This window comes from Theobroma cacao, chromosome 3 (assembly GCF_053813885.1).
Source record: "Theobroma cacao isolate CCN51 chromosome 3, ASM5381388v1, whole genome shotgun sequence".
NCBI classification, from domain to species: Eukaryota; Viridiplantae; Streptophyta; class Magnoliopsida; order Malvales; family Malvaceae; genus Theobroma; species Theobroma cacao.
The window spans coordinates 46,719,273-46,790,014 of record NC_142641.1 but is presented as its reverse complement, the minus strand read 5'-3'; the positions used below and the strand labels follow the sequence as shown (position 1 = coordinate 46,790,014).

The following is a 70,742-nucleotide window of genomic DNA, read 5'->3' as shown; positions in this document are numbered from 1 at the left end:
AAAGCTAGACATGATGAAGGCTTATGATCGATTAAATTGGGATTTCCTCAGTTTAGTCTTGGAGAGATTTGGCTTCAACGGTATGTGGATTAATATGATCAGGCGATGTGGGCACTCAGTTGGATATTTTAAATCAGAGAGAGGACTCAGACAAGGTGACTCGATTTCGCCCATGTTGTTTATACTAGTAGCAGAATATTTATCTAGGGGCATTAATGAGTTATTTTTTCGATATAATTCCCTGCATTATCATTCTGGTTGCTCTTTGAATATTAGCCACCTTGCATTTGCGAATGATATTATGATATTTACTAATGGGAGCAAGTCAGTTTTGGAGAAAATTCTAAAATTTTTGCAGGAGTATGAGCAGATTTTGGGGCAGAAAGTAAATCATCAGAAGAGTTGTTTTGTTACAGCTAGCAATATGCCAAGTTCCAGGAAGCAGATTATTTCACAAACAATAGGATTTCTGCACAAAACTCTGCCCATAACATATTTGGGAGCTCCTCTCTTTAAAGGTCCTAAAAAGGTAATGTTGTTTGATTCTTTGATTAACAAAATTCGTGAGCGCATTACAGGTTGGGAAAACAAAATTCTATCTCCCGGTAGCCGCATAACATTGCTACGGAGTGTGCTTTCTTCTATGCCAATTTATCTCCTCCAAGTGCTTAAGCCCCCGGTATGTGTTATACAAAAAATCGAGAGACTTTTCAATAGTTTCTTATGGGGCGGTTCCATGGATAGCAAAAGGATTCACTAGACTGCTTGGCATAATATCACTTTTCCAAGTTCGGAAGGTGGCTTAGACATCTGTAGTTTGAAAGACTTCTTTGATGCTTTTAGTACAAAACTTTGGTGGCGGTTTGACACTTGTCAGAGCCTATGGGCGAGGTACATGAGGTTAAAATATTGCACTGGCCAAATTCATCATAATATTGCTCCTAAGCCGCATGATTCAGCTACATGGAAGCGTTTAATAGACGGAAGAGTGACAGCAAGCCAACAAATACATTGGAGGATAGGTAAAGGCGACATATTTTTCTGGCATGATGCTTGGATGGGTGATGAGCCACTGGTAAATTCTTTTCCCTCATTTAGTCAATCTATGATGAAGGTTAATTATTTTTTTAATGATGATGCATGGGATGTGGATAAGCTTAAAACTGTTATTCCTAATGCGATTGTGGATGAGATATTGAAGATTCCCATTAGCAGAGAAAATGAGGACATAGCATATTGGGCCCTTACACCGAATGGAGATTTTTCCACTAAAAGTGCTTGGGAGTTATTGAGACAACGAAAACAGGTGAATCTAGTGGGTCAACTGATTTGGCATAACCCTAACCCCGATCCTATTTCCCCTTCGCTTTTTATCTTGGCTGCAGAATATTTGTCAAGGGGACTTAATCAATTATTCAGCCGCTACAATTCCTTACATTATTTATCTGGATGTTCCATGCCTGTTAGTCACCTTGCTTTTGCTGATGATATTGTGATTTTTACTAATGGTTGCCACTCAGCCTTGCAGAAGATCTTGGCTTTCTTACAGGAATATGAACAGGTATCGGGGTAGCAAGTTAATCATCAGAAAAGTTACTTCATCACGGCCAATGGATGTCCATTATCGAGGAGGCAAATAATAGCTCATGCTACAGGTTTCCAACACAAAACACTTCCTGTCACCTACCTTGGAGCGCCACTACATAAAGGACCCAAAAAGGTATTCCTTTTCGATTCCTTAATCTCTAAAATTTATGATCGTATTTCAGGATGGGAGAACAAAATCTTATCACCTGGGGGTCGAATAACGCTTTTGAAAAGTGTTCTCTCTTCATTGCCAATGTACTTGTTGCAAGTTCTCAAACCACCAGCAATAGTGATCGAGAAAATATAGAGGTTTTTTAATAGCTTTCTATGGGGTGACTCCAACGAGGGAAAAGGATGCACTGGGCAACTTGGAATAAAATCACTTTTCCAAGTTCGGAAGGGGGACTTGATATTCGAAATCTGAAAGATGTGTTTGATGCTTTCACTTTGAAATTATGGTGGAGATTCTATACATGTGATAGCTTATGGACCCATTTTTTGAAAACAAAGTATTGTCTTGGCCGAATCCCCCAATACATGCAACCAAAGTTACACGACTCCTCCATATGGAAACGAATGACAGGAGGTCAGGATGTGGTAATTCAGAATATTCGATGGAAGATAGGTAAAGGGGAGCTTTTTTCCTGGCATGACTGTTGGATGGGAGACCAACCTCTGGTAATCTCGTTCCCTTCCTTTCGTAATGATATGTCCTCTGTTCACAAATTCTACAAGGGTGATAGTTGGGATGTGGATAAATTGAGATTATTTCTCCCCGTGAATTTGATCAATGAGATACTACCGATTCCTTTTGATCGAACACAACAGGATGTAGAGTACTGGACACTAACATCTAATGGGGAATTTTCTACATGGAGTGCTTGGGAGACAATAAGGCAGTGGCAATCTCATAATACCTTGGCTCTCTCATTTGGCATAGAAGTATCCCTTTATCTATTTCCTTTTTCATATGGAGAGCTTTAAACAATTGGATCCCGGTTGAGCATCGCATGAAGGAAAAAGGTATTCACTTGGTTTCTAAATGTGTATGCTGCAACTCTGAGGAGTCATTGATGCATGTTCTATGGGGAAATTTAGTAGCGAAACAGGTTTGGGCTTTCTTTGCAGAATTCTTTCAAATCTATGTTTTGAACCCCCAACATGTTTCGCAAATCTTATGGGCATGGTTTTATTCTGGTGACTATGTTAAAAAGGGCCGCATTCGTACTCTCCTCCCAATTTTTATTTGTTGGTTCTTATGGTTAGAAAGAAATGATGCAAAGCATAGACACTCAGGATTGTACACAGACCGAGTTGTATGGAGAATTATGACACTATTAAGACAACTCCAAGATGACTCCCTATTACAACAATGGCAATGGAAAGGTGACACAGATATAGCAGCCATGTGGAGATATAATTTCCAATTGAAACAACGAGCACCTCCTCAAATTGTTTACTGGAGGAAACCATTCACAGGCGAATACAAGTTGAACGTGGATGGTAGCTCTCGAAATGGTCAGCACGCAGCTAGTGGTGGAGTGCTTCGTGACCATACAAGTAAGCTGATTTTTTGCTTCTCAGAGAATATCGGCACTTATAATTCCTTGCAGGCAGAGCTTCGTGCATTACACAGAGGGCTTCTTTTGTGCAAAGAACGTCACATAGAAAAACTATGGATTGAAATGGATGCTCTGGCAGTGATTCAATTAATTCCACATTCCCAAAAAGGCTCTCATGATATTAGATATCTGTTGGAATCTATAAAGAAGTGCCTGAACAGCATTTCCTATCAAATTTCGCACATCTTTCGAGAAGGCAACCAAGCAGTAGATTTCTTGTCAAACGAAGGACACAATCATCAAAACTTGCGTGTTTTCACTAAAGCTCAAGGTAAGTTACATGGTATGCTGAAGTTAGATAGACTTAATTTGCCATATGTTCGATTTTAATAATTGTGAAGGAGTAGTACTCCTAGTTTCTTTGCTCTTATTTTGTTATTCACATAGAATTTTTGTAACATGGAAGTGTTTCAATTTTATGACTATAATGAAAAATATTGTCCTAAAATGAAACACTCCATTCTAGGTGTTTTCCTTATTTACAATTTCTGTTTTAAATTTTATCCTAGTTTGATATCTCAATGTAATAGTAATGAATATCTGTTTTATAGTAGCATCAAAAGTTATGCACGTAAAATGGGTTTCTTACTCTAGGTTTTTCTTCGAAGATTTCTTATGATCATGTAACTTGGAGGTACGGTTTATGCCCCCCTCCTTTGTACTTTTATTTCGTAATTAATAAAATTTAACAGGGTAGCTAGGCCCTGCGTAAATTTTCAGCATAAAAAAAAAGCCCTAAACCCTAAACCTAAACCTTAACCCTCAACCCTCAACCCTCAACAGCAAGGCCCACCAAATTCTGAGCCATCAACACAGGTGAATATTTTGCTACATGGGGAGGATAGGCAAACGTCAGAGAATGCGATGGGGGTCCAGCATGTGTCAATGGCCAAAATAGAAGGAAGTGGAGAATACAGTCCACCCATTGGACAGGGTACAAGTAAGACTGTGTCCAGCATATTGGGACAACCCAATGAACAGCATAACAAATCGCGTGAAAGGATGGAAGGTCAAGCAGACATTCCCCCCACCCAAGAGTCCGCCTTGGGTAAGTGCATGCACAATAAAGAACTAAGTGATGTTCCTTCGTTCCCTTCTTTGTCCGAAACAAAATTCACAGAGATCGAGGTCCATCCTAGGATACGGCATAGGAGACATTCAGACATCGAAGTTTCAATTGATAAAATATTAAGTTTTGCCTCAGACAAAGCCGTGGACATGAGGGAAAATGATGAGGACTCAGATGAAGATGCCATCTCAATGAACTTTACAGCTAGTTAGGAACGAGAGAGGTATTACTAGTGCGCTAATCCAGAGAAGAATCAAGAAGTTTAGCATTTTCGGCTTTCAAGTTTAACTCTAGGATCGTCCTGGAAACTTTTGTTTTACTCATGTAACTTGGAGGTTCGGATCATGTCCCCTTCCTTTGTACTTTTATTTCATAACTTATAAAATTTAACAGGGAAACTGGGCCCTACATTTCTTTTTCCAGCTAAGAAAAAAAAACCTTCAACCCTCAACCTTAACCCCTAAAACCCTAAACCTTCTAAACCCTAAACCCCCAAACCCCAACCCCCAAACCCCAACCCCTAAACCCTAAACCTCAAACCCCAAACCCCAACCCCCAAACCCCAAACCCTAACCCCTAATCCCAAACCCTAAACCCTATAATATTAAGATTTAAGGTTTAGGGTTTAGGGTTTAGCAAACCTCAACTTGTTAACCCACACAACTACGTCACACAATTGACAGTAACCATTTGACAGCCAATAAATAAACATTTTGCCATTACATCATCATACGACTAGATGATTTATCTTCAGTAATGTCATAGGAAGTTGATTTAAGGTTAATTCAGGTATTAGGTGCTCAGTTCAAGGGTTCTTTTTTTTTTAGATTTGAGAAAGTAATTAGATTTTGAAAAAAAAAATAAACTGATTAAAGAAAGAGGATAAGTAGAGGAATTGGAGAGGAATTGAAAAGTGATTTTTTTGGGTTTACTTGCGTTGCTAGAAGGTGGAGGTAGCGACAGTATTCGGCCAGGATCTGGGTTTAGTTACGAAAGAAAAGGAAAGAAAAAGCGAAAATGTACATAAAGAAAGATAGGAAGGGAAATGAGGATTTAGGGGGGTTTAGGGGTTTATATATCATTTCTGTAATTGAAAAAAAAAAAACAGAAAAGAAGGATACCAATCAGCCCAAGCCCAAATTTAGATTTAACCAAACAAGGTTCAAGTTACCTTCGAGAGATTTAAAATTAAAGCCATTGGTTTATTGTGTATTAATTTTTATTATTTTAGTTTTAATGTATATTTTAATTTAGAAAATTATTAAAAAATATACAAATGATAAAATTAAATTTTTAAATAACTAAATCTAACATTCAAAAAATAAAAATTAATGTTTAAAACTCACACATCCACTTAAATGTCACATTCATTTACACTCTCCTTAACATTTTAAAAATAAAAATTAATGTCTAAGAGTGTTTTGATTTAAATGATTGGTTGATGAAGAAGGTTAACTTGCATTTAGTTGTATTAAACTCATTAATTTTGTGCTTTGCCATGCCATTTCTATTTTTTCTTTTCAGGTATATAGAATAGAATATATGGTAGTATTTATATTGACTATTAGGACTTTATATTGAAGAGGAGTGTTCTGTGTTGAATGAATGATGTCAAGGCAATGCAAGTTTCAAGGAAGGTGGGTGCAAGTGCTGTAGTATTTGTATCCAACCAACCTGTTGCATTAACCTTACCAAAACCATCAGTTCCCGCAACAGTTGAACAAGCGTTTGGTACTTTACAATGTAATGTGATTACAGGTAATGTGATTGCAAGTAATGTGATTACAGGTAATGTAATTGCAAGTAATGTGATTGCAAGCAATGTGATTGCGGGGAAAGTAACATTACAGTATTTAGTATACAAGCAAAATAATGATTAAAATTCAGAGAATATAACATTGCAGCACTTGGTTTATAAGTACTTTGCTGGGAATGTAATGTTAATTTTCAAAATTACCCCTATTTATTAAAATGTAAGTTTAATATACTTATATTTTTTATTATTAATTTTTAGATAATATCATCTTTTAAATATATTTTTAATGTCATATATTTTATTTTTATTTCCTATTATAATCTTATATTTTTTAATTTTTTAATATAATTTTTATATTATATATTTTATTTTAATTTTTTTTACCTATATTATATAAATTTTAATTTCTTATATTTTATTTTATTTTAATTTTTTATTTTTATATTATATATTTTATTTTAATGTTTTTTATTTTAATTATAACGTTAGAAAATGTTTTTAACAAGGTAATAAAGTTGAAGGGTAAAAGTGTCTTTAAGAACATTACAGAGTGCAATGTAATGTGATTGTATTGGTTTTGGACTGTAATCACATTACATTCCTTGACTGTAATGTGATTGTATTGCAATTTTACATTGCAGTGATCTGTTGCAAAACAAACATTACAATGTAATTTAATTGGGTATATTGCAGGGAATGTGCTCTCACTTCCCTCATACCACACGTTATCTAAGTCGTTATACAAACTTCAAAAACATTTAAGGAGGAAAATTCTTCTACAAAAAATAAACAGATAATTCGTACGAAACCTCTTCAATTCTTTTTTTTTTTTTACGACAATTTAAATTGCTTCCAAACAGTTAAGAAAACCTGCCCAAACCAAATATTTGGAAACTGGTTAGTACTCTATCGCATACAAGCATTCAACGCCTAGATTGTCTAAAACAATTAACAAGCCGGATCCTCAGCCTCAACCAATATTTCACACATAATCCCTTCCTTTGCTAATTTATTAGCAGCAACATTAGCTTCCCTCAAAACATGAGTTATATTTCAGCAATTGATTCTTTTTTGCAACCGCCGGTGATTAGTTGTCTATATTGTCATAACGCCTCCTCATGATTATCAAAGTATAGAACAGCATTTACCGAATCACTCTCAACCCAAAGCATGCAAAGGGAAATTCAGCATGTAAGACAACCACAACGAAAGTCTCATGAATGTCCACAATTCACATGACTTTAGAGAATTTGGCTTTTTATAACACCATGGTTGTCTCGAAGCACACCTCCAATTCCAGCTTGATGAGAATCCCATGGCTTTACAGAATTTGGCTTTTTATAACACCATGATAGTCTTGAAGCACACCTCCAATTCCAGCTTGACCAGAACTACTAGAATATGCTCCATCTAAATTGAATTTCCATCATCCCGTCAAAGGAGCTCTCCAAACAACACTTTACATTTCCATATGCTATGGGCCATTGCGCTCCAAACAACACTCACAGTTCAATATGCTATGTGGACCATGGAACATATTTTCAGGACATCGAATTAATTCTTCAATAGAGTATATTAATTGAGGCAATTTAAATTTAGTATTTTAATAAGATTAAATAATGAATTAACGCACCCTTAATTTAATAAGGTTAAATTATTAATTAGCATCCCTAATATTTTATCAGATGATTATATTAATAATTAATATCAATATGTAATTATTATATTATTTAATAGTATATTAATATTATTATCATATGATAATATAAGCCAAATATTTATCATTAAATTTAACGAAACCCTATTGACAATTAATACAATATTATATAATATATTAAGGTAACGATTGATATTGAATTTACAATATATATTAATAATTTAAAAATATAATTATAATTAGCCGATTATGATCATAAGCTTTGAGCAATTAATTTATAATTTTATAATAGTATTCTGAATTAATGTAACTATAATTAATATAATAATTTATAATATAATAATTATAATATTGTTATAATTAATTATGATTATTTTGATAAATTATAAAGTATGTTGATATGATCAATAATAGTTTTCATTATAATTTGAATAATTTGCATTTTAACAATAATTGTTTTCTTTGAATATATTAGTATTTACTTTAATATATCCAATTATTATTCATGCTTTAATACTGTACGTTATTGTAATATATTAATATATTATCAAGTATTAGTTAATTCATATTAATTATATATATTATCTTAGGTTTATTATATACATAGAGTTAAAGATATTCTTGGTTTGGGTGGGAATTCCAACCGTCGACGGATGCACAGAGTCTTCTAAGGCAGCACTCATTGAGTAGAAGACTTTTGATGGAATTGCATGGACAGTTACAACTAATGGGATATATTCATCCAAATCATTTTGTTAAATTACCTTATCATCTCAAGGTGATCAAAATGATGTCAACCAACCGAAAACATCTTTTAAGTTCTTCGAAAAAAATTGATAATTAACCATCACTATTTATATAAATATAAATATATAAAAGGAAATTTATTATTAAAACCAAAACTTCCAATAAAACCATCCAAAATTACATCTTATACTATCAATACACTTACAAACTCCCTTACAAACTCAACTATCAATGCATAACGAGTATGACCAATTATGAGATTTCCATCACCTCATACTCGTGAAATACCCTAAGAGGTGATTGTTTAGAAACAGGACGGTCTTCAGACCACAGCTCCAAGTTTACTGTCCCTGTTCCCCAGTGGATGAGGCACTTATAGACATCACGAACATTAAATCGATTGATAAGCCCCAGACCAAGACATTTATCAACGAGCATCCATTCACCTGAAAGGCAAAAGGAATTTTAAGTTTCCAATGAAGTTTTCTCTTAACAAAAACAAAATAAAATAAAATAAAAAAGATGGAAGATCAATGAGCCCCAGATCATGGCAATTCTCATTAAAAATTGGCTGCAGTCAATGAGATTTGCCCGAAACCAAAGGAACACCAGCTATTCAATGAAATTCATCTTTAAAGTTCTCACAATCTTTTTCCCCTTAACACAAGGGCTTCTTATGATTATTATTAAGAATCTGTGCTTTCAAACATCTTAACCATGGAAATTACTGAATTTAGGATGTATGTAGGGTTACCATTAGGCAGAAGATTCCCTTCATAAAGTTGTTCTCCAGATTCTGGCCAAACTTCCTGCTTAGAGCCATCAATGGAGGTAAATGCTACAAAACTTTCTGTTGGGTGCAAGAGAGAGAAAGTTGGATGAACTCTCAAGCAAACCAGCCTACAACACAAACAATGATGAGGATTACAGGAAAATGCTTCAACTCACTCTTGAATGGGAAACTTCTCACATTGATTTAGACCAGTTAAAGATTGCAAGAATAAGTAAAGATGTAAATGGGTATTATATATAATCTGATAGCTTACCTATTTTTATTTGTTCTTATTAAGTCCTACCATAGTATGAAGTCATAAAAATCCCAAACTTAATCAAACTACGGCAAGCCCACTTTGCATCCGCCTCATTCCCAACATGTAAAGCCCACACTCACAGCTGGGACAAACCAGCCTCCTACACTAATTATAAATCATAGTTGAACTAAAGAATAATGCTCCTCTTCTCTTCCCCGCTCTAATTCTTTTAGCATGTATCAAAACACAAGTCCCATTCCATTCCATTAAACCAATTCCTCCTTATCATATGGTATCAATAATATTACCAGGAAGGCTAAATCAAATTAAGAAATTAAAAACAAAAAACAAAAGGAAAGGAACAAAAAGAATATGAATGTGAAAAATAAGCAAACCTTGAAAATCCACCAGAACCAGAACCAACTTTGCGAGCCAAAATACTAGATTCAACCCGGAAAACCTTTGGATTATCTTTGGGTATGGTTATCTGCCGCTGAAGGATTAAGCCACCACCAATATCACCTTCTAACAGAACTGATTCCTCCTCTACTGCATGCTCAACATCTCTCCTACAAGGAATGGATTTTTTATCAATATATAGAAGCGCAACATAAGACTGTAAAAAACGAAGTCTCATAAGTTAAGCTAATTGCCCTTGTCTTTATCTAATATTGCTCGCTATACAGAACTTGATAAGCCAATAAATCACTAGAGTCAATCATGGTAATTATTGGGGAAAACATACATGCGGGTCTGAAGATAGACCATGATAAAAATGAAAATACCAGTATGGCGTATATGACATATCATAGTTAGAAGGCACAGACAGCAAGTTGAGAACATATATTGTATACAACAGGGCAGCATGATTAATTCAATAATAATAACATATTAATAAATTTCCATTAGTATGTCCATCAGGATCAGTCAATTGTGCATGAACAAGTCCTGAAACTCACTGGATGACATGGTATTCCTCAGAACATCCAGCAGACCGGTACTCAGTACCACCATACTCTTCATATCCATTAATTTCAACCCTGCTATGAAGCCATTGTCTTCCTGCATTCAAAAGAGAGAAGACAATGGGTATAAGTGACAAGACTTGCAAGCCCATGCAGACTTAAATGTATTAGAAAATGTGACAGAATATCATGCATCTTACTTGATAACTTAGAACCTCTCTTACCTGATTGCTTGGAATTTAGGAGTTTTAGGGTCATTCTGAATTAGTTCTTAGGTACACCTAGATTTATGAAACTAACAATACAAATATGTTGTTATCTGCAAATTACAGATGACATATCTATCATTGCTGGACGGTTGATCCTGAGAATCCCATAGCCAGACTGACTATGTTATTAGATTCCGGTACTAATGTGTCAAACCCATTGTATGCTTAAATCTTGTGATACAATGCAATACCTGAGGGAACATGAACCATGGAAATAATTCTACCCCCAATCCAGGGTACTATTTGCAGTGACCAATCACCATTTTCCAGCTCAATCGGAGTCCTTGAAAGTTCTCCTCCCTTGTGTCCAGAAACATCTTCCACATTTGGAATAAGCTTAACGCTTTCTGCATACAAGAACTCACACATAAGAAACACCACAAGGAAAAAGGAAATCGTTTGATATCATTCCCTGCCAAGTTTATTAAAAGTTTTAGGGTTTTTTTATTCTAAAGGTTTTAGAAACAGAAAAAAACCTCAAACTAAAGATTTAAACAACTAACAAACATTAATTTGAATTGACTTAAGTACAGAGGCCATGAAGAGAAATTTACCTAGATGCATTTTATTATGCACTTTTCTAGTAGATATCAGCTTAGACACCTCAGTTTCAGAAGGCATTTCTATTTGTAGAACCTCTCCATCTATGCCCCACGCATCAAGCTGTTTGAAAAAAGACGGATTAAACTATTTTGCAGCATGCTCCCACAGTGTTTTATTTGCAAATGCCAATCCATTCGGAAAAGAAGACATACCATTGCACCTTCACCAATCAAGAGTTGAACATGTAGACGACGGTTTGGCCTCTTCCATACTCCTTTAGTCTCAGATATTCTGACAGTGATCACTGAAGATTTAAGCTCCGCAACATAGTGAGTTAAAAGATATTCACCTTTAGTAAATCCATATCCATCACCATCATCTTCAAAGAGAACACCTTCAGCTTTCCCTGTGAAAGAAAAGATCTAGCTTTAAAAACTGCTTATGAGCTATCCCAAAAGAATTGAAAAAAGCCAGTAAGACTTTCATGCTGTGAAATTATTCAGCATGATACTTCAGGGAAATCGAGCACTCACAAAAAATTTCTTACAACCTACATTACCTGAACTAGGGGGTAAGTGCCACTATGAGTATGTGTCCGACAAAGGTAAATTCAATTTTTTCCTAAGTTTTTCAAGGGTCAGACTTCCATACATCCATGACATATGTGCCGGACACAGATACACTCAATATAATTTTGTATCCAAACCAAGACTCTTACTTTTAAAGTCCAATCTAGCACCAACATCTAAAGTCCAACATAGCATCAACATCAAAATAAAAAACACAAATAAGAGGATGCAAGGAAAAAAGAAAAAAAAAACAAAATTTATAATATAAAAATAGATGGCAATTGCAAAGTACCATAATTGTCTAAAGCTAGGATAAGTGTTAAATCATCTGATGGATTAGATTCACCAATATGCTGAAGAGGAGGACCCACAGGTATAATAGATCCACCTTGCAAATATAAAGCTGGTAAATCCTGAAATATCATAGACAAAGAACAAAAAAAAGCAAAAAACATCAGCAATTTGCAAAACAGATCTCTCATAAAGTAGCACACATAGATGTCTTGTAACGTATACCGGATGCGAATCGTCAAAATCAAAGCTCAACCAAATTCCTTTAGGCAACAAGAGCTGCAATTTATCAGACCCCAGATCTGGCATCGTGCTAATCATAAAAAATAATTTGTCAGACCATATTCAAAACAAGGTGAAAGATAAAACCTAAAATATCCTCAAACATAACCCTTATAAGAGAACATCTTGCAATAACATTCAAAAAAATTTGAGTTCATGTCATGCCATGTTCAAATCATGTTATCATGCTATCCTTGAAGTTGAAGTAAAGAATTGTTTTAGCTGTGATAATTGCAAAATCATAGGCATATATTTGCCTCATGAAAAAATAAGTTCCTACGAGGAAAAGGGTTTCACAATTGGAAAACAAATAGGGCAGTTATGCTCGGACTGCAACTATGGCCAGCACAATGGTCAGACAACAAATTCTGTGAAAAATCAACCAGCATGTAGCACTCAACTATGAAGGGGGAGATTGAACCTTGCATAGACTAAAAGTGGGCCCAAAAGGAAGCAACTCTCAAGCGTCCTCAAATTGGGATCTTTAGGATCTGCAAACAGTCATCAACAGCCCCGGTTAAAAGAGCAATGCATCTAGTAACTTCATCAAATTATTAGTATTTGCCTAGTAAGATAGATCAGACCGAGTTACTCAAGTAGAGATACCCACCAGCAAAAAATGCAGGAGTTGCCACAGGAGTACCTCTAGTATGTGCCATATAAAAAAGAGTGTATATGTGTGGTATGAGGCGATAACGCCTTCTCAATGCAAGGCGACACACATCTTCACACTAGTTAAGAGAACTGAAGTTAGTTCCACAATGGATTGTTAACCAATTGGAATAAGCAGTAACCAACAAAAATAAGTAGTCTTATACCACGTAGAGATCATTTCATTGCCTCCCCTACAATAAAAACGCTGGCTCGAACTTAAGTAAGGTTTGATTTTTTCTTTTCTCCTCAGAACATGAGACCATAATTAAAACATGGAGAAAACTCAAAAATTGAACATGATAATTATGAAGCTTTTGAAGCCTACATGCACTTAAATTAATTGATCTCTTTAACAAATAGGTATGCCTCTCATGATCTTCACCCTCTAGCATTTCATGAGCATTGCAAACTCAAAATTTATATACAGCAGAGACAGACATACGAGCAAAAAGGCAATAAATATATGAGTAATTGATGCAATCGCAAGAAAGTATGGCTCTTTCCAGTTCCATATTCCTAAACTTGTTCAAGAGTCAAGTTGTAATTGATAATGTGAATAATATGGGAAGGTCAAATTGTAATTGATAATGTGAATAATACGAGAGATCCTAGTTAAGGAAGTAATTCATAAAATTCAGGGGAGTAAAGAAAATCCAAAAGTTGCAGACACGTATAAAAAGGTTGAGTTTCAGCAAGGGAATTATGCCCTTGATGAGCTTAATCGTAGATTTCATATATTTCAGATGTATTAATAAATGAAAATACCCTCATATTTTTCTTTTGTCTTCCCCTCCAATTCCTCTCTTTCTCTACATGTACTTTCTATTTCATGTAGCTCTTCTCCTCCTGTTAGGAGTGAGCAAATACAAACCGAACCGAACAATCGAAAGGAACCGAACCGAAATGAGTTTGGTTTTTTCGGTTCAGTTAGTTCGGTTTTTCGGTTAGTTCAGTTAGGATAGTTTGGTTAGTAAAATTATTTCGGTTAGGAAAATTTTTAACCGAACTAGCCGAACTTAAATAAGGGTATTATGGAGATTTTACATGAAAAAAATCCTAAACCTAAATTATTTATTGTTGTTTATATCATATAAATTATATGAGTATTCATTTTATTTATTATAATCTTTTAGGATCATATTTAATATTGTTGTAATACGGATTTATTTTAAAAAATCCAACATAAATAAATATATACAAACCAAAAAAATAAAAAATTTGTTAAGTTCGGTTTTTGAAAACAGAACCGAATTAACCGAATTAATTCGGTTTCGGTTAGTTTAGTTAGTTATATAGTTTGGTTCAGTTTCGGTTATTTTTAAAAAGGAGTTTAGGGTTGGTTATGTTATATCCAAAACCGAACTAACGGTATTAACCATTTGCACACCCCTCTTCTGTTTCCTTCATCTCTCTCCCACTATTTCTTTTTTCCACCTTCTTCTCTCACCATTCAATTTTCTATTGTTTATATGGTGAATTAAAATGAAATTGTTAGCTGTTCAATTCAGCCATCACGCCTGGGCAATGAACTCCCAAACACAGTGAAAATCACCATGGACTCCCTTAGGGCTCAACCTCACTAATTGTAAAATGATAATTTTCAATCCTTCTTGTTTCAACACATATTTCAACTGCAAAACACACATTGGAGGTTCCTGATCAGAAATGAGTTTATTTTATATTGACCAACTTCTCCCTTCCCCAACTAGTTAGACGTTAGTTTTTTCGTGTTCTATTTCCCCCACGACAACTGAAAAAAAGGTTACCTCTTCACCAAATGACCATGGTTCATGGTTAATGGTGTCAGTCTCTGAGTGCCCACGACAGAATGGAAACATAGCACCAAAGCCCATCCAACGTCCAAAAAGTTTGGGTGTTGCATTTCCAGCAAACCCACCAATATCAGGTCCTGATAGGGGCTGACCACTTAGGCCCTGTACACAATGTAAATGTAACATTTAAAACAAAGCCGTGCATTGTTGAGTATATGTGTTTAATAAAATGGTCTGAAGGATTTTCTGATCCAGTAGTAGGTAAGATATTGAATTTCAATGCCTGAAAGAAATTACCTACTATAAAAGAAAACAGCCTCCACATGTAAGAATTACCACAGTTTCTGACCTATAAATAGACAAACTATTTACTTTTTTGCACTATCATCCAGAAAGCACAGGATTGACTTCCCACACACATACAACCACCGTGACAGCCTTAAAACCTTTCACATGAGAGAAAGAAAAAATGGCAAATAACAAAGTTTTGTAAATGACCTGTCAATTTAATACCGTACACAAAAATAAAACACCCTTGCAGCCTTATAGTCCATGTAAGAGAAAGAAAAGTTATAGCAGAGAAAGCAGTGATGCAGTTTCATTAGCCCATCTCTGCACCAAACAAATAGCCCGATCTCCAAAATTGACTTACCAATTGAAGTACCATGGAGATGGACATGTGAAGGTGCTCCCAATTGGAAAGGTTATCTCCTGTCCACATTGCAGCATACCTTTGACTCCCAATAAATCCAGCTCTGGTTAGAACAAAGGGGCGCTTTCTTTTATCAGCTAGTTCCATCCCTTCATAAGTTGATCTTGCCATTAGCATCCCATATGCCTAACATAGTAACCAATATCAAGAAAAAAGGCTTAAAAAAAACATATGCAATCAATAGTTTATTTGAGTATTACTTGTCACTGCAAATGTTCAGGAACAGTACATTGTGATAGTGTGCATGACTTTGATGACCACCAAGTTCATTATCACCCCGGTGAATGTTGCTCTCAGGCATTGTTTTTGTTACAGCCTGTCAAGAGCAAAGTGAAAACAATCACCAATGGACAAAAAAAAAAGCATGCGAGCATAAAGAGGATTTTGCAAATCACCTTAAAAATAGCTGGCTCATTCATATCATTCCATATACCATCGACACCATTAGAAATGAAATCTCTAACTAAATTCGCCCACCAAGAACGAATTTTTGACTGTGTAAAATCAGGAAAAACACAAGGCCCTGGCCACACATCCCCTAAGAAAGGAGGAAAATACCTTATCACAACTAATAATAATTGGAATTAAGCTTACAAATATGAATTTGCGAAGGAGAATACCAACAAAATACATCCCATTTGCTTCCTGTATCCAAGCATCATGTTCAGTCCCACTATCATAAACAAAGTAACCCTTTTCATGTTTAATCCCTGGGTCAAGCATCCATATTGCCTTGAAACCAATATGGTGGAGATCTTTCACCAAAGACTTTGGATCTGGGAAACGCTCCTGAGGGAAATCATCAACATTCATTTTTAATACAACAACTATTTGAAGTTTCACTTCTACATGTCAATAGTGAAAGGAATTGTTGGCACTTGGCATATCTCAGAACATAGATGATAATTTATTGGGTAACAGCTGCCACTATAGAAAGCATGAAATTGTTTAGCCGGCACTACAGAGGGCAGAATTGTAATTTTTTGCAATTCCAACCTACAAGTGATATTTGTTGAACCTGTTCAATAGATTACTATAAGACTTTTAAGTGAGTATGCATTAGAAATCTCAAGAAATACACAAACAGTACTCAAACTTCGAGATGTTGAAAACAACTTTAATGAGGCATGAAACCTGATCAAAGTCAAATCCCTGCATTTACATCAAATAAATCCTAATCAACCAGATATTTGGAATCAATCCCTGTTTTAACCCTATCTTTTGTGATCAAATGACAAGTCAACCTGATCCTTGTTGACATCTAAACACAAATTCTTCTTGGTCACAAACATATAACCCACCACATGTCCACATAGGCAGGCCTCCCTGTATCTGTCATATGTTAGGAGTACCACAACTAAAATCCATAAAGATCATCAGGGGAAGAACATGCCTTGTCAAAAGTGAAACAACGAAAGCCATCCATGTAATCGATATCCATCCATATCACGTCACAAGGTATACCCTTCTCCCGAAACTTTCTTGCAACCTACATATATTGGTTACATATTAGGTATTACCATTTTCAAGAATGAAGAATCCTTATAGATATGAGGTGGCTAAAAAGACTCTGGAGAACAGCATTTCAGCAACTTAGATAACTAAGCACTAACCTCAAGAACTCTCTCCTCAGAGTCATAGCTCCAACGGCATTGGTGATAGCCTAAAGACCATTTTGGAGGCATAAAAACAGTTCCTGAGCATAGATTTATAAGTTAATAAAAATGTACCGCTGTCAAAAAGATCATATTTAAATAATAACTGAATAAAAGAAACTGTTACGTCTATCAACCTCATCAACTAGTTGGTAATTCCTAACTCACAATAGCACCTGAACTATCAACGATAACATTGCTATTGATCCTATTAGAGTAGAACATTTCAAAATCGCATTTGCTTGAACTGAATTTCTATGAATTTATCATTCTCACATGCCTACTCAAATTGAAAACTTTTGTTTCCATGCTATTCTTTTCTCTAGTTAATTCACTTAAATGCCTCCAGTGGTAGATTCTTGAAATCAAACCCAGAGGTCAAAGATAGTGCTTGTCATCCAATTTCCAAAATTATGCCTCACCAAACACAAAACAAAAGTGAGACAATCATACAGTATGCATGAAAGATAGAGTAGAATGTAACGAGAACAATAAATAATTATGGCTGCAAAAATAAATTTCAAAAAGATGTAGATTCAAGGTGCAATAGTTGTGTAGGTTTGGAAATTACCAATTGCATGAGATAAAGATATCAAAACTGCACTGGGTGAAGGAAATGGACCAAATGTAATAACAGGAAATGAGGCTGGAGCATTAAACTGAATTCTGCATTTGATCCTTAGATCAATCTGCTAGAGAACAGGTTTGTTTGACCATTAAAAGGCAAATATATAAATCTAGAATAGTCTTTAGTAGGTATTCATTGCATAACTTAATAACAGAAAGTCACTACACCTCACAGCGCCTTGTCGTGTCAGCTAGAATTCCCAATGCCTCCCCATTTGGAAGAACAGCCAGCACCCAAGGATGTGATTGGTACAAGGATGTAGTTCCAGGACCATAACCCCATGCATCTGTGTTCCATGTAAAAACCTACAAGAAGTTTTACTTATCACCAGCAAAAAAGTGGGAAGAAAATACGTTCTATGGTGGCCATGTTCTACAAAATCACTCACTTTTTTTCCTGTTCGCTCTAGCTGCCCGCTAACTTCTCCAGTTCCATAAAATGAGGTACCAACAGGAAGCTTAACAAGAAGCAAAGTCCATCAGATGAGTTAATGAATAAAGAAGTGCACAGGAGACTTCAAAATCTACCAGAAAAGTGCACCAGCAAAGTAAAAATATAATATGCAGAATAAAAAAGGATCAATGATTTGCAGAGGCCACAAATACAAAAAGGCATTGCAATAACAGACCTCAAGTTTGACAAGCTGCTGTCCCAAAAGGAACTCAAAAGAAGGGATATACAAAGGAACCTTGTTACTCATGATTGGTACATCCCTGTCGTTGCTATTCATAAATGAAAGACTTGGATATGCTGCATCTCTATCGTTTGCAGAGCAATCAAACCGGAAAACTCCATCCTCCAAGATGGGCTCAAATATCATTTTCCCAGCAGTGGAGTCTGATGCTGCTTCCTTCACTTCAGAACTAGCCATTTTAGACATTAGCTTTCTCCCACTAAGTAGCTTATTGTAACTCCTTTCTGCATGGCAGCCTCTGTATTAGAAGTAGAAAGAATATTACATAACATGTCGCAAAGAAGCCAAGAAAGTTTAATGCTAGAAGCATGACATAGTGGCGGACAGGGAAATTCACATCAACATGTACATATAATTGCAGAATATCACCGTATCCAGATCTTGGCACTCATCAAAAAGCCAGAAAACATCCTATGATGCACCAAAATTTCAACAAAACTCAAAAAATACTAAACACTGCAGATATGAGGGTTTTAGCAGAAGTTACTGAAACGCAATTGAGCTAGATCTAGAGGCTAAACCTAATGGCTTATGAGAAGGCTGCACGAAACAGGAAACACTGTTATTAATATACAATTTGAAGAGCAGAATATAGAACCCCGCTATGTTGCTCTTGGGATTAATGGCATTATACTTTTAGGATTCAACAAAAACACCCAAAAAAAAAACTACAAATAGGAAATCTGAAATTTCCTCTTTAGAGTTTTAATACAAAATGAGTTTGATTCAGTGAGAAAGACAGCGAAAGAAGATTTTTATTGAATGAATTAATAACTATTCATCAAAAATCTTCATTATTCATCAAAAGTCATCACCCTTGAGTTTTGAACTAATAGACACTTTCACTATTCATCAAAGGTTATCTATCACCTTCGAGTTTTGAGTTTCGATCTAGTAGGCAACTTTTTTTTAATTTGTCTCCCACCAAATAGTTTTTAAAAGTATTTTTTTTTTTGTACCACCTGCATAAATATCCTCTCACCTTTAATTTTTTTTGGTACCACCTGATTGTGCTTGCACTTAAATTAAACATCTGTGAGGAATCACATTCACAAGCATTAAGTCTTATGCATTAACTTGTGGTGTGAGAATAAGAGTTCCTTTCATCATCATCTTCCTCGTTGATGCTGTATTGTCTTGCATCTCCTTTTTTCCTTTTTGACAAACCAATAATTTTGCAAACGATAAAACCAGAAGCAACGGCAAAATTTATTTAAAAATAAAAAGATATGAGCTCTACCTTCAAACGGAAGGAAATATGATCGAGCGAAACAAACAAGCAAGTAATTAAAATTACAGGAAGAAGAGAAGAATCAATTGAAGACTCTCACTTCGGTATCGACATTTCAATCTCTTTTTAATAAAATTCAAACAGCAAATGTGAATTTGAACAATTTCTACGAGGAAATTGAAGAAGAACATGGAAAAAGAAAAACAGTTGGAGAAGAAAAAAGAAATTAGATATCCAGAAACCTGTAGAGAACTTCTCTTCTTGATGGTGGTGGAGAATAACGAGGACGATTACATAAGTAGTGACAATAACATAATTCCAAGGCCCCTCCGCTCCTGATTCTGCTGCTCAGGTCTACCGATATATCCATTTTACTACCCCAAGTCTCCAATAATATATTATTTTTTTGTTTTCTTTTGAAATTTGAAACGTGCTGTCAAAGGCCCATCGGGCACTCAGTGACAGAGTTGGTAGCGTGGAATCTTCTCGTGATAAAGGGTGTAATTTAATTTGACACGTAGGGTCGTTTTGGCTGGGTGCTCACTGAGGCATCACGCCAAGACAAATTCTACGGATAAGAACCATTAGATCAATAAAAAAAATTACAGCCTGTTAACGTGGTTAAGATAAAAACTTAAATAATCTTTAATCAATATTAATTAAAAGAAAAAGAATTAACAAAATAAGTAATATAATTTTTATAAAAATTAATCATTTATGTTTATATTTTAGAATAAAAATATTAATTATTGAAAAAAATTAAAATAAATATTGTAATAAAAATTTAGTTTAATAAAAATTAAAATGAAAAATAATAATTAAAAAATCTTTATGCAATTATAAAGCTGAAACAAGTATTATAAAATATTGATGTAAATATATGATATTTAATATAATAAGTTAATTAAGTCAAATAAAGATAATTTTTTAAAAAATTAAATATTTATATTTATATTTTTGAGTTTAAAGTATTAATTATTTATAAATTTTAATTTATAAATAAATAATAACAAAAATAAAAATAATTATAGTGAAAATTAAAAACTTTGACGTCAACTTAAAAAAATTAAGTAAAAAATTATAAAAGTGAAATAAGTATTATCAAAATATTGATATAAATGTGTGAGATTGAATATAATAAGATAAGGTTTTTTTTTCTTATAAAGAGGATTTAATGAGCCAACCAATGAAATTAAAGTATTATTATGTATCAATCAATAAACCAAATGCTCGGATATAATAATAATTCAATTAAGTTAAATAAACATAATTTTTTGAAAAAGTAGACATTTAATTTATATTTTTGAATTTAAAGCATTTAATAGTTTACAAATTTTAATTTATAAATTAATAATAATTAGGTTAAAAATATTTATCGTAAAAATTAGCAGTTGAAAAAAGTTGATGTCAAATGAAAAGAATTATCGTAATAAATTATAAAAGTGAAACAAGTATTATTAAAATATTGACGTAAATGTGTGAGATTTAATATAACAAGTCAATTAAATCATATAAACATAATTTTTAAAAAAATTAAGCATTTAAATTTATATTCATGATTTTAAAGTATGACATAATGCTCAAATAAACTTTTAAATTATTTAAAAAAATTCAAATAAATTTTTATTTTTTTATTATGTTCAATCGGTACTTTTATTTTGAATCAAATAAGCTTATATTACTAATGATTGATTAATTATCATTAATCAAAATATTTTTTATCATTTTATATCAAAATGACACTGACATTGATGTGAAAAATGAAAAATATCACATGCTCATATAATCGTGTCAAATTAATATGTTATGTTATTATCAATTATAATATATCAACATGTCACGTCATTATCGATTTTCATATGTTAGCATATCACTTCAGCGTTATGTAGTATAAAATAATAAATAATATTTTAATTAAATCAATCATTAATCATAAAAACTTATTGAATTCAAAAAAAATATAAGGATTTATTTGGCTTAAAATAAAAATATAAAAACTTAACTGAACGTAATGAAAGTATAATGAATCATTTAAATTTTCCTAAAAATATAACGTAATAAAGTTTTGAATATTATGCCTTAACATATTTAATCATTTATAAATTTTAATTTATAAATGAATAAGTTATAATTCTATACAAATTAACGTAAAAAATTATAAAGTTTGAACAAACATTATCAAAATATTGATATAAATATTTAAGATTTAACGTAACAAGTTAATTAAATCAAATAAACATAATTTTTGTAAAAATTAAACACTTAAATTTATATTCTCAAGTTTAAAGTATTTAACTGTTCACAACTTTTAATTTATAAATGAATATTACTTAAGTTAAAAACAATTATAGTAAAAATTAGTAGTTGAAAAATTTTAACTAAATCTATAAGAATTAACATAAAAAATTATAAATTTGAAAGAAATATTGTCCAAATATTGACTAAATGTATGAGATTTAACATAACAAGTCATAATAATAAGTTTAATTAAATTTAATTAGTTAAATATTTTTTATATTTTAAAAAAATAGAATATAGATAAAATTAAATATCATTTAAAATAAAATAAATAAATTTAAAAATTATTTATATTGTTAACATAAAATGAATAAATTTATAAATTAATTACATTATTTACCTTTTCAACATATTATTATTACTAGTCTTAAATTATATTAATTGATCTTATAGTAAAATTAACCTTCCTATAAATTTCACTGTCACAACAAAATTTGATCATCAAGTTGTCCTACTTCACAGGTCATTATTTTTACTTGGAAGATGACCATTCGCATTTCCTTAACTTACTGATGAAACTTAAAACATTTTATTCATTCTGAATCACTTGCATAGCATACTCTTTAGCTTCCTTCTTTTAAAACTGCTAGAAACTCTTTATTTTTTGTATAATTAATTCATTAAATTCTTATTTTTACTTAATACTCATCTAAAGTTAAGAAAATATGTGTAATAAAAAATGAACTTCGGAAATGGGCAGATCCACGTTAGAAGGAGTGGTGTCACATGACACCACTCACTTCCTAATAAGCTTTAATTTTTATATTATTTATTTAGAGTTTAAGGTAATTAATATATTAATAAATTCTTTTTTTTTACAATTTTATAAGCAGTGGGGTTAAATACTCTAAGTAAAAGTGATTTATTAAAAAGTAATTTATGTATTAATGTTTAAATACTATAAAGAAAAATAAAACAAACTTTATAATATGAAATTTTATTAAAAAAATCAAAACTTAAACTACTCTCCCTGTCTACAAATTCAAGTTCTTTCTCTTTTTTGCCATTGGATATGTTTTTCATTCTTTTAAAATAACCCATCTAAACTTCAATTGTAAGTAATTTTTAATCAAAATTAAGTTTTTAAATACTTCATGTTTAACTATTTTTTAATTAATTTGATAATTATAGTTCATAATTATAATCTAACTAATAGAAAATATTATTGCATATCAAATAATATCTTCAAATTATGATTTTTTTAATTTATTTTGTAAATATATTATTTGATTATTTAAATTTTGCATCTAACTTTATGTGATTTATAAATGTTTATATTTAGTTTTGATTAATGAATAAAAAATTATCATATTATTAATTACTGAATCTGATAATTTACTATGTAAGATCATATTTTATTTAATTTTAATATTTTAATTTATACTTATGAGTAGTAATTTTTAATAAGTTTTATAATTTTATATAAATAAATCATGCAAAGATATTTTTTTAAAAAAATCTCACAAAACTTAAATCTCAAATAATAACAAAATTTTATTAATGATAATACTCAACAATATTCTTTTAAATAAAATCATATTGAATTTAATTTAAATACTCTTCCAACCAATAAATCTTGAATCGAAGAAAAAAATTTTTAAGTATCATCCCAATGCCACCAATTAAATAAATTTCTAAATCCACTTCTAATCCGAAGGACCTCCATAGTCAAATTATGACCGCTTCACTATCAGTCTCTTTGTATCTAAATTTCAGTTCGGACGGGATCAGACAGCAAAAAACGTCAATACTTGCAATAATAGAAAAAGTAGATCAGCGTTACCCTGAAATCATATACAACAGAATTTAGATTTCAGAGCAAAAAAATTTGAACTGACTGAGCGCATAAGTTGCACTGATGCAAATATCATTCAAAGCCATATAGCAGAGAACTGCCACGATCAACAATCCCTGAAACCATGGTGACAAAATGGGATTATAGGGCTTGTTGGTAGGGCAAAGGAGATTAAGGCTTCAACTGTTTACCATTGAATACACTTGGGCAGGCCATTGGCATTGCTGCTTAGAAATTGAGTCCTGAAAAAGAATCAGTGCACCAGCAGCACAGATGGTCACACAGTACCTACTTCTGCATGCCATGCCTATGCTATACACTGCTCCATAGAGAACTCTGCTGATGATCTGACCTCGGAATAGGTGATAAACTGTACAAAAACCCTCTCCAAGACTGAAATATCAAAGTCTTCAAATCTGTCTTCCTCATCTGCAAAGCAAACATGCAGCTTTCACTGTTGCTCCATAGTAAGCTTCCTTATGGAGCATGTTTCTGGATTTGAGAACTAAGATTTGGCTCATCGGCTCCATCCTTTTTTGAAGTTAGATTAGCCGCTGCCCGCTCTTTCATGCCTTCCTTCTCCAATTTCTTTTTCTCTGCATCAGCCAGCCTTTCATTCTCCTCTCGTGATTTATTGAACATCTTAACAAAAACAACCAAGATCTGAGTCACTGCAGCAACAAACAATAAAGTCAAGTAATCACAGTTTATTTCATGGAAATGTTTACAAAAGTCACATAGCACGTTTTGAAATTCATAAAAATGTCCAAAGAACATAGAAAACCTTGTTCAAAAGGACACCTTGCCGGATCCTCCCCAAAGTACTGGGATAATGAATCTGCATTTCTTCCCTGTAAGATAATAACTTTGGACTGTAACCCACAATGCACTGCAAATTTATACCCATCTATGAACAGCGAAACCTGGGAGAGTACTCACCACTTCAGAATATAAGGATATAAGTGACCTTACTTCAGCTTCAGCTGTGTCGAGGAAATTCTTCAACACCTACAACCGAGGAAACTTAGATTTAAAACTAATGTCTATGTTCTCAAAGAAAATCCCAAATTCCTCCATTTAGACAACAATAAATTAACATAAATCAAACTCATAAAAATAATTATGTCAATATAGACCACTACAGCAATGTATACAACCCACGCCTGAAGAAGATATAAAGTTTTTAATTGTATGGAAGTCTGATAAATTAATTGCCTAGATAGTTGTAAGTATTATACTATGTCATTGATTTTACCTTCAAGCTAACTCACAAAGCAAAAAATTACACAGAATTCTGTGATGGAGGCGTTAGAAGCCTTAATGATGGGGACAATATGCAGAAGATGTACTTAATTGATTTCACCTTTTACACAATCACTGATGAGAGGAACTTAAATGTCTAATACTTATATGCTTCTTTGTATTATAAAATAGACCACCTTTGTTGCTTGCAAGTTTTTTTTTTTAAAAAAATGCCAGCAAAGTTTTGAAAAATATATTACAACTCTAATTGACCAGTAAATAAAAAGATTCAGACCCTAAGCATAATTGTCTACAACAAAGCTATGGAATCTTCTCTGAGATAGAACACAAGCGAGAAATCATATCACAGCACCAGCATACCCTCAACGAGGTCACACATGTCCAAACCATCTAAGTCTAAGACATCATTCTCAAGTTTTGTTTTTTATTTGCTGCCACCTCCAATTTTTTTACCAAAACTTAATTTCTTGTGCTATCCTTTCTAATATCACCAATAACTCTTACTATCTATGCAGAATTTTGTGCTCTTCCAAATGTACTAATCATCTTAAAACTTTTTTTTTTTTTGTGCAAAAGGTGCTTGTTCTGTTAAAAAAGAGAAAGAGACGTGTTTAATGGATTCTTGAAAGAGAAAATGCTGCATCCTAAACCCCACAAGCTAAATAAATAAACAATATGTTTGATTGCATCTGAGCATTTGACTCATTGATTGGTGCATGATCTCCCTACTTAAAAAACAGAGTTCGAATCTCTTTTCCTCCAATTGAAAAAAAAAAAAACATGTTTGATTCGATCTTAAAAAAAATGTTTTTTTGTTGAAAAAATGAAGTGTCTAAATAAATGAGATTTCAACTAAATGAAAATTCAGGCTTTTCAAAAAAAAAAACCTGAATGAAAATTCGGAAGAGTTTGTTTCCTTCAATTGCAAATCAAAATCATGCCAAATCCTAATATCTTTCATGACAGGAAAAGTTGAACTAGTAAAACTTTGCAAGAAAACATATTCTCAAAAGCTGAAAGCTACTCAGTGCAGCACAATCACCTAGCAAGCAAATGGTAAGCAACAAGACAATTTTCCCAACAGGATGCTGGACATGTATTAACTGGAAAAAGTGAAATAGAAAAATCTGTAGTAAAAGGAAAGGGAATTGACTCTTTATTTAACCTAGAATCTTCATTTTTCCTCACCTTCTGAAAGCCCATAGAGATAGCACCATCATTATCTGAAGCAGTGAGTTCTTGCTCAACCTTTTCAAGACCCTTACTCACAGCTTGCATTTCTTCAGCAAGAGTTTTCAATTGAATCTAGCCAGTAGATATGAAAGTAAAGTGGATAAATAAAATTAACTAACTACTTTAAGAAGGGAAGGATCCAATAAACTAGGAATGAGTAAAGCATACCTTCGAAGCAGCTTCCAAATGACTAAGATCTTTATCAAAATCCAGCAACTCTGGCATTTTCTCAGCTAGAAGCTAACACATGCAGAAAGAAGAAAAGGAAAAAAAAAAAAAAAGTGGCACCAAATAAATATCTATATAAACATAATGTGCCCATGAACATCAAACTGCTGGAAAAACTTAAGTGCATATTAGTGACAGTGATGGGATGAACAATCAATTTCTAAGCATGCTATACCACAAATTGAAAGACAAAATAAATCTTAAAGATGAAGAATTAAAAGGAGAGGACAATTTAGAAAACCAGAGTGAAAAATGCCAAAACTGGCATTAGCACAGTGCAAAATATGGGTTGGCTAAAATTGAACATTCATGTTGGGCAAGAAGCTAATACAATGAAAGCAAGGTAAATTTGTGAAGTAGGGCTATAACAAACTTAAATGAGAGGAAAAAGTAATAACAAAGCAAAAAGGTATTTCCTTCTTCTTATTATGCGTAAAAACAAGTTATTTACCAAATTCTAATTATAGTGATGATTTACCATCCTGAACCCCAGTAGGGATTAGGGGGAGATCAGGGATGTATAAATTAATAAAGAGCATAGAATTGCTGCTCCCCCCGCCCCCCCCCCCCCCCCCCCCCCCCCCCCCCCTCCCCCTCTTCTCTCTGCAACACACACACACCCAAAAGAATTGAGAAGAAAAGTTATTTCCAACTCAAAATGCAAATACAGGACTGAAAATCTAACTTTCAGTGTTTCTACCTTGCAGAGATAATGCATTAAAGTCATTTTGTTGTTTCTTGCTCGAGTATCAGATAATTTAAGGAGGCTATCCAATTTGAATCCCACTGCAGATCCTACAAAGTAAAAAAATAAAGAGGCATTGTAAACAACCAAAAATAGTGGCACCAAATCCTAAGCTAAGAACAGTTGAGTTGTACCTCGTGCAGTGCCTTGATTCAAAGCATTTCCCAATGTAAGAATTGTCTGCATTATCTGACGCAGTTTCATAGATTCTTTTACCTGAAAACACGTGTTTTTGACATTTATGCAGAAAGAAAACACATGCTTGACATTTAACATGCAAAAAGAACCACTATACATGAACTTATTAAGATTCACTAAGTACAGTAGTACCTCTCTAGCTACATTATTAATGGTGTTCAAGTTAGATCTTAAGTCATCCACCTGAAACAAATGAACAGAGTGAATATAGAGTACCACTAAAAGTTCCAGCGATACTAGATCAAACATATATATATATATATATATTATGTGGACTGTATACCTGACTAGAAAAGGTGATTCTAAATGCAAATACTCGTAATTTTGATTCTACTCGTGGAACCTTCATCAACTCTAGGAAAAACTGAAAGATTTATGAATTATAATATGAATAGATCAAATTAAGGGATCTGCCTGTATTAAAGAAAGAAATTGGAACAGACCTGTTCACACTTCCCAAGCATAGCCTTGTCACCCATATAATTCTGAAAGATAATCAAATCCAAAATAAAAACAGCGAAATCATAGGATTTCCCACATAAAAATAAAAAAACTGGAAATTAAACCTTGAGTGGGAAAAGGCTTGCTTTGTTGTAGTCATTATCATAAGCCCTTTATGTAAATGAATGACAGCCAAAAGGCAACATAAATTAATTACATTAAACTCTGATTTTAGTCCCTACAACATGCCTAAATGTTCATTTCAGACCCCGTTCTTTAATATATACAATTCGGATCTCTTTATTTCTATGATTTGTTTAATTGTGAAATAGCCTACATTAAATGATGATGTGGCTGACACCATAATGTTATTAAATATGAAAAACAATGATCCGTAATTACTTGTGTACACATGGCTTATTTATTCTTTTATACCTGTTATCACTCCTATAAACTCTAATTTAATAACCAAAATATTAGAAAACTGACATTTTTTTTGTTTTTGCTCTTTCTTTTTCTACTTCCCTCCCTTCCTTCAAACACAATAAAAGCATCTGCCGTTCCCTCTCTTCATGTCTCTCTCTCTCAACTTTATTCTTTTTCCCCTAGACTAGGGGATTGCAGGCCATCTTGTCACCATTCCTCTCTTTCTCTCCCAGAACATTTTTCCCTCACCCTCATAGATTTAAACACCAATCCCTCCCCCCCCACCCTTCTTCCCTGAAACTCTCTCATCTTTTATCTCTCTAACACTATGTTTGGGAACTACAAGGGAAAGAAAACAGAGGGTACAGTTCCTGTTCTTGAATTGATTAAAAAAGAAGAGGAAAAGAAAAGGAAAGCACATGTTAGTCATCTTGTTAGTTGAGGAGTTAAAATTGAAGTAAATGATTATTTATTGTCTTTTTCTCTTACCATTATATCCTTTTTAAGTTAAATAAATTAAAATGAGAGCAAGCTTGTCCATCTAGTAAAAATTTTAAAGAGGAATCCTGTCCCTCGGAATACTCCCAATTTGGGGTCTTAAAGAAAAGGAAGCTTTGAAGGGTTCTGAAGGGGTACACTCCAAAACCCTCCCTTGGGTTAAAATGTTTTCCAAGCTAGGGAGGAAGCACCACTCACCCTCCCTTCCCTTCCCCACCATCCCCTTCCCTTTCCCTCAGTTCCCCTCAGTCCAAACAGAACATAAGTTAAAATGAAGTAATGTCACTTTTCTATGTCTGGTATTGGGGTTATAATCAAACTTTAACCAAATCCTTACAAGGCTCGCAAATTAGTTCAGAATTGTAGCCTTAGTCATAACTAATAAGAAAAATATCCGCACAGTCTAATGGTCTCCCCTAAAACTGAGAAGGTTCAGGTTTGATCAGGTGTTCGAACATAAATAATGAGAACAAGCAGTTTTATGAATTTCTGTAAAGAGGTCTACCACCTGTAACTCATAAGAGATTTGGTGGTAATACAACTGTGCCTCATGGATCTGTGTCTTACCTTGTGAAATGTTTATGATATTCTTTTTAAACTCATGAAAACACAAGACAATATACTATTGCCTAGGTGATAAGATATCATGTAATGAGCTACTTCCAAAGAAAAAATATAGCATCATGTAAACAGACTAGAAAATGTAGCATTTGCACACAAATGCAACCAAAATGTTAAAAGATATATAAATTACCTTTAGCAGTTCCATTTCTTCCTTAGTGGGACAAAATTTTATCAGATTTTCCACCTGATCAATGTCAAGAGCTGAAGAATCCAATGCTAGAACTGCATTCTGGAAATAAAGATCATTATATTTAGGACCACCAACTTTACAAGTCAAAAAGCAAAACAGAAACTAAGAGTAATGTAGAGGGAGTTTGAGAAAACTTTGCAAGGCAATAGAAAGAACCAACAGCTGAAATCAGTTAAGTGATTGGGAGGACCAGAAATACCAGTGTCAAAACTTAGTCGTGGGCCACTGAAAAGTACAAATAGTTTATTTATGATCTAATCCAATATCCTGTAAATCCAAATCTCACTCATTTTCCTCCCACAGAGACCCAGCAAGTGGATCCAACCAAAACAAACAACACCAAACTTTACCCTCAACTATGAAAGCATTCAACAATGAATATATTGGTCTTTCTTTATATATCTTCTTTAAATAGTAAAGCATGCTTGATGAAGTTTGAGCCTTCAGAAAATTCCAACAAGCCAAACATTCATCCAAAGTTGATATCAGTGGTATATATTTTGAAAAACATGCATGCATTATCTATGTATGTCAACTACCTACAAATATACATTCTTCTGGTTTATTATTAATTGTCAGTCTACATATTTATGCATGTTTGTCAAATAGATGGACATCCATGTGAATTACAAATTACATATGTGGGCATGTTACAGATAAATATGTACAATCTCAATGCAGCAATCCACATTAACTGTCAATCAAACTTCCAATAGTATCAAATATGGTTTTTGACCCAGGAAAAAAAATATCCTTTCTACATTTCTAAAAATCCATAACCTAGCCCCAAAACTTTTCTCTAAAGAATCACACCACATGAAAAGAACCCAAATCCAATGCCCTTCAGCAGATAGAAGTCCAATAAAATGATCATGAGCTCTAGGAGGACAATGAGATGTTTGCATAGTAATAAAATATTAAAATTCTTAATTGCTGCTACTAGAAAATTGAAAATAGTAAACTAAGGCCTCTGAGGAGTACCCAGAAAAAGTCATATAAGATCACATTTCCTAACAGGCCATTTCCAACTTTGATATCAAATGATACAATATGCTGCATGAAAGATTCCAGCTTCCATTAATCTGGTTGCCAGCAAAACCTTTATGCACATAAGACACTATTTCAAATCTCTTATAGCATCAGAAAGTAAGATAATATTAACACAAGTTGAAATAACGAATGAAAAGAAATGTTCAAATAGAAGAGATTGAACAGGGATAAATTAGAAACAAATATAACATGAAAGAGAAATTCAAGGGGGAAGAAAACTAAACTCCAAGATTCCAACATCACTTTCAATCAAAATCTAAAAGAAAAATTCAAGAAAAATATTAAAATTAACATACTTCTGACATCAAAATCTAAAATGAAAATCCAAGAAAAAGATTAAATTTGACATACTTATGACATAAAGCAGGCTCAAGCAAATGTGAACTTACAAGCATATCTGGCAGAGGAATTTTTATTTTTGTAAGCATTATTTCACAGTTATACGCTCTGCGCAAGTCAACCTGACAGATACGATACAAGCACCACAAAAACAAAATCAATCTAAGAAACCTATTGTTCTTGAAATCACATATAAAAGAAATTATATGATGAAAGCATGAATCAGATAATTATATGTAAGTGAATCAGGCTATAGATAGCAAGTTCAAAGTTAATAAAGGAAGCAGTGATGCATTATTAGCAGAACAAATAGAGTAGCTGTGCTCTTAAATTAGAACTTTTCAGACTCCTCTGACAGTAGTTTATAATAGAATGAAAATATTTAATTTGCAACAAAAGGACCTTCTTTCTAACGCCAGAATAAAACAACATTGTATTGCTATAGCAACAAATACCATATCAGCAACAACACTAAATTGATGGCACCAAAAATGGTACCCTACCCCTGCTGAACTCAGTGTTTATCATGCAAACAGACCAATATGACCTTCATGCTGACATAAAAAAATTAATAACAAAACAGTATTGAAGATAAAGGTAGTTTATGACAATGTTATGAAACAACTAGAGCAGCAGCAATTACTGAAGCAACCCCTTAATCATTCTATACTCAAATCATGCCGATTATTTGTCGCAATGGTGCCCTTTAACTAGGGGAACTACCAAATATTGCCTTTCAAGTTTTCCTAATGCTTACTCAGTCAAGTTCCATATTCTGTATATAGTTGATAAGGCAAGCACTAAAAGGAGACTTTAAGTATAAATTCCTCAACCAATTGCAAAGTTGTCTGATTCCGCTCATTTGTACTCTAATAATCAGTTATCAGGAAAAGAATAATGTTCCTTGTTTATTTTCATTGATATTTTAATCAACCAATTAGGACCCTCCTAACCATGATTTTCTTTCTATATTGGATGTTGTGTAAGAAAATGAAGCCAGATTGAATATACAGCCACCAGATTATGTTATCGTCAATGTCTACATAAAATTAATATGCAGATTTAGTATGAACAGAATGGTTTCTGATTTTTCTTCATTAGAAGTTTGAAGAAAGAAAGAATCTCACCAATTGCACTTTCTCAGGTTTGTTGATGTTAGATCCTCGTCGACCTCCAAGTTTGTTAGTACCATGCCCATCTGAAACAGAGGCTGCTGAGAACAAACTTTCAAGCTCGGACATGTCAATTTCTGGGGCCCTACCAAAAATATTCAATCTTTTGGGTTAAAAAGCCACCATCTCTCCATATTAGAGGGAAAACTAACACAAGTTAAACTAATAATAAGAATAGAAGGGGAAACAGAAAAGAAGTCAGTTTGACAAAGGATTCATTCTTTTTATTTTTTGCTAATAGAGCACAAGATCACATAACAAAATAGAAAGTAAAGAGACATGTAATACATAGAAAGGCCTATCTAAATAAATTCCGGTGAATGCCAAATGAAATGCAACTATTCCTAAAAAGTTTAATCAATGCTCCAGCCCAAGAATGCGCAATCTGACATCACCTTCTAAAAAAAGTTTGTAGAAGGTGAAACTACTCTTCGCAGTATAAGAAACAATAGCATAATTTTGTACTAATATACAAACTATATATGCATGCACCTTGACTGATTATCTTGCTTTTGAGAATCAGCCCATAAACTCCCTTGCATTGCTCGAGTAACTTTGACCCAATGTAATGGCTTCAACGAAGTTCTCTTAGGGGCATTACTCACACCAATGACTCGACCTCTTGCATGACCAGTCTGTCCCATAGCCTTTCCCCTTCCAATAGATGGAGGTGGTGGTGGTGGCACATTAGACACTTTCGCACCTGGCGGCCGTGGACCCACCATTGCATTGTAGCCGGGTGGTGGAGGGGGTGCAGCAGGAGGTTTTGGTACAGGGGGTGGAGGTGGAGGAATAGGAGCTGACCAAGCAGGTCCTATAGGAGGCGGAGGTGGAGGTGGCCGAGGGACATTGGTATGGACATGTGGCACTCCCTCATGAGAGGAACTGGTGCTAGATACTGCCATTGGAGGTGGTGGTGGTGGGTATGGCTCTAGCTTATTAGATTTGCTGCCCAACGAAGATGAAACCAAGGGTGGAGGCAAGGGTGGGGGTGGGGGTGGGGGTGGGGGCGGGGGCGGGGGTGGTGATTGCGATGGAGAGGAACAAGCAGGTATGGCTGGGGCTGGTGAAAGCTCTTTACAAATGCCGAAAAGGGGTGGTGGGCCATCTCTGCTGGTAGCTGCAGGCAATGTTGAAAACATTTTACCAGATAAACTATGAGGTGGAGGTGGTGGAGGTGGTGGAGGACCTCTTTTAGCTGTGGCTAGCAAAGATGTACGAGAATTTCCATCAGAAAAACTAGGAAGAGGAGGTGGTGGGGGTGGGGGTGACAAAGGTTTAATAATATTGATAGATGAAGGTAGATGTGATGGTGACACTAAAGGAAGAGGAGGAGGAGGAGGAGGAGGAGGAGGAGGTGGAGGTGGAGGTGCATATCTTACAGAAAGACTTTTCCCAGATATTAGAGGTGGAGGCGGAGGTGGTGGTGGACATGTTGTTGGTATGGAGGATAGAGAAGGTGGTGAAGCTGGCTGTGGAGAAGATGAACAAGATCGTGTTCCTGGACTTGAAACTATCTGAACAGTTTCCACTGATGCTTGATTTAGAGTTCCAGAGGCATGATTTAAATCTTGTAAACCATCACTTTCTAAGTGTATGAGAACTGTATCAACAATGTCTGGTGGCAGAGATTTTGCTGGATCCACTGAAGGCTTATTATTAACATCAAATGCTTCATCTGAACTATCAGCAGTGCCATATGCGTTATTTTCTTCCTCAGAGTCAGCAGGACATTCATATAAATTTCCTTTATTTTGCAATATGGACAGTTCTTTTACATCACTCAAGACGGAAAGATGTTTAAGTAACCACAAGGCAGCATCATCACTGTTATCAACCCACTCAACACCACTAAAAAGTTCTTGAACTCGAGAAAAAGCTTCAATAGGTAATCCCCCTTTCTCCTCACCATTTAAAATTGTTATAGGAGCCTTAGGTGGGGAGGAATTTTCAACCTCCCCAAACAAAACCTGAATTTAGAAGTTTATTGAATTAGAATAAAAAAATGATGAAATCATGACCAAAACTAATGACACATTTAGCTTTTTAAGAAATAAGGAAGGAGGTTAGTGGCTCAGAAACTGAATTGTTTAACATTGCTGTCCTTTGCTCTTCTTTCTCTTGTTGTATCCCAAATCCTAATAGAGGCTCAGAATGATGTTTACCTCTGCTCGGAAGCCTTTTGGATACCGCTCCTTTGAGTCCCAAAGAATGTCCAAGTTCTCAGAGTTCAGCATCAATATGTTGGATCGAATAAATGCAGTGTTGAACATTACACGAAACATCATAACTTCCCTTTCAGGATCCAAGTCCAAATGAACACACTCCAATACAACATCGCCTTGCACCAAACACTGAATGTCAATTTTAATCACATCACAGTCTGCCTGCAACAAGAGGCAATTATTTTTGACCAGTTAACATGACAACCTAAATTTATACAAAGGTGGAAAGCAAAAAACCTTTACCTGATGATAATGTCGAAGCATCTTCCTCTTCTTGGACATGGAGAAGAGCATCTGAGTGGATAGGCCATCTCTGCCACGAATATTCCGACCAAAAATACGGATGATTGGCCTACATCCATTTTGGGCATCAAAGCTTGGAATGGCTCGAAGAATGAGACAATCTAAAGACAGAGCACGCTCAGGGGGAGGCCATTCAGGAGCTATGTTCCGCCGTGATACATACTGAAGGTAGCGAAGCTGAGAAGGGAAGGGATTTAAAGGTGAGAGGAGCTGCAAGAAACCTTTAGGAGCCTCTCTATGAACAATTTCAAGAGTCCTTCGCTCTCCACTGTGCAATTTTTTAAAAATCAAGAAACTAGCTAATAGAAATGCCAAAAGTGGCCAGGCCCCTCTTTCACAATGTAGAAGAATAACATTTTGATGATTCCCAAGTGAAAGCCAACTCTCACAAACTCGTAGAAAATGCTGAATCAGAGACAATGGAAGTAGGGGACAACCCTCATACTGTCGTGGATAATCCAAAACAGTAACATCGTATTGGCATAAAATTTCTGCAAAATGACTTGGTTTTTCACCCTCACGAAAATTGAAAGCGAGAAATGAGGACTCTGGGAATTCTTCTTGTAACTCGGTTACAATTTCGTGTAGATATACTTGGTACATACCGTCAGGCAAGACTTCAGTAGAGAAGCACGAATCGAAAACTGCATTAAGTTATATTGAATTAGTTTAATACACCAACAACAGAGATAAAGTACAAATGAAACAAGTTGAGGTTACAGAATGTGAGGAAGTACCGTATACTCTTTCAACAAATTCAAGCAAGCCATCTGGGGGTCTTCTGTAAAAGAATCTACTGAGAAGGGACATCTCTGCCCGTTCAATTTCACTTAATGAGCTAAAACCCTGAACAAAAGCAACAGAAACCCGCAAAATTAATCCACTTTGTTACCACATGCTTGTGATTTTAAAGAGCAAAAGCAAAATAAAAAAGATAACAACAACAAATTCCTAACTATTTAAAGGAAAGCTAAAGCTGAAGTTCCCATCAGAGGAAAACTACAGACAGGAGAAGAACCACGCTCAAGACTTGGATTCGAAACAAATCGAACCTTATATTCCCAAAAACAAATAACAAATAGTAACTAATTAAGCTTGAGTGTCAGATACAGACCAAAGATGATTAGCATGGAATAACTTGAAGATTTCCGTGAAAGCAGGCTCCCAACTCTCTAGCGCTACTACCGACTAAGTTGCTGCGCTAATGGTTTTAAACTTTCAAATCTCACAAGCGTTCTTCCAGTTTGAACCTCAAATGCATTTTGGTTTCTTCTTCACAATTAAAGGGCACGTAATCGCCAATCTTCCCTTCCCCTTGTCTGGGGAGGAGGGCCCATGAGGCCATGACCCAACTTCTCTTGTTCCCTATTTTTCCCGTATCTACTTCCTTTGAATTTTGAGTTACGATTCGCCTTGCTTCTTTTTAATTTAAAAGTTATTATAAATTTTTTATAAAAAATAATAATTTTTAAAATTAAATTAAAATTATTTAATAAATTTTTTTTACAAATTATAATTTTAGTTAAAATTATTATAAAAAATATTTTTTATCGATAAAGTAATAGTATAATTATTTTAACAGATAAAAATATTTTTAAAATAAAAATAAAAATTCTCTTACATTTAAAAAAAATAAAAAAAAACTCTTTATAAGAATTTTTCTTAAAATTCTTTTTTTTTTAATTACTTTTTTTTTAAATTTTTTAAAATTTATATTTAGTCTGACTTTTACTTTTAAAATATAGATAAACTGAAAAAAAATTAAATCAAACAAGCACTATATTTGATTTGATTAATACATGAAGCAGTACGATAATCTAAAAGATCATGAGGGTATGTTTGGTCCGCATGATTATGAATTATTTTAATAGTTGATTGTAAAGAATAGTTTTAAAAATAATTAAATAATAAATAATATATGATAAAATAATTTTTATTATAATATTTACATTTAAAATAAAAAATATTTTATTATTTTAATAATTTAATTAAAATATTAATAATTTTTATTTGAATTTTAATATGATTATTTATTTTAATTTATAGAATATTAATAATTTATATACTATTTAAAACATTCATAATTTATAATTAAAATATCAATATTATTATTTTATTCTTTTTATTTTTTTATTTTTTAAATATTAAAATATTATAAATTTATAATTAAAATTTTAATTTAATTTTTTAATTAAAATAATAACTTTTTATAATTTTGAATTAAAACTTAAATTTTTTTATTTTAAATTCATTTTTTTTTCTTTTTTCTTGATGGTCAATCACTAGAGATGTGCCCAGTAAGCATACAAGAGCGTCGATATGCACTCCTTGTGACTAGATCAAGGTGAGCCAATGAACGCTCCACCATGGTTGGATTTGACCATAGAATACCAGATTTGACTGCAAGATCTAGTCGAAACATCAAATTTGTTGCTTCTCACCATTTGTTTGGTCGAGGAACACCAGATCAACTTTTCTTTACACCAGCCAATCACATCTTCAATAGTTGATCGTCACTAAGAAAGAAAAAAAATTTGGCTAATAGTAATTTAAAATGAAGTTGATATATCATTGCTTGAATTCACAAAAGGTTTCAAAGATCCCTTAGCTTGACTAAAAGTTTTAACTTTTGCCTTAAATTTTAGAGTATATCCTTGTAATAAGACAAGGGAAAAAATTTAGAAGTAAATGTAGATAACATGGCATGTTATTAGCTTATATTATATTTCTATTGATTAATTAGGAATCTTAACCTTAAAAAAAATTGGAATCTTAATCCACAATTACTCATTATGAACAAGGCTTCCATGAAAACGAATGTCACGCTAAACTAAAAAATTAATTCTCATAAAAAATTAACTTTTATGAGTTTACACTAATTATTATTTATGGACTTTTTGTGTGATGTGTTTGGTATTTAGTTTATTGATCAACATTGTTTTATATGTTTGGTACTCTATTTCAATTAATGTTACTCTTTTGGAAGAATTTGATGTTCCTATAATTTTAATAAGTGATGATTATGAAGAGATTAATTTTTTAATTGAAGATGAAAATATCATGGAAGTAGATGAATATGAAGAAAATGAAGACGAAGACTAAGAAACTTATACAGCATGTTTTGCTGGAAAAGGGTTATTCTATTTCCCGTTATTCTTAATATTTCTTTAACATTTTATTTGGTTAGAAATAACAACCATTCAAGGAGATGGGGAATAGCCAATACCAAGGCCCCATGGTATTAGTTATTTCATTTTCCCTATCCCTAATCTTTCTCTAACATCTTATTTGGTCCAAATGAATGACCATTTAGGGAAATTGAGAATAGTCAGTACCAAGGTCCCATGGTATTTGTTATTCCAAAAGGTAAAGGATAGAGTAAAAAATTAATGAACAAAAATACTATTCACTTTAAAAATCACCTATTATATAAAATGCAATTTATACATTTTTTACAATTTTTTTCTCTCTACCCAACTGCCTCTTTCATTATCTCACATAATTAAAATATATTTAAAATTAAAATAAATTTAAATTTAAAATAAAAAAGCTTTATTTTTTAATTATAATTTTTAAAAAGTTAATATTTTAGACTTAAAAATTAAATTAATTTTTTAATTATAAAATTTTATTTTAATATTTAAGAAATAAAAAAATAAAAATAAAATAATAAAATAAATAATTTAATTATATATTATTAATATTTTAAAATGAAAAATATAAATTATTCATATTTTGTACATTAAAATAAATTATCATATTAACATTTAAATAATAATTTATTGATATTTATAATAAATTATTAAAAATAATAAGTATTTTAATTTGAAAATTAAATATTATAATAAATAGTATTTTTATCATTTATTACTTATTTCTTAATTATTTATAGTAATCAATCATTAGAATAATTTATATTAGCAATTCATGTCCTATCCTATTTCCATTAACCAAACTACATAATAACTATTAATCTCTTATTCTATTATTATAAAATGATCATTTCATTCCCACTGTATTCCCTATTACGAATCAAGCACATCCATAGTGATGATAAAATCTATAATAAAGAACATAAATTTGTTTATTTTAAAAGTGATGATAGTCGTTATAATATATATGTCATTAGTTTTGTTTTATTTGTTATACCGTTGTTGAACTTAATTATTATTGTAATGAATATTTTATAATGGTTTGTATTTTTTTAATATTTTTTATTGTTCATATGAATAGAATACTTAAACAAAAAAAAAATTGCCAACAAAAGTTCAGTTGGTAATTTTCAACGGAATTTTGTCTATAACATATTACCAACAAAATTTTCATTGGTAATTTTTAATGAAATTCCGTCGATAACAATTAAATTACAAATAAAAATTTCATTGATAATTTCTAACGAAATTTTGTTGGTAATGATTAAATTATCAACAAAAATTTCGTTTGTAATTTCCAGTAAAATTCTATCAGTAACAACTAAATTACCAATAAAAATTTCGTTGATAATTTCTAATGGAATTCCATCAGTAACGTAGTATCGATCAAAAATTTCATTAGTAATTTTTGATAGATTTTCATTGAAATCATATTATTAATATAAATTTTTGTCAATAATTTTCAACTTTTTCACTGGATTGATATTAAAATAATAAAAAATATTATCACTTTTCTTGATGAAATTCTTTGTTGAAAATTTTCAACGGATTTTCGACAACAAGCATTTTTGTCGACCCCTTCAACGAACAAAATTTTCAACGAATTTTTTTGTTAAAAACAATCAATTTCGACAAAAATTTGACTTTTTCTTATCAAATTTTCAATTGGAATTAACAGAATTGGTAGTGCTAATATATAGACAAATTATATAAGGCTTTCTTCGGAAAAAGAAATAAAAAATATACAGTAAAACTTATATAAATTAATATTTTTATATTATGAAAATTTATTAATTAATAGAAATATTATTTAATTAATAAATTAATAATTTATATATTAATTAATAAAGAATTAATTTATCAAAGCCTTTTTTAGTTTTTTAAATATTGAATTTTTTTATGTATAAGTAAATTTTATTTGCTAATTGTCAATGTCAAAATAAACATTGGGCTTTATCAGGTGCATGAAACAATAGAAAATTAAAGAAAATAAAATAACCCCAAAGCCTACAAACATCCAATTTTGGGGAGATTGGACGTATAAATCTATTGTGCTTCAAAGGATCTAGTTACTGTTTTGGACAAAAAGTATTAAACACCTATTTTTGTCCAAAATCATATAGATTAAATGGACAAAAAATATTGAACAACTAATCTTGTTTAAACTATTAATTTAATACATGTATTATGTATCATGATTATATAAATATTATTTAATTATTGAATTATAAATTATTATTAATTTATATATTTATTTAATTAAAATAAGTTTATAAATATAATTAATTTTATTAAATAGATAATTTTTTTAATAAATTAAAGTTCTATTTGATGTATATTCAATTAATATATTTTTTTAAGTTAAGTAAAAACATTTATAAAACCACCTTAAAAATTTCTCATTTCAAAAGAATGAAGAAATCAATACATACGGATGAAATGTTAATGTATTAAAAAAATGTTAGACATGTGATTTAAGGAGATATTAATTTATAAAAACGCAATTAATCAAAAGTTTATTAATTTATATAATTTTGTTATATCGAGATTATTAATTTATAGGATATATGTGTTTTATATTAGAACGCTTGTCTTTGGAAACCAATTTCTATTTTGTCGAACTGAAGAATGGAAGCAGAGGAGATAGCGGAGGAGCTGCAAGACGTTGAGGTTGAGATTCAAGACGTTGAAGGTGATCATTAATTAATTTTCGCCAGAGGAATTAATATGTCTTTGTTTATGGAAATATGGATGAGTATGTTGATTAATTGATGTATTGACTGTATTGTAATATTCCTCCAGACCAGATAAGCGCTTTGCTGGAGAGGCAAGAGACGTTGTATGAGAGGCAATCGGAACTGACAGCTTTGCTGGAAACATGCCCTGTAGCTGTAAAACATGACTCCGCTCGAACCACCGTGCAAGTGGAAGACTGGTCAGGACCATTTGACTGGGATTCTCGAGCCGATGATATTAGGTTCAATGTTTTCGGCATTTCTTCATATCGTCCAAATCAGCGAGAGGTAGGTTACCTCACTCCATTATGCTTGAACACCCTCTCTGTCTTTTTGGGTATGGTATGACTCCATAATCCATTTATACATCAGGAAGGAAAACGCCCTAGGTTTGTCTGAAAATGAGGATTTAATTTTCTTACTAATTAAATTAATGCTTTGTAGATCATAAATGCAGTGATGAGTGGAAGAGATGTTCTGGTGATTATGGCTGCAGGTGGTGGCAAGAGCCTTTGCTACCAGCTTCCCGCGATCCTTCGTCAAGGAATTGCTCTTGTTGTCAGTCCTTTGCTTTCTTTAATTCAAGATCAGGTCTTTCTCTCTCTCGCTCTTTATAAAATAGTATGGCTTTGCATACTGTGTTGTTCCATCTTTTATACCAAAATTTGACGGCAGTTAATAATCTCAATTCAGGTAATGGGTTTGACTGCCTCAGGCATTCCAGCATTCATGCTCACATCTACTACAAATAAGGAAGATGAGAAGTTCATATACAAAGCCTTGGAGAAAGGCGAAGGAGACATCAAATTGCTGTATGTCACACCTGAGAAAATTTCCAAGAGCAAGAGATTTATGTCCAAGCTTGAAAAATGCTACCACGCTGCTCGTCTCTCTCTTATTTCTATTGATGTCAGTCTTCTTTTTCCTGCATCTTCTTTGCTCTTCATTTTCATGCATGTATCTTTGTTCATTAGTTCTTTTGCTTATTTTTATTTCTTATTCAGGCTTGTCCACACGTTTCTTTTAAAAATCATTCATGATTCCCTTATTATCAATTGTTATGGATTTAGTTTTAATTTTTAAATATTGGATATTTAGAGCTGTGAGACCTATTAAAAACACCTGAAATTGGTAGTTTTTTAGTTTCTTCTAGATTTGAACCTTTACCTTTTCCATAATGGTAGGAAGTAGCTGGAGGTTATGAACTTATGAACATTCTACCTTGCGATGTTTTTATATCTTAATGTATTAGACACTCTAGATTTGATATATATAAGATCTACTGTGCTTCTTCCAAAATGTGTTGCACCATTAGTTGTACTATATAGTGAGCATAATTTGATAGACAGCTGCAAGTTTCAGACAACTTAACTCTAATATTAGTAACCCCAAGGTAAATATACTTAACAATATAAATGTATTGTTATTATTGTTTTGTCTTGATGATTTAAGTTCAATTGAATAGTTTGCATGACCATATGGTACTTTTTTCTGGGTTATTTACAGGAGGCTCATTGCTGTAGTCAATGGGGTCATGATTTTCGCCCTGACTACAAAAATCTTGGTATACTCAAAACTCAGTTTCCAAATGTACCTGTAGTGGCTTTGACAGTATGTGGTTCCTTGTCCCTTAATGTCTGCATGCTATTGCAATATTCACTGTGTTCTTAGCTGCAATTTTTGAGCTAAATGTATGACCTTATTCTTAAGATATATTTTGCAGGCAACTGCTACACTGAAAGTCCAGAATGATCTGATGGAGATGCTGCGTGTTCCAAAATGCTTAAAGTTTGTCAGCACTGTCAACCGGCCAAATCTGTTTTATATGGTAAAGTTAGTAGTTATTTCCATTTTATCGTTAAGAGTTTTCATCTGAACTTAGTTATTAGATAAATAAAATTTCCTCAAATTGCAGGTTCGAGAAAAGTCATCTGTTGGAAAAGTGGTTATTGATGAAATCACTGAATATATAAAGGAATCTTATCCAAATAATGAATCTGGCATAGTTTATTGCTTTTCCAGAAAGGAGTGTGAACAGGTCTGTGCTTTTTGACACATGTGTGGCCACACACACACAGATACACAAAAGAACATCTTCATGTTTTTTACCGTTTCTTTATTGTTCTCTTTCTAGGGGCACCTTAATTGGAAGTTGTCTCTTGACTTGATTATTCTTATCTTCATTGTTAGTAATGGTTAATAGCCTATTCCTAGGTACAGAAGTTATACTTATTTAGTTCCAAGTCAACATCGGACAGATGCATTGAAACATTTACCTCTGTGTTGCTAATAGAGTGTTCTTGGCATCATGCCTTCATATGTACCAAAATATGTTTCTCAACTTATTTGCTTTTATATTTTATGTACTACCTGTTGGCATGTAATTCTCCTTGTCATACTGCATATTTTGCTTGGTGGGGGCAAGTGATATATGTACATAGGAGTCCCCGAAATGGGCATATGACTCGTCTGCCCAGTTTAATTCAAAGACTTTTGTAATCACTGGACTATGTTAGATGCTCTAGCCGTGATATAGCATACATTAAGAAGTGTTTGTTGTCATGTCTTATGTATAAGTTCAGTATCTAGTTTTTAGATTTACAATAATTATATATGTACTTTTCCCTCTGCCAAGAGCTGTAGGTTGCAAGTGAGTTATGTGAGAGAGGAATATCAGCTGGTTATTACCATGCAGACATGGATGTAAATGCTCGTGAGAAAGTTCACATGAAGTAAGATCAACTGTTCTTAACTTCTAAGAGTAATCTTGCATTTGTCAAAGCATCTCATTCTCAAGTAAACTATTTTTTTCCTTACTAGTTCTGCACCAAATATATTCTATTGATGAATTACTACAGTATAAATTTTATAATTTTAAATATATGCATATTAAGAGGTGTGAAACTTTTGTGATGACTATATTGCCCATTTACTTTTATATTTAAATATCAGTTATGCAATTTTTAATGTTATTAAAGTAAATTTGTATACTAATTTTTTACATATTTGTTAATTAATAGGGTTCCTGATAAATATATTAATTTTTATATTAAAATATTGATTATGTCATTCTAATGTTATAAAAAAAATTTCTATACTAATTTCTATATTTTATTAATTAATAGAGTTCATTTTAGAATAAAGGGAAAATTACAGAAACATATACTATGGTTAGAGACAAATGAAATTTTCCCCTTGAGTAAAAAATAAGGACAATTTACCGCTGACTTTTATTATGTATTCTTAAATTAACAATGTTATTTTCTTTGTTCTTTTAGTTGGCCACATGGTTTTCTTTCTTTCTTTTTTTCTTTTGTTCTTTGTCCCTTCTTCAATTTCCAGAAAACTTCTCTTGTTCTCTCTGAACCACTAAAACTATCTTTCTAATAACTATGGCTAACTCACTCTAGACCCATTTTACTCCTATCCAAATATTGCAAGATGCCCACACAAAAAATAAAAACCCCTAGCAACAATTTAAAGACAAGGGCCATCCACCGCCATCACTAACCATCCATCACTATCTACAAATTCAAGATTCAACAATTACCTATCACCTTCACAAGTCTATAAATCTGCAAGCAAACAATCATTACACCTGCGTCCATACCTTTTTCAAAATAATTGAGTCTTACAAAACTTGCGTTTTGCATGAAATTGATCAAGAGTTTTTAGGGAGTAGTTTTTGAAATTAAAGGAGATAAAGTTTTAGAGAGAGAAAGGCTTGGATAAGGGATGAACATAAAGTTTTACAGTTGCAGTGATTCAATATCTAGCAGAGTCTATGTTTTTGTTCACCCCACTATATGTGTTCCATGATGCAGATGGAGCAAAAACAAATTGCAGGTCATTGTTGGTACAGTAAGTCTATCATCAACTTTTTGAGATATCGTTCTTGTTTCTCAGTTTTCAGTTGTTATACCACCTCTTGTTTGCCAGGTTGCATTTGGCATGGGAATCAACAAACCCGATGGTAAGAATGACTTACTGTTGAGAGGGAAAAAGAGAGTTTTTATTCTCTGTTATGAAAAATATTATTTATAGCAGCCTATATATATACATGTTAACCCTAAAACAGCCCTAAAATAGGAAGTTATCATAAATATAGAAAACACAATATTAGGCCCTAATAATCAGACACAAAATACAATAATTATTCCTAAAAGGTCTACCAAACACCAGCCAACACTCCCCCTCAAGTTGGTGTATAGATGTCACACATGCCCAACTTGCAAACTAAAGTATGAAATGGTTTGCTGCTAAGTCCTTTAGTAAACACATCAGCTAGTTGTTTTTCTAAGGACATATGAGAAACATTTAAAAAACCATATGTTAAATGCCGGTCAATCTCTATATGTTTTCTTCGATCATGTTGAACTGGATTGTGAGATATACTCATAGTAGCTTTTTTATCATAGAACAAGGATGGATGGACGTTTGCCTTCTGACAATTGCAATTTTTCCATCACTTTCTGCGGCCATAGTAATTCAAAAACACCCTGTGCCTTAGCTCTATATTCTGCTTTTGTACTTGACTGAGCTACCACATTATGTTTTTTGCTCCTTCAAGTAACTAAATTTCCTCCTATAAATGTGCAATAACTAGATGTTGGCCTCTTATCGTTAGGAGATCTAGCCCAATCTGCATTTGTAAAAGCTTTTATCTGTAGGTGACTATGTTTAGAGAAGAGCAATCTTTTTCCAGGTGCAGATTTCAGAGACCTTAAAATGCGAAAAACAACCTTTAGAGGAGAATCCAGAGGGTCATGCATATATTGACTTACCAAACTTACGGCATAGACTATGTCTGGTCTGGTGTGAGAGAGGTGAATCAATCTCTCAACCAACCTCTTATGTCAGCCTAAATCAACTTACTCACCAGCCATTGCTTGTAATTTGTGATTAGCTTCAATAGGAGAGTTTGGAGGTTTACATCCCAACATACCGATTTCTTTAAGGAGATCCAAAATATATATTTTTTAAAAAATAAAGATTCCCTTATCAGATTTGGTAACCTCCATTCCAAGGAAATATTGCAACTTACCCGAGCCCTTAATCTCAAACTCCTGAGCTTAAAGTTTTCTGAGTCGGGTAATCTTTTCTTTATCATCCCCAGTCATGACTATATCATTGACATAAACAATACGTGATCTTACCATTTCAGTGTTTAATAAACAAGGTATGATCAACATTGCTTTGATGATATCCAAATGAGATCATCGCCTCGCTGAACTTATTGAACCATACCTTGGGTGACTGTTTCAAACCATATAATTCCTTCTTTAATCTATAAACGTTCCCTGTAGTCTTCTTATCATCGAATCCTAAAGGAAATTCCACATACACCTCTTCCTCCAAGTTTCCATGTAAGAAGGCATTCTTGACATCAAACTATCGTAGGTCCCAATCAAGGTTAGTTGCACATGATAACATGATTTTGATAGTATGCATTTTTGCAACAGGAGCAAAAGTTTCTTGATAGTCCACCTCATAGGCCTGGGTGAAGCCTTTTGCCACTAGTTTAGCTTTGTACTGAAAACAGAGAATGAAACAAAATTCTTTTATATCGTATTGGAATAACTAGGTGCTAATTATATACAAGAAAACCTATCTAAATTAAGTCTTGGAATTTGGCAAATTACCAGAAATTGGGGAACAAGAAATCAAGAAATAATCCAGTAAAAAAAAGAAAATAGAGAAAACAAATAATATCCCTAAACTAACTCCTACAAATCTGGAATATAGTCAATAAAATAAATTGATAAGCTGTCAACACTCCTCCTCAAGCTGGTGAATAGATGTTGGTCATTCCCAGCTTGTCTACTAGCACTTCAAAACTCGGTCTAGGCAGCCCTTTTGTTAGAACATCAGCTATTTGTTGTTTGGTAGGCACATAGGTCATGCAAATCACTCCATCTATTTTTTCTTTGATAAAATGCCGATCTATCTCCACATGCTTTGTTCGGTCATGATGAACCGGATTATGTGCAATACTTATTGCGGCTTTATTGTCACAATATAGCTTCATAGGTCCAATACTAGACACTTTCAGTTCTTCCATTAGCCTCTTTAACCAAATCAGGTCACAGGTTCCTTGTGCAAGGGCTCTAAATTCTGCTTTTGCACTGCTGCGAGCTACAACTGGTTGCTTCTTGCTTTTCCAAGAAACCAGGTTCCCCTAAACCTTTGTACAATAACCAGATGTAGACCTCCTGTCCTCAACTGAACCTGCCCAATCTGCATCAGTAAATGCCTCCCACACTACTTAGCTCATTTTTCTTGAAGAACAAGCCTTTACCGGGTGTAGATTTTAGATACCGCAAGATTCAGTTGACTACCTCAAGTTGTTCTTCACTCGGAGAATGCATATACTGGCTCACTACACTTACAGCAAATGCAATATCTGGTCTTGTGTGAGATAAGTAAATCAATCTTCCCACTAGACGTTGATATCTCCCCCTATCTACTGGAATTCCACTCCTTGTTCTTCCAAGCTTCATGTTCTTAACTATCGGTGTTTCAGCTGGCTTGCAACCAAGCATCCTTGTCTCTTTCAAGAGATCTAATGTATATTTTCTTTGAGAGATAATAATACCTTTCTTGCTTCTTGCCACTTCCATCTCTAAGAAAGATCTTAGTTGCCCAAGGCCTTTGATTTCAAATTCACTCCTAAGAGTTTTCTTAAGCCTCTCCATTTCTTCTGTATCATCTCCGGTTAAAATAATATCATCCATATACACAATCAAGATAGTTTTCTTTCCATCTTGTGAATGCTTGAAAAAAAAAGTATGATCAGTTTGTCCCTGTTGGTAACCATACTTCTTTATAGTTTTTGCAAAACGGTCAAACCAAGCTCTCGGTGATTGTTTTAATTCATATAGTGACTTCTTCAATCTACATACTTTTTTGTTACCAATTACCCCTTCAAAACCTGGAGGCAAATCCATGTAAACCTCCTCATCAAGCTCTCCGTTGAGAAAGGCATTTTTTACATCCATTTGATGTAGTGCCCAATCAAGAGTAGATGCTAGTGATAGTAGCACCCTTATAGTGTTTAACTTTGCAACTGAAGCAAACGTTTCTGTGTAATCCACCCAAAAACTTGAGTGAATCCTTTGGCAACTAGACGAGCCTTGTGTCTCTATTTCACCATCTGACTTGTACTAAATGGAAAACACCCATGTACACCCTACAGAACTCTTACCCTCAGGTAACTCTACTACATCCCAAGTTCCATTCCTTTTTAGGGCTTTCATTTCTTCAAGTACAGCAGCCCTCCATTCTGGCTTTTCAAAAGCTTCTTGAACATTTTTTGGAATCTCATCCCTTTCAATCTTTTCTATCAAAGCTCGGAATGCTTTTGATTGTTGGCTGTAATATAAGTAATTAGAAATAGAATGTTGAGTGCATGTTCTAACCCCTTTCCTGAGAGCCATTGGAATGTCCAACTCACTAGGTTGAGTCTCCAGTTGAGGCAAATTAGAAGTATCACTAGCACCAATAATTTCAGTTTCAGTTTCAGCATTTACTTGTGGATTGGACTCTTGGCAACACGGTTGATGAGTGAAAGCTTGCACTTCTTGAGGCTTTTTGTTTCTTCATGAATAAACACGAAGCTCTGATTGTTGTTGACTAAGCCCATTTGGATCTTCCCCTATTTCCAAGCCAAAATCTGTTGATGACATAATTGGAAGATCTTTATTTCCTGGTGGTGTTTCAGGTATGTCAGCAATTACAGGAAGAGGAATAAGACAATCCGAAAGCTTCTCTTCTCCTAGTATCTTCCCCTGAAGAGTAGGATTTGGGTAGAAATGTTGATCTTCAAGGAAAGAGACATCTAAGGAAACAAACATTCTTTTTGTGGTTGGACAGTAGCATTTGTACTCTTTTTGACTAGGAGAATATCCAACAAAAATACATTTTATAGCTTTAGGATCTAATTTTTCATGGGTAGGACTGGTATTATGTACGAAGGAAGTGCAACCAAAGACTTTTGGAGACAAGGAGGTGAATAATTGAGTTTGAGGGTAGGTTTCCAGTAAGATACTCAAAGGAGTTTTAAATCAGAGGACTCGGGATGGAAGTCTGTTGATCAAGTATGATGCAGTTAGGACTGCCTCACCCCAAAACTGTTTAGGAACATGAGTTGTGAACATAAGTGCACGTGCAGTCTCCAATAGATGGCGATTTTTACGTTTAGCAATACCATTTTGTTGTGGGGTTTTGATACAAGAACTTTGGTGGAAAGTTCCATTTTCTGTAAAGTAATTGCCAAGAATTGAATTTGAAATATTCCCGATTATTATCTGTTCGAAGAATTTGAATTGATGTATCAAATTGGTTTTGGATCATTTTATGGAATTGTTGGAAAATGTTGGCTGCATCTGATTTTTCTTTGAGAAGATAAACCCAACATGCTCTTGAATGGTCATCAATAAAGGTTATGAATCATTTGGTTCCTGAAATATTATTCACCCTTGAAGGACCCCAAATATCACTATGGATCAATGAAAAAGGTTTAGATGACTTGTATGGTTGATTTGGATAAGAAGTACGGGTATGTTTAGCAAATATACAAGTTTTACAACGAAAAGAATTGATATCTTTATTCTTGAACAGAAAAGGAAACAAGTTTTTCAAATATGAAAAACTAGGATGGCCTAACCTATTTTGCCATAACATAATCTTATTGGAAACTGGAGTTCATTCGCCACTTAGAGCCAGAGCTTGTTTATTCACTTGTCCATTATCCTCAAGGTAGTACAGCCCGTCATGCATCTTAGCATTGCCAATCGTCCTCTCCGATAGTAAATCCTGAAACTCACCAAATGATGGATAAAACTTAGCCACACAATTCAAATCATTTGTCAATTTGCTAATAGATACTAAATTACATTTTAAATTTAGGACATGAAGTACAGATTTTAGTGTCATTAGCCAAATTTACAAATCCTTTTCCAGTAACAGATGATAAAGCACCATCAGCAACACGAATTTTGGAATTTCCCGAGCATGGGGTATAGGTAGAGAACGACCTGTGGCATCCAGTCATATGATTCGAAGCTCCCACATCCATAATCCAAGGGCCTTTAGATTCAGAATTTGCACTCAAGGCAGAGAGATAAGTACCTTTCTGGGCTATAGAACGATGTACAGCTAGAACTTGTGCACTAGTTCGGTGCTGGGCAAGAAGGGCTTGTAGTTCAAGCTGTTCCTTGCTAAAAATTGATCCTCTAGCCTTGTTTTCCTTTGCAACAGCTTGAAAACCTCTACTTTGTTCACCTTGTTTACCTGCCTTCCAATTTGCTGGTTTTTCATGTATCTTCCAGCATGTTTCTCTAGTGTGATATGGACGTTGACAATGATCACACCAAGCTTTATCATTTTCTGATTCCCACGCTAATCACTGGAGTTGGCAGGTTCATGTTTTTTTGGGTTTAGCTCTGATACCATGAAAGTAGAGAATGAAACAAAATTCTCTTATATCATATTGGAATAACTAGGTGCTAATTATATACAAGAAAACCTATCTAAATTAAGTCTTGGAATCTGGTAAATTACCAGAAATTAGGGAACAAGAAGTCAGGAAATAATCCAACAAAAAAAGGAAAATAGAGAAAACAAATAATATCTCTAAACTAACTCCTACAAATTTGGAATATAGTCAATAAAATAAATTGATAAGCTGTCAACATGTACCATTCAACTGAACCATCTCTTTTATGTTTCACTGTAAACACCCATTTGCATCCAATTGGTTTCTTTCCTAATGGGGGAGTAACAAGTTCCCAAGTCTCAATTTTTGCCAAAGCATTCATCTCTTCAATCGTTGCGTCTTTCCATTTTGGATCATGATATGCTTTTTGCTAACCCGGTAGAATAGAAATGGAAGAAACAGACAATACAAAGGTTTTATAGGAAAGAGACAAAGAATCATAGGAAACGAAGTTAGAAATAGGATGTTTAGTACAAGCTCTAACTCCTTTTCTGATAGCAATAGGAACATCATGATCATTAGCAATGGAATTAGAATTAGGGCAATCAAAAGTTAAAGGAGACTCACCACATGTATTTTCAGGGACTAAGCTCAGAGATGGCGATGGCGCTTGACCAAGTATTACATGCTTGATGGATTTATCTGTCTGGTCCAGTCATGTGTAGGTTTTCAAATCTGGCCTATCCAATCACCCAGTTTTATGTTGTTTTTTGTCATCACTAGGATATTGACTAAAAGACTGTATAGAAGAACAATATCTGCATGTCTATTGAGACCTTTGTAGACTTGGACCGGGAGAAAAAAGATAAAAAGAAAAAAAAAAAAAGATAGTTGTCCTTAATCAAGTTTGTCTGTCACTAGAGCATGTATGTTCTTTTCATCCACAATCAGACTGATTGGGTGTCAAGTAGAGCCAAATCTCCCCAACATTACCATGTTCAAAGGCCGTGGACTTGCTTTAAACCTGAAATGATGTAGATCCTTTGAGAACCTTAAATAACCATATGAAGCTGTAATGAATTGTTATAGTGCATTCCAAACTCATGAAATTGTAGTGCATTTCATTTGAAACGTCTTTTATGCCTTTAAGAAAAAAATTTTTTACAATTAAATGATCATGTTTAAAATCAATAATTCTATTGATTCCAAAGAATGAAAATAATATATTTGCAAATGAATTCCACAAAACCATTTGGAATTCATTTGTTTCAAATATACACTTAGATTTTTGTTTATTTGAGTGTCTCTTATATTCATTTCAGTCCCTGTGAACTATACTTTGATATATTTGGATTTAATTTATGGATGCATTGCTGCACATATAATGGGGTTTATTTCAAGAAACATTTAGGTTCTATGGTGGCAAAAGAAAGTGGTTAATTGAGAAGTCTTTGTTGAAGAACGAAGAAAAGATCAAAGCTTCACACTTAGGCTGCCTTGGGCTTCATCCCCAAAGCTATTTGCTTTACATAATCACCAAGAGCATGACTTGTTTTTATTGAAAGTTTCATACTTATTGAGCTCCTCTAATCCTAATCTTATAGAGACGTGCTACGTTTGGTTGGTGTAAGGGGTTTTTTTGGTAGGGAGAGAGGATGTGTTGCAACAAGTAAAACAGAATGCCCTAGAGGTAGCAAAGAGAAAGATTGAAACAATCCTCGAAGTGTAAGTGCTTTTGCGGTAGGCGGTGAGGAATAAGAAGTCGAGGAATAGGTGGAGAGAGCAATGGAGCATGGTGGATGGAAAGAGTTGAGTAGAGAAAATTTGGAAGAGCTTTGAGAGAGAGTTTTGAAAATAATCTCCGATGATTTTTTGGTCCCTTGCGTAATTGCCAAACTTCTGGATTTGTACTAAAAAGGAGTGCTCTCTTAAGATTAATTGGTGGAAGGAGAACACTTTTAAGAGAACATGTTCTGTACGAAAGAACATATTTGTTATTGGAAAAGCATGTCCACTATGAGAAGAATGACTTAGGGGAAGGGCACCAACTTGTTGGAAGTTATGAGAATAACACGTAATTGGTTAATGTTTTTAGGAAAACACGTTCTGTATGGAAAAAAAAGTGCTTGTCATTGGAAGAGCACGTTCACTATGAGAAGAACAGCTTATGGGAAGAGCACGTTAAAGAACCACTTATTGGATGTTATGGGAAAAGTACGTAATTGGATAGTGCGCATATATTTTGGGTAGTGAAGTAGTGACACTTAACAATGTGTCACGTGTACTGTTAAAAAAGAAAGAAAAAGGTATAGCGCATGTACTTTAAGGAAAGGTTAAGTGGAAGTCTTCTTAACTATCTCCATATTTGAGCCACCAAGCCAAACTCTTTAGAGCATCCCAAACGTGAAAATAACTCGTGAACCTTGTCACTCATTCTGAGTTACTTTCATTCCCTATGTGACATGGCTGATCGACGCTTATTCTTATTCTGTAAGACAATACTTAAAGAAATAATAGTTAGTTAAAATTGGGCATCTATAGTAGGAAACTACCATCATGGACTTAATCCCAAATTATAAACAAAAGCACAAGTCTTAAAATCACTTTTACATTCTTAGTATAGGTGTCGACATTTCCAACAAAACTCAAAATAACTTACATAACCTTCACTACCTTCGCTGTGAATATTAAAGAAAACTCAAATAAAAAAATTCTTGTTTAGATAAACATCAAATTGAGGGACCCTCTATATAATTGAATTGACATAGATAGCTGGTCACCAGAGTGTTCTTACTCTTCACAATAATAACCAAATGAAATTCTGGGATTCTAGAATAGTACATGCACAAATAGTTAGCCATTCTAATGTCTTTCAAGTGCTCATTACATCTAATTCAGATATGATATAGTTTCAAGCATACAAAATGGTATTTAGGGGAGAAGGAAAAATGGTGGTATTTTTTCATTAGGCGTCCCACTTTACATCGATATGGTCGTTTAGCTTGCAAAGGTTATGTTTTATAGTTTTTACGCATGTCTTAATTGAATATGACACCATTATAATATTCTGGCAATCCTTCTTGCTGAAACATCCACAACCTATGTCTTGGTAGTCTCCATATTTTATAGATTAAACTAATACTGGAACTAACAAAAGTTGATACCTTTGTACTCTAGGAGATAAAATTTAGGAACTTTAGGTTAGCATTTGTTGACATTCCTCTCTCTCTTTTTTTCCTCTTCTTTAATGTGTACCTTTCTTTTCATTATGATTATATGTATGTTATTCACTATCATATATATCATTTATACCAGTTTTTCTTATATTTAATACTGGTTCATTATTTGATACTCTGTAGCTGCTTGTAGTCAGGTTTGTCATCCATCACAGCCTGAGTAAATCAATGGAAACATATTACCAGGTTTTTGGCCCTTCCCCTGTAAACGCTTTCCTTCCTACATTCTCTTCTTCTCTAACTTACTTAGCTGCAGGAAAGTGGCCGAGCTGGCAGAGATGGACTCCCTTCTGAGTGCCTAATATTTTTTAGGCCAGCTGATGTTCCTAGGCAGGTAATTTGTTGGCATTTTTTTTACGCTGTCATGTTTGCTCTAGACATTCTTATAATATTAATCATGTTCTATATTCGAACAGAGTTCCATGGTATTCTATGAGAAATCTGGATTGCAGAACCTTTATGACATAGTACGATATTGTCAGGTAAAATAATTGGTTTTCGATCTCCTATGTCATAATTCTTTCTGAAGTGGCTCAATGGGAGTGCTTGCTCTTTATACTGTAGGGAACTTGTCTGGAAGAATGATTCTGATGAGCAGACATAACTGATATTAGTTGAAGTTTCCCTTCTTTGTTGCTGACTTCCTGTTAATTTTTAACCTTAAGCTATATGTGGTGGAATTAATGGGGGAAAGATGAAAAGGAAAACCTACTTTACAATGGCAAAGATACCAACATAACTATTTTTTTCATGCTAGCATGTGAGCATTTGACTCATTGGTTGGTGTATGATCTTCGTCTCAAAAAGAGTAGAGTTTGAATCGCCCTTTCTCTAAATTTTAAAAAAAGCTATTTTCTAATATGTTTGATGACTCCAACTTGAAAGCCTCTTGCTTTATAGGGTTTGGAAGAATTCAATGCTCTATATCTATCATTGTATTCATTGGCTCGTAGTGTTGCTAGCACTGTTTCCTGCATTTGTTTGAGAATTGGTACTTATTGCATTTGGATTTGGTTACATTACTAGTCACCTGCATGTGTGAGATTCTTTATTTCAAGAGAACTACCAAAGTTTCTTCTTATTGTAGTCTAAAAGACAATGTCGCCGAGGTGCCTTTTTCCAGCATTTTGCAGAGCCATTACAAGAGTGCAATGGTATTACATTTGCTTTTACTTGCTGTTGTTGTTATGACAATTTTGGTTAGATGTAATCATAATCTTGGGTTATGTCAGGGATGTGTGACAGCTGTGCATTCTCAAGTGAGGTTAAAGAAGTGGACGCTTCATGTATGTTTCTTTGACTTCTATTCATACAAGTGATTTGTTAATTGTTTAAACTTTATTTTTCAATAATCTTCTCTTTGCCTTTCTTTCAACTCATTTATTTATCAGACACTTTTCATTTTCTCTGGCTGAGTCAAAAAAACAGTTGACAATGCACAGTATTTGTGTTCCCTACACAACGAGTCTAAGTCTATTTCTTGACTATAATGTTGCAGGCTGAAAAGCAAATGTATATTATGGAAGTAAAATATTTTGACATTTATAATCATTAATATGTCTTCATAAACATTTCAATATGGTGTTTTCTTTTGTTTTTTTATTCGAGCAGAAAACTGTCTCCAGATTAGCCTCTTGAATGGATTATTGATTTCCTAGACTTTTCTGGTCCAGGGGTAGTGCTACTGATCTTATTATCTAATTCCTTAGTTGGATTCCACATGCTGATATAGTTTGAAATGAAGCCTAAACTTTTCATTTCAGAAAATTGAAAGGAAATGAAAGAGAGACATTCATTATAGCTGTCAATTTTCATTTGATTTACTTCTTGGTACATGGATTTTTCTCTTTCTTTTACATTTTTATCCCCCCTCCCATTCCTAATGATTTCTATATTTTATGTTTTGCTTTCATAAAGAAATAAACAAAGAATATGGAGCAGTGAAAAACTCTGGGAAACTCTCCTGGGGTTTCTTAGCAATAACACCTGGGACGTGGCTGTCACACCCTCACAAAGATGATGCTTTTGAAAAGTTGCAAATTGTGCTTGATGATGTATTGGAACTACATGGTCTATGTAATATATAGGTGCATAAGAGAACTACATGATATATGTGGCAAAGAACGTAAGGTTGATGCCAAATATACCCTTGGGCCATTTATAAATACCCAATAATATCACTAGACAAACATAAGCCCAGGACACACCACAATACCTGCTTCTATTAAAATGAGAACTAACAAAGATACAACTTAAATTAAATCTTGACTCAGCTCAGTAGTCATTTGAGGTTTCATGTTGATCCTTAATAATAAATTTTCTCAGGAACCCGTAATCAAAGCTTGCACATTGAAACCAGCTTTTCGGCCTTCAGCCTTTAACACACATTCACTCACTGTCATTACTAGCGCTTCAATAGGGATAGAAGTAGAGAGGAAGAAGAAAGGAGGGCCAATTATTGGTGAGGCTTAGGACTAATAATTTAATATTTCAATGCATAAAAGAGAATATTTTTACTCCCCTTGTTCTGAGTTTCATTTTTGTCTATTTTTTTCTCTTTTCTTTTCTTCAGAAGAAGGAAGTGCTTAAGGTTGTTTTGTTTATGGTGCTGAATGCTTTCCATATGTTAAGCTCATTTTTAGTTTGTGCAATATTTATTCTGTGTGGTACAATGAAGGATATTTTGCTTCATATGATCATTCTTTGCAGGTCAAGCAAAACTTATGATTTCTCTGGTACATGATATGCAAGAGAACAATCAAAGAGTGACAATGCTGCAATTGGTGGACAGAGTGAAAAATAAGCAGAAGCAACTAGGTTCATCCATCTCTTGTTATAACTATATCTAATAAGCATAGTTAGGATATATCTATACGCCATTATAGACACCGACATGTACTTACCTTGCATTTCTACTGTATATATTTGTAGCATGCTAAACCTTTTCTTTTCAATCTAATAAGACATAAGAGGAGAATAAAGATGGAAAACAGATTTTTTTTTTTGTAGGGGTATAACGTTCACTGGGGTAAAGTGTAAGGTATGAACTAGGGTGGTGGTAAGTGTTCCTCTATCTCCTGGTGCATGAAAGTAATGCCAATCCTAAGACACAGATATCCTTTATGTTGTTATTAAGAAAAACTCTGATATCATGGCTTGAGCAATGTGGTTAATGTTAGGCATTTATGCCTCTTTACAGTACTCTCAAAATGTACTTACCTAAGAATCTTGTATTGACTTGTGCTTCAATATTGAAACTTCTTAAACTTGTTGGTCGGGTAGCATTTGGGACATATACCCTCAATAATGTTATCTCTAATGCCATATTCAACATGCTGGCTACACAAATCTGCTTGTTTTGTTTGCAAGATTAATGTTGTGTTTCTCTCATTCTCTTGCATTATTATGAAGTAAGTTCTCTCCAGTTCACATATATTATAGTTACATGAATATATTTTTTATTTTTATGAATGCGCCAGACTTAAAACTAAAGAGGGAAGAACTGGAACAGCTTGTAGTACAGCTTATACTAGATCGTGTTTTGGTAAGAATTACTGACCCTGTGGACCATGAATCTAGAAAGTCAGATTTGCCTCATCATTAAACGCATCTGATCTGGCTGCTGACCATTTTAGAATTTTGTAATGATATGTTTGTTGGCAATCAGCAATTTTTTAAACTTAATATTCCTTACAATTCTGCATGAGCTGTATAAACTTGATTAGGTATTTTTGAAACATACTGCGCTCTTGAAATTGCTCATTATTAACAGGAGGTAAAAGTTTTGATGCATGCTAAATTACATTAGGAAATCATGTGCTGTATGGGTGCCACTACCAATAGCAGGAATATTTCTCTGGAATGCTCATTAGTTTTTTCAACTAGTCAATCACTGTTTTTAAGTCTGAGTTCCCACAAGATATAGATGGGTACCTGTTATTCAACTTGCAGCCATTGAGTTTTGACAAATGAGCAAGTGGTTTAAATGTTTACATCATAATTCTACTAGCATAAGAGAGGAGAATAAATACTATACCTTTAAATTGTGCAAAATGAATGATGTAAATGTGGGATAAGCAGTGTTCTAGATATTGAAATATTGAATAGGAATAAACAAGACCTTATGGTAAATAAAACATTGATGTCATGAAGCAAGTTTGCCAATTGCTACAATAATTAATTGTTGTTGTCTGATTGTTTGTACTGTAGGGCTTTTACCCCGTTAGGGTGCTGCAGTGGTTCTGAATGTTAAGATTTTGCTTTTACATGCAATTTTATGATTTTTGTCAGTTTGTTTTTACTTCTGTTTCCCCCTTTCATTATGCAGAAGGAAGATTTTCAGCATACAGCTTATGCTACAAATGCTTACATTACAGTAGGAACCTCAGCAAACCAAATTTTGCAAGGTGTAGGTTAATTCACGTTGGTGGAATATTGGATGCTGCTCATTTTCTGCCATTTATTTTCTGGCTATAGTTTTTCCTACATGCTCTTCTGCGCTTGCTACTGTTGCATAGAAGTCCATGTCAGAACAAGCCATGTTACTTTGCTGCTCTTTTTGCCCATATATAAATCATATTTCGTTAGTTAAACCCTCATAATTCCATCCTGCCCCAAAGTATGTTAAAATTGGCACAAATGATTTATCATCGAGCGTGCAGGGAAAAAAATTGTTAAGATGGAGGTTGCTGGCAGATCGAAGGTTATGGACAGTTACAGGAAATCAATTAAACATGGTGTCACATCTGGTTTGGAGTTTAAGCTAGATGAGCTGAGGAAGGAACTTGCTTCTTCCCACAATGGGGAAATATTCCCTCATTCTGTCTTGTCAGGTCAACAGATCAGCATCATAAGTACCAAAAAACCAAGTTCAACCGAAGAGGCATGTCTCAAAGTTTCTAATTCTTCTCTTGTGTGCTTGGCATATCATATGCTTGACAATCAATTACTGGAATGAAACCCTAGTTTGTGTTATCATGTGTGGCACCTTTAATCTAGGGTTCTATTGGTATGTTTTAACCCTAGTGATTCCAAATATAGACATAGAGAGAGAAAATCAATAATTATATTTGTATTTTGTTATTGTTTTTTGCAGTTGGAGATGATTATTGGAAAGTTAAAGACAGAGAAGTATGGGGATAGAATTCTTGGAGAAGTCAAGAAGTATGGTATTGCTGAGCAGCTAAATGATAATGTGTTGGAAGAAGAACAAGGCACTGAAAAAAGACCTAGGAAGAAGCTGAAGACGAAAGAGGAAGTAGTTGTTCTCACTGAGAGCAGTAACGATGAATGATAAATTTCTTCTTGTGATTTCTCACAAGGCTTCTTATAGCTGAAGATGTTGTCTACAGCTTTGTAACCAAATCGGTTGTTTGGTTGATGGAAGAGAATAGCTAATTGGAATTTCTGTCGTAGATTCAGTCTTCTTATGTTAGAGTCCTAGAAAATGAGAGAAAACACTTAAAAAGTTTAATGGGTCATAACATCGTTATTTGCCAAAGTTTTGCTGGGCGGGGTTTTTTCTTTATATTGGGAACCCACGCCCACTCGCTCAAGGATTAAGATCAGAAATCTGCATTTGTCATCGTCAGTGGAGTTGGAGAATATTAGAATAATAATCTTTTGTTTTTGTCTATTTATTCTTATCAATGTTTGAAAAATTGTTGTTGTTTTTTCGACATTTAACTTTTTTTTGTATTGTAAATATACAAATCATTAAACTTAAATCTTACAAAAAAATAAAAATTTTATGATATAAAATATAATAACAAAATCAATTCTCTTATTTAGGAAGGGATGGAGCAAAGGAGTATGATTCTTTGGGGCTTGCAAGTCGCAACTGCACCAGCTGCAAGCCCAATGTAAGCCACACACGTGTCATATCTAACAATCTATCAACAACGAATACGACGTGATTTATGTGTAATTAATCACTAGTACTATTATTATTAACTGGAATATTAAGAGTATATGTTTTTTCTTTTTTAAAAAGAAAAGGTAGAAAACACTTCTGGTTGTACCACGTTACTCGGCCGTGCCTATAAGTAACGGCAGTCCACGGAAGGAAGCATAACAAGAAGGTGGTCTTTGCGTCTACAATTCATCTACCGCGAGAGAAAAATGGGTTTGAAGGTGTGATTTCCTTTCCTCTCCATTTGTAATTTAATTAATTAATCTATTTCTGTTCGTTTGATCTTGTCTTGATGATTCATTGATTCTGTCACTTAACCACATCGGAAAATTTTCTTTCACTCAAATCAGTCTAATATCTTCCGCAGACACGTTTTTATGATTTTCGTCTTCTTGCTTTCTTACCATTCAATGGCGCAATTGTTAATTTTAAGTGAAGTAATCGTTTAAAGGAGATTACTTTCAGATCTGGAAGTTTCAGGCTTTCTATTCAACTGGTTGGATCCAAGAAGTCAACAAATATGTGGATCTCTTCTTGGTTTTATCAATTTCCTATTACTGCTTTCTGCTACAAGTAAAGTATCTTAAAACATGCTGAAAACATTACTATCATTGCTACTACTACAAGTGCTCTTTCTCCAGTTACTCTTTTCTGCTCAGATTTGTTTGCGATAAATAAAAGCAAACAAATTTGTTTAAAAGCCTTTGTGAATTTTGCCATATTGTTTTAGAATTGCGACATATCAATTACCTTTTCAGTCTTTGGAGATTCTGTTCTTTCAGTCTTTGGAGATTCTGTTTATATAGATATATATTTTGTGTAAGCTGCCTTCTGATTAAAAGTAAATTTTACTCTACCGGAAGGAACCAAGATATTGAAGTGTGGCGTTTTGCCTATTCAAATTTACAGAATGTTTTGTTTCAATCTGGATTTTAATTGAAGTAGTGCTTTTTTTTCACTGGTCATATGTACGTTTTTTACTGTTTTACTGTGAAAGTATAAGCAATTTGACCTTTAGTTCCTTTCTTTGCTAACTCTGCCTGCAGGAGGAATTTGAGGAGTATGCTGAGAAAGCTAAAACCTTACCAGAGACCACAACAAATGAAAACAAGCTCATTCTCTATGGGCTGTTCAAGCAAGCCACTGTTGGACCAGTGAATACCAGTTAGTATATAATGCACTTTAACTTATTGTTTTTGTCATGTGTCACCACTTGCGTCTGTAACTGTGCTAAATTCTCACGAAGTTCCTGGGACTTGTATTTTTTTTTGTCGTATTCAAAGGTCGTCCTGGAATGTTCCATATGAGGGAAAGATACAAGTGGGATGCATGGAAGGCTGTTGAAGGTACTTGTTAACCACAACTAATGATTATGTTTCCCTGAAAACTGTAACATATTTGAATTTATTTTTGTTTATGAAATCTTGGTCTGTTTAAACAAAAAAAAAAAAAAAACAGGGAAATCTAAAGAGGAAGCAATGAGTGATTACATCACCAAAGTAAAACAGTTGCTGGAGGAGGCCGCTGCATCTTCTTGATGTCTAACAGTGTGTTCCCTGCTTTGTCACTTGTGGTTGAATAAGTAAACTAAGAATAAACATTGTACCTTTCTTATTGCTACCATGTTATTCTTGAATTATGCCAATTTAAATTAGATGTATTTTATGTATTTCTAGCATAAACAAGCTCAAATGAAATGTTCGTGGCATTTGTCCTGAACAAAAATTGTGTAAATCCATGAATCCACCACAATCGCCAAGGTCTCATACTTTTCTCAGTACAAGGAGATTGAATTGAGATTTGGAAATTTTCACTTTGATTTTTGGTATTAGGGGATGGATGTTTGAGATGTTGGAGAAGAGTACGGGTTTGGACTTTGGAGGTGTTAATGGTGTAGCTGTACGATATGATGGTGGGTGGACGGAGTTAGGGGTATTTTTGGGTGATAGAATGTGGTTGTTGTCAATGGTGAAGCTGTACCATATAGTGGTGGGTGGATGGAGTTAGGGGTATATTTTGGTGATAGAATGTGGTTGTTTTCGTGTATTTTTCTGTTGTGTCAGTGCTCTGTGTTTATTGTGCTGATTGAATCTATGAACAGAATGGAGAATGGAGGAGCTTGTGATGTGTCTATGAAAATGGGTTTGAGAGGTAGATTGGGTGACTGTTAAGTAGATCGGAGTGATTGAAGTTATTTTTTTCTTTTGTTCTGGCCAAAGGAACTAGCGATAGATGATGAATAGATGCTGTCTGTTTGTTTTTTTTTCGTACACTTTTTGGCTTCTTCAACGTAAATCATCCTGAGTGTTACCTGCTATCGGGTGGTGCAAATGACATTAAACAATTATCCTTGGGGTTTTATAATCAAATATTATTCTTCATGTTCCTTTTCGGTGTTTCATGGGATCTTAGTTCTTTGACTTGCCTATAGCCTTCAGGTTTTCTCTGATTTTCTCCTACGGCTTTCTATGGGGTTATATTATACGGTCAATTTTGCAACTGCAAAATTTCTATTAACATCGATTAATGGACATCTCTCTCTATTATTTGTTTTTTTTAAATATGTTCTCATTCACATCTTTTGGAGTTAGGTTAGACAAAGATCTTGGTGTCTATACCTTTCGAGCATAAGGGCAAATATACCATGATTTTTCATTGCTGGTTCCAAAAGAAAATAGTCCATTTTGTTTACTTCAAAATAGAATGACAACACAACATACAAATCTATGTGCAGAAATTGTGAAAATGCTAATGAAAATTCTGAAAGAGTTCTTATAGTAGTCGTAATAAAGGCAAAAGCCTTTTAAAATGTGAATGTGCCAACTCCCAACTGCCAGGCCTGACCCGATCCATAAAGTTTTAGTAACACCACATTAAAACTGTAAAAGGACAAGAAAGCAACTACCCAGGCGCTGGATGGAAAAGGGGTCCAGACTCGGGTCCAGTCCTGCCCTACAGTCCTAGTGACTGGAGTCTTGTTCGCGTAAATCCTCGCATAACCCAAACCCATTTCTGTTCTTTTACACGCTTTAACGCCGCTATCTCAAACCTTTCTGTCTCTTGGCTTTTGCTCTCTCTCTCCGGTGCCTCTCACCCGACAGATGACTGATGGCACCACCGAGTGAAGGCGAAGAAAATGAGCAACAAACACAAAGGGAAGAAATCCAGAAGCTGCTTTCTTCCTATCTTGGAGTTAGTTTCAGTGTGTTCTTGGCTTTCATTCCCAATTACTCACTCTCTTTGCTGCCCAAGTTGCAAACCCAAATGAGAGAACTCACAGCAAGGCTTTTAACGGCTGAAGAGCAGTTGAGGCAAATGAAGTCGAGAAGAAAAGAGGACTCCAAAGCAAACGCCAGAGTGGTAGAGATCTTTGCCAGCCACCGGAACGCGTGGCAGGCGGAGGAGAAGCAGCTTCTGCAGCAGATCGAGGATCAGAGGGCAAAGATCGAGGAGTTGGAGAGGGAGACCCATGAATCCAAGCGGAGGATAGAGGAGCTCCAGGGCATGATTGGCTTCATCTCTACTACTAGGGCTGCTGCTGAAGAAGAGGAAATGGAGGAGGAATCGGCCGCGGAGAATACCAGGGAGGACCATGTAAATTTTACTGGCGTTGTTAATGTTGGGCACGATGGGAATTTCCCCTTCACTTCCGATTTCTTGGCTTCTGCTTCTTCTAAGTTTTGGGCCGAGAGCACTACTCTCTGGCAGGTTTGTTTACTTTTCTTTTATTTTCTCTGCTTTTGTCTTGGTTGCCTTCTTCTTTTGCGGTGATGTTCCCCTACTCCGGGGACCGTTGAAACATTTAATATTTTTTTTCTTATTTTGTGGGAAAAATGAGACAAATTTAATTGAAAATTTTTTACTCAGCATGAGAAAAGCTATTCCTATTCCTACCAACTGTGGATTTTTGGTACATTCTTCCTCTATCTCTGTATCTCAGACATCAAATTTTCACGCTATGTATTATGTTCTTCTTGAATATCTGAAAAGAGAAGGCATTGCTTTTCTCCTTTTCGATAAAAGAGTAGGGCACTGTAGCATGAATCTAAAATCTTTTTCCAAACGTCAACCTGTTACCACCAGGCGATCTATTGCCTCTGCTTGGATAAGTTAACTTCTGTTCTGCCTCAGGCTACTTTTTTTTTTTTCCTTTTTGTTATTGGCTATGTCGTATATTTGATATTTGACTGTTGAGTCTTCCTTATACCTCTGGAATGTTTCTGCTTAAGATGAAAATAGAAAATTGACTTAATTTTCTTTCACCAGTCAATCAAGAAAATTGTACTTGCTCATGCATCTTAATTGGTGAAACTTGATTTGATCAGAAGCCATTCAGAAAATTTAGTTTGCATTGAGTTGTATATTGGTCTCATATGTTGTTGATATTCCATGCAATAGGGTGCATAAGATGGTCCCTCTTTATCTTATTCTTTGTTCCTTTCATGATATGTTGGTTTGGTGCCCATTCAAAAAGCAGCTTTTAGTTTCTGGTTAGGCGCTTCATTTGAGCCTGTGGCTGGACCACCCTTATCTAAGGCATGACAACTGTATCATAACCAAAACAATTTATGACATTTTGCTATATTTCAAACATTGCTGATGTGGTGGGTTGTCTGCATGCGTCATAACCAAAATAAGTTCCTATAGACGTCAATGTCTCAACTGATTGCAACTAAAGCATTAAGCAGCTTCAAAAACATATACTACAGTTTTGAAGAATGTCACATCCTTTCCAAAGTGTAATTTTACTTCTTTTCTCAGCAATTAGCAAACAACGAAGATCAATCAAATATGATTCTTATCATGCAGCAATGTGAATCATAGTATAATTTAAAACTAACTATGTACTAAACTAGTATCTGAGTGGCTGGGCAATCTCTAGCATTCTATATTGCAATCTAAAGATATTAGATATACATCTTTTCTTCAATTCATTGCCTGTTTTTTTCCTTTATTTTCATGGATTTGATCATGGCATCTGTTAAAACTTGCCATGAGCACTCTTGTCTTCATTCTGGTGTTGCTGGCACTTGTCTTGTGTAAGAGAATGATTAAATGAGAGATGTGAATGTCATTTCAAAAAACTGCTGAATGTTTTTATCTTTTATCACAATTGCTAAGTATTCTCCTATCTGTTTAAAATTTTAACAGAAAATGTTATGCATGACAAATGATGAGGATCTGTCTATTTTATATTTAGGTTTTCGAACCTTTTTTTAGTTTCGAGGATTCACGAGCCATCTTCTTCTTTGCCATATTTGCTTTGTTCCTGGATAATTTGCTATGTAATTTGGTTCTATAACTCTTAAACTTCATTGCTAAATGTTTATCCTTGCAGGATGTACAGTATGAATCTCTTGAATCTTTGTATCATATGAAGCATTTTGTTGCAAGGTACAGTATGACAATCTAGATACTTGTTTTTCATGAAATGTCTCTATGAAATACTGTGACTGATGAAGGTGCGACATTTGTTTTCTGTTCAGAAGGGAATCACCTTGGAAGGTAGATGGTGAATCAACCGGAGTGTCCTCTAAACTAAAGCTGCTTGAACAGGAACTATCGAATTTGGAAAAAATTGGCAAAAGTGATTTATCAAGGGTACCTTCATTAATGAGGAAGCAGGCTAAGAGATATCAAGCTTTTACTGCAAAGATCGATGATCTCTGCAGAAGAATGGTGAGGCATATCTGTCTTAGATGTCTTTTCTGCAGTGCACTTTCCAGCACATCCTATTTTGATACTTTTTCCAGCAGATCATATTTTCTTTTAAATTTTGGGCATATTAAGAACTATACTGATACTGCATCTACTTTTTAATGGACACTCAAATGTACGTCACTAATCAGTTTTTCACACTTTTGTTATCATCTCTTTAATTTTTGTGCCTTGAAATTTGGGGCAGAAACCCTTGGAGGAATGCAAGATCCTGTGACGACCTCAGTGGTTTTATTACTCTTTGGGACTTGGGTATCTAGTGTCTGGAAAATGGTAGGGCATTCTATAACTTTCAAAAATTGAAGGCTTTGTCCTGAACTGTAGTTAAGGGCAAACCTCATGGATGTGGAGGTAATATACTCAAATGGAAAATATCCTATCAGAAAATATTACAAAGATTATTATTCTTTGTGAAAACAATCTGTCCATTATTCTGGTTCAACGTGCATGACTCATTACTCAAAGTAGAGAGAGAGAGAGAGAGAGAGGGAGAGAGCTTCTTTCACTTTTTCTTTGGCCAAACAAAATTTCTAAGCTATGTCACTTGTGTCAAGTGGGGAATCTTGAATTCACAAGGTATTATGAATAAGCCGCAAATTTATATCTTTCTCAGTAGTATGGGAGTTTCATGGACTGTGTGTACTCAGGAATCAGGACCCACCATCCAGTTTATGCTTATCTTATTATACATGTACATGATCTATGTGGAAGGACACTGTTGTATTTGATTGAACCTAAACTTGCTCTATTGATGGGAATGACACTGTTGAAGGTTGTGTCGAAATGTGTCCATCTATTGATTTTGATCTTGTCAGTTGGAGCATAAACTTTTGCTTTTTCTCTCTCATGTACATGGTCATTGTTACCCTTAGAATATCTTATTTCTTCGCTGAGTTGATTGCAGAAATAGGTACATGCTGTTTTATGGCTTAATCTTTTTCCTAATCTTACAGCAGGCTAGTGAACCCTCTGAACCCACAGTCAGTCCAGAGTTTCGAACACAGAGACAGACTGAGTTTTTGCTTGAAGCATTTCGACTTCAGCAGCGTGCATCTGAAACTGGACAAAAACTAATGGCTTTACAAACTGAGGTTGGGAAGAGTTACTACAGGGATGATCTTGGAAGCCCAGCCAAACTTGCCACAAAACGATCCATGGATTCCATTAGAAACAACTTGCAAGAAATACAAAGAAACTTGGAGATATGGTTGGCCAGAATTATAGGAGATCTTGAAGGAATTCTGGCCAGAGATGGCTCCTCATGTGTTAGGGAATGCTGCGTTTCTAGATATCCTTTTGTTCAATAGAATCTTCAAACTGTAATATTGATCTAACAAAATATCCTCTTTTAGTAAATATGCGGATCAGGCCTTAAAGTGGTAGTTGGTTTACTTGTAAAGATGAACTGATACGTTTCAGTTAATGGCAGCATCTGACCTTTTGGTTTATGGCAGCCTCAAGATCTACAGTCCCATTCTGAGAAAAGTTGATACGGCATGCAGCCTGAGCTCAGTCGACCCGTGTATGGACTGATTAAGAACGTTCATGCTGATCTTGGGTGCTGACTTCCTGCTTGTGGAACAGCTCTTTGGAGAAAGACTTCATCAGGAATCTCTTGATTAAAAACCACGTATAGAGGGTGGTAGATGGTAGTAATTTTAAGAATAGAATTTTATCAAGTAGAGCCGTAAAGGAAGAATTTATCTTTTCCTTCACTTTGGGGGATGAACCGTGCTAGTCCCTTTTCTTGCATGTACAGTGAGTAATGCATTTGTAATCAATAGGTGAAAGTGAGGTCGTGCAAATCTTAGTAATCAATAGGTGAAAGTTCTTTCCCAGCCAATATATATATATATATATATATAAATTAAGCACTTTCGAACCTCATGATTGTGTAATTGAGTGTTGGTACTTTTTATCGCATTCATCGCTTTCATCATAATTTTGGACCAATAAAAACCTTAACAGGATGGTAAGAGGCGATTAACTTCTAGCCAATATCAGTCCTGAAAAGAGAAGGTAGATTTCACCATATCATTTGTGGCGTTTAGAGGCATAGAGCGGTAGTAAACTATATAGAAATATGTGAAAGCAAAAGCGGCATTTTTATTATTGAAATATATATACCTCATAAGTGCTGTCAAAAATCCATTACATCACAGCAGAGAAGCGTGTCAACGGCCCAGGCTTAAGCCATATCATCGCCAAGGCTCCAAGAAACTACACAAGCTAAAGAAGAATGCAAGAGGTGCATCGTGCATGATCATAAAAACCATTATATTTACAATATCCCAAGTTTACAGAACACAAATAAAATAAAGAAAGCAGCAATTCATCACTGTCAATAGTAATTACTGATTGCAAGAGAAAAGAGTAATGTATTTAAGTTGTAAGGCAGAAGGTCGGTTTCTATAACATTTCAGTGATAACCGAGCGGAGCGGGAGCTTCCCTCAGCTGGCGTCCCTGATAATGTATATCCTGCAACTCATTCAAGACAAACAATTAATACGCATTAGAGAAGGGAGAAGAAATGAAATCTAGAATATCGAGTTGATGATCAGCTGAGAAAAAAACAGGACTAGTATATGATCTTACAGATGCAAAGTGGTTAACATCACGGTGATGTGCCTCATCTGCCCTCACAACCATAACAACATCTCGCAGAGTGGAGTCAGGGGCCAAGCGCCAATAATCAATAGCAATGGCTGGAGCAGGGACATTTTCTATGTTACCATTGTCCAACTCCTTGAGAAACTCAGTGTAAGAGTGTATTGCTTCCTCCTCAAGGTAGCCCACCATCCGGTGGGCAAATTTGGGTGAAATAATATAGCCCAAGAAGTAAGCATTGAAGAAAACACCTTGGACGGCAAATACAAGGGCGCGGTCATACCATCTAGGCTTGGCCACCTCCATAAAGGTCATCAGGTGCATACGCTCATTCTCAGCCTCTTCCAACAGTGCTTTGATCCATCCTCCACTGTGTTCAAATCCCCTCAACGACTTGCAGTGCAGCAGCATTCCTCCCACCATCCCAGGCACTGCTGCCACAGTTTCTAGCATCATTGCTCGGCAACCATATCTCCGCTGTAACATATCATGCCCAACCAAATATATAAACCAAACTGGCCTTTGAAATTGGATTTATCATATATCGAATTAGAGTCGCATTAAAAGGAAGAATTTCCATTTTGTAATATCAAATAATGATCATGCTCAGATTGTCTCAAAAAATAATATTAACAGTATGATCAACGACTATTATTTTTGGCCGGCGTCTTTATCCTATTTGAATAGTAGTATATCTGAAAGAATAAAAATACGATATAAGAAGGCAATCCTTTATGTGCACCGAATTATATTAGATATCTGTAATTCTTAACGAAATTAACCTGTTACATATACTTCGACAAACAAATAAAGAAACGAGAGAGCTGGAAGAGAAGTACCTGAAAGAACAAATCTGCGGGCCATCTAAGAGCTTTGACAGTCCAATAAGCCATTTTATCCATCACAGTCACTGGCGCATGATGCTTCTTCAGATCTATTGACAAGTCTGCCTTGTATGCCTCCCATGGCTGCAAAATTCTCACAAACACAATGTTTAATTACCATAGTACAAAATAAAAGCAAATCCAGTATGTTTCTAAAATCAATATTGTCATATAAACTAGCTAGTACATATATAATAATAACAAGGATATACATAAGTCAGAGACAAAAAAAAAAACAGACAGGCAGGTGATCATCAGGTTATAGTTATGCTAACAATAGATCAATTTGCAAAACACATATTTTAACTACCGAACTAAGGGCGGAGCTAGCTAATTTTTATTGGAAGGTTAAAGGTTAAGAAAAATAAAAGTTAAAAATTTTTAAAACTAATATATTAAACTTAACCATTAATAATCAAAAGATTTATAATAAATAATAATTTTACATAACATGTAAATCAAAAGAAATAAAAAGAAAAAAACTTATAATAGTGTTTTAGGAAAATTTTGTTCGATGATGACAATATCTCTTTTAATATAAACAACTAAATTATTTGTAATAAATTTATCATCTATTTTGTTTCGAAGTCTTGTCATTACTAAAAAATTAATGTAATCAACATTCAATATTCTTATTTTATTATTTTTAAGTTTATAATATTAAATATTAAACTATAATGCATAAAATATAAATAGTTAAATACGATATACAAAATTAATAATTTTTTCTTATACTTAAGATAATTTCCATTTAACTAAATATAAAACGTAAAACACATTAAAAACATATACTTAAGATAATTTTTTCTTATATAATTAAGATTAATAAAAAATAATATATTAATGAAATTTTAAACAGTAACCAATAATGTAATACTAGAACTTATATTTGAAAATTACATTTATAATAATTTTTTAATTTTTAAAAATTAAAATCATTAAAAATAAAATCTATATAACAAAAAAAAAAATCATTACAAGTAGGAGATATAACTTATATAATAAAAAAAAAGAATATGGTTTATGATTTGTAGAAATTTTAAAAAAAATCTATAAAACTTAAAATATATGAGCAAATAGAATATAATTGAAAAAAATAAATAATAATAATAATAATAATATAAATTAAAAAATTAAATAAAAACTTTATTTCTTTATAATTTCACAATATAATGATAGAAAAAAAAATGAGTAGAGAAACTTAGAAAATTAAAAATTTGAGTAAAATTGAATTGAACTTGTAAGGTTATTTTATTATTTTTTAATTAAATTAATTATTTAATAAACAATTATTTTAAAAAATTATTAAAAATATAATATATAAAAAATTTTAAAAATTTTAAAGGGTCATGACAAAGGGACGCTCCGCCCCTGTAACGAACGAACAAATTATATACGTACCCTAAAGCAGGTCCACTTCCATGCGGAGCCATCCTCTTTGGTAACCTTGGTTGGCTCCAAGCCCCAATAACTGACGATTCCTTTCTCATCCTTGGCGGGGCCACCGCCCACTGCTTGTTTCTCCTCCTGTTCTTGGTCACCAAGGGCCAAAGTGCTCCTGCACCGCACGCCAACAGCGGGTGCCCTTATCCAGCCACTCATGCCCTCGTTTGAAAGGGTCCGTGCTGATGCAGTGGAGAAGTAGCGTGGACCGACGAATGCCAACATGGAGCTGGCTAACCTGGTGCCTCCACGACTCATCATCATCCTCAACAATTTAGGATCAAATACAAAGGGGTATCGATCGTAGTTTGTAGGGTTTTTGTTTTGATGGCAAGAGAGGTTATTTTTGCAGGGTTTAAGGAGGGGTTTTAATTTGTATAGCGATTGGTTTACTAATTAATTAATACTAGTTGAATAAGTTAGGTTGGGTATGCATGCGTTTGGTTGATTGGCCAGCTAGACTTTCTGGTTTAGACGTCAAGAAAATTATATGCAATGGATATTTGTTTTTTGAACGTAGAAAATTCACGCATTTGAATTTTTGTTGAAATGATTTTTTAAAAAAATTCTTATGACTGCTCAGACGTCCGAATATATATATATATATATCATACGGGGACATTATAGTCAATAAATATTTGATCATTAAAAGGCATTTCTTGGGGAGCAAGTCCATTAATGGGATTGCGTGGGCAGCAAGCGTTGACATTTCCGAACTTTCGGGTAACGTGACAGAATTTTGCCCTTTGTGCATGTTGAGGAAGTGATTCAGGTAAAGGGCTTAACTCCCTCACAGCCCACATATTATTTACAGCCTTGACCCGACAGCCTTGTTAGGTCCGTGAAGCCGAACCTGC

The 70,742-nt window shown here is 33.9% G+C and overlaps 6 protein-coding genes across 13 annotated transcripts; 3 read left to right on the top strand and 3 right to left on the bottom strand.

The window, feature by feature from the left end:
• Positions 1–8,562: 8,562 nt before the first annotated feature.
• On the bottom strand, positions 8,563–20,137 carry HGL1 (heteroglycan glucosidase 1). Of its 2 annotated transcripts, none has more exons than XM_007040883.3 (23): positions 19,977–20,137; positions 18,438–18,741; positions 18,198–18,266; positions 17,977–18,114; positions 17,753–17,870; positions 17,140–17,222; positions 16,920–17,015; positions 16,147–16,315; positions 15,922–16,064; positions 15,756–15,842; positions 15,467–15,652; positions 14,809–14,976; positions 12,999–13,119; positions 12,810–12,879; positions 12,332–12,419; positions 12,108–12,228; positions 11,459–11,652; positions 11,258–11,366; positions 10,895–11,050; positions 10,429–10,531; positions 9,865–10,038; positions 9,193–9,338; positions 8,563–8,884 (listed from the first exon to the last, which is right to left on the bottom strand). In XM_007040883.3, exons 1-23 carry the CDS (start codon positions 20,102–20,104, stop codon positions 8,691–8,693), a joined length of 3,165 nt encoding a protein of 1,054 aa, XP_007040945.3. In that variant the 5' UTR covers positions 20,105–20,137; the 3' UTR covers positions 8,563–8,690. The 2 variants fall into 2 exon arrangements, with proteins under 2 accessions (XP_007040945.3, XP_007040944.3); XM_007040882.3 differs by having other exon boundaries at positions 18,438–18,727; positions 19,977–20,118.
• Positions 20,138–23,761: 3,624 nt separating this feature from the next.
• On the bottom strand, positions 23,762–36,145 carry AFH14 (Formin Homology 14). 2 transcript variants are annotated; one of them, XM_018117971.2, is made up of 18 exons: positions 35,877–36,144; positions 35,500–35,608; positions 34,703–35,406; positions 34,400–34,621; positions 32,727–34,204; positions 32,190–32,319; positions 31,113–31,184; positions 29,614–29,712; positions 27,938–27,979; positions 27,778–27,858; positions 27,627–27,677; positions 27,431–27,512; positions 27,252–27,346; positions 26,492–26,563; positions 26,279–26,395; positions 24,767–24,835; positions 24,612–24,678; positions 23,762–24,498 (listed from the first exon to the last, which is right to left on the bottom strand). In XM_018117971.2, exons 2-18 carry the CDS (start codon positions 35,570–35,572, stop codon positions 24,305–24,307), a joined length of 3,648 nt encoding a protein of 1,215 aa, XP_017973460.2. In that variant the 5' UTR covers positions 35,573–35,608; positions 35,877–36,144; the 3' UTR covers positions 23,762–24,304. The 2 variants fall into 2 exon arrangements, with proteins under 2 accessions (XP_017973460.2, XP_017973461.2); XM_018117972.2 differs by lacking the exon at positions 31,113–31,184 and having other exon boundaries at positions 35,877–36,145.
• Positions 36,146–40,464: 4,319 nt separating this feature from the next.
• Positions 40,465–58,954, top strand: RECQL2 (RECQ helicase L2). Of its 4 annotated transcripts, none has more exons than XR_001927193.2 (20): positions 40,465–40,606; positions 40,717–40,937; positions 41,094–41,240; positions 41,343–41,558; positions 42,156–42,260; positions 42,373–42,477; positions 42,565–42,687; positions 43,293–43,381; positions 44,474–44,510; positions 44,589–44,622; positions 53,455–53,507; positions 53,578–53,655; positions 53,738–53,803; positions 54,409–54,475; positions 54,554–54,607; positions 56,031–56,138; positions 56,801–56,865; positions 57,649–57,727; positions 57,983–58,329; positions 58,417–58,572. XR_001927193.2 is itself a non-coding variant. In XM_007040877.3 (20 exons), exons 1-20 carry the CDS (start codon positions 40,543–40,545, stop codon positions 58,612–58,614), a joined length of 2,130 nt encoding a protein of 709 aa, XP_007040939.3. In that variant the 5' UTR covers positions 40,465–40,542; the 3' UTR covers positions 58,615–58,954. The 4 variants fall into 4 exon arrangements, 3 of the variants coding, with proteins under 3 accessions (XP_007040939.3, XP_017973401.2, XP_017973400.2); XM_007040877.3 differs by having other exon boundaries at positions 57,983–58,203; positions 58,417–58,954; XM_018117911.2 differs by lacking the exon at positions 40,465–40,606 and having other exon boundaries at positions 40,796–40,937; positions 41,107–41,240; positions 57,983–58,203; positions 58,417–58,954.
• Positions 58,955–59,293: 339 nt separating this feature from the next.
• On the top strand, positions 59,294–60,966 carry ACBP6 (acyl-CoA-binding protein 6). 2 transcript variants are annotated; one of them, XM_007040875.3, is made up of 5 exons: positions 59,300–59,453; positions 59,698–59,805; positions 60,279–60,396; positions 60,516–60,578; positions 60,691–60,966. In XM_007040875.3, the coding sequence occupies exons 1-5, from the start codon at positions 59,442–59,444 to the stop codon at positions 60,768–60,770; spliced, it is 381 nt and encodes a 126-aa protein (XP_007040937.2). In that variant the 5' UTR covers positions 59,300–59,441; the 3' UTR covers positions 60,771–60,966. The 2 variants fall into 2 exon arrangements, with proteins under 2 accessions (XP_007040938.3, XP_007040937.2); XM_007040876.3 differs by lacking the exon at positions 59,698–59,805 and having other exon boundaries at positions 59,294–59,453.
• Positions 60,967–62,195: 1,229 nt separating this feature from the next.
• On the top strand, positions 62,196–66,403 carry LOC18606961 (Ribonuclease P protein subunit P38-like protein). 2 transcript variants are annotated; one of them, XM_018117307.2, is made up of 4 exons: positions 62,196–62,940; positions 64,571–64,626; positions 64,719–64,911; positions 65,907–66,403. In XM_018117307.2, the coding sequence occupies exons 1-4, from the start codon at positions 62,341–62,343 to the stop codon at positions 66,255–66,257; spliced, it is 1,200 nt and encodes a 399-aa protein (XP_017972796.2). In that variant the 5' UTR covers positions 62,196–62,340; the 3' UTR covers positions 66,258–66,403. The 2 variants fall into 2 exon arrangements, with proteins under 2 accessions (XP_017972796.2, XP_007040935.3); XM_007040873.3 differs by having other exon boundaries at positions 62,210–62,940; positions 65,904–66,403.
• Positions 66,404–67,180: 777 nt separating this feature from the next.
• Positions 67,181–70,432, bottom strand: LOC18606960 (ubiquinol oxidase 2, mitochondrial-like). The gene is made up of 4 exons (XM_018117308.2): positions 69,844–70,432; positions 68,398–68,526; positions 67,547–68,035; positions 67,181–67,429 (listed from the first exon to the last, which is right to left on the bottom strand). The coding sequence occupies exons 1-4, from the start codon at positions 70,147–70,149 to the stop codon at positions 67,370–67,372; spliced, it is 984 nt and encodes a 327-aa protein (XP_017972797.2). The 5' UTR covers positions 70,150–70,432; the 3' UTR covers positions 67,181–67,369.
• Between the last annotated feature and the right edge of the window lie 310 nt (positions 70,433–70,742).

Coding starts and splice junctions, on each gene's coding strand:
- HGL1 (XM_007040883.3), bottom strand. CDS start 20,104: ATGGATATATCGGTAGACCTGAGCAGCAGAATCAGGAGCGGAGGGGCC. Junction 16,316..16,919: donor GTTGTTTCACTTTTGACAAG/GCATGTTCTTCC, acceptor GATTTCCCTCAG/GAGCGTTTCCCAGATCCAAA. Junction 12,880..12,998: donor AACTCCTGCATTTTTTGCTG/GTGGGTATCTCT, acceptor GACTGTTTGCAG/ATCCTAAAGATCCCAATTTG.
- AFH14 (XM_018117971.2), bottom strand. CDS start 35,572: ATGTCCCTTCTCAGTAGATTCTTTTACAGAAGACCCCCAGATGGCTTG. Junction 34,622..34,702: donor TGCTTCGACATTATCATCAG/GTAAAGGTTTTT, acceptor CTCTTGTTGCAG/GCAGACTGTGATGTGATTAA. Junction 24,836..26,278: donor TCTCTATGGGCTTTCAGAAG/GTGAGGAAAAAT, acceptor CCTCGGTTGTAG/GTGTTGAAGAATTTCCTCGA.
- RECQL2 (XM_007040877.3), top strand. CDS start 40,543: ATGGAAGCAGAGGAGATAGCGGAGGAGCTGCAAGACGTTGAGGTTGAG. Junction 41,241..41,342: donor TTTCTTTAATTCAAGATCAG/GTCTTTCTCTCT, acceptor ATCTCAATTCAG/GTAATGGGTTTGACTGCCTC. Junction 56,866..57,648: donor TTATACTAGATCGTGTTTTG/GTAAGAATTACT, acceptor TTCATTATGCAG/AAGGAAGATTTTCAGCATAC.
- ACBP6 (XM_007040875.3), top strand. Junction 59,806..60,278: donor ATTACTGCTTTCTGCTACAA/GTAAAGTATCTT, acceptor CTCTGCCTGCAG/GAGGAATTTGAGGAGTATGC. Junction 60,397..60,515: donor TGTTGGACCAGTGAATACCA/GTTAGTATATAA, acceptor TCGTATTCAAAG/GTCGTCCTGGAATGTTCCAT.
- LOC18606961 (XM_007040873.3), top strand. CDS start 62,341: ATGGCACCACCGAGTGAAGGCGAAGAAAATGAGCAACAAACACAAAGG. Junction 62,941..64,570: donor AGAGCACTACTCTCTGGCAG/GTTTGTTTACTT, acceptor TTATCCTTGCAG/GATGTACAGTATGAATCTCT. Junction 64,912..65,903: donor ATGATCTCTGCAGAAGAATG/GTGAGGCATATC, acceptor CTAATCTTACAG/CAGGCTAGTGAACCCTCTGA.
- LOC18606960 (XM_018117308.2), bottom strand. CDS start 70,149: ATGATGATGAGTCGTGGAGGCACCAGGTTAGCCAGCTCCATGTTGGCA. Junction 68,527..69,843: donor GGAAGTGGACCTGCTTTAGG/GTACGTATATAA, acceptor AGAATTTTGCAG/CCATGGGAGGCATACAAGGC. Junction 68,036..68,397: donor CCGCAGATTTGTTCTTTCAG/GTACTTCTCTTC, acceptor GATATGTTACAG/CGGAGATATGGTTGCCGAGC.